The sequence below is a fragment of the Pinus tabuliformis genome, chromosome 1_2, assembly GCF_031772625.1.
Source record: "Pinus tabuliformis cultivar Carrire ecotype Pingquan chromosome 1_2, CPIR1, whole genome shotgun sequence".
Classification (NCBI taxonomy): Eukaryota; Viridiplantae; Streptophyta; class Pinopsida; order Pinales; family Pinaceae; genus Pinus; species Pinus tabuliformis.
The window spans coordinates 633,609,929-633,682,017 of NC_142298.1; the positions used below are offsets into that span (position 1 = coordinate 633,609,929).

General features: G+C 35.6%; 1 protein-coding gene and 1 pseudogene across 2 annotated transcripts; both read left to right on the top strand.

The window, feature by feature from the left end:
• The first annotated feature begins 22,842 nt into the window (after window positions 1-22,842).
• LOC149207227 (uncharacterized) lies at window positions 22,843-27,479 on the top strand. Of its 2 annotated transcripts, XM_089393868.1 has the most exons (4): window positions 22,843-23,171; window positions 24,129-24,215; window positions 24,309-24,401; window positions 27,075-27,479. In XM_089393868.1, exons 1-4 carry the CDS (start codon window positions 23,133-23,135, stop codon window positions 27,270-27,272), a joined length of 417 nt encoding a protein of 138 aa, XP_089249994.1. In that variant the 5' UTR covers window positions 22,843-23,132; the 3' UTR covers window positions 27,273-27,479. The 2 variants fall into 2 exon arrangements, with proteins under 2 accessions (XP_089249994.1, XP_089249995.1); XM_089393869.1 differs by lacking the exon at window positions 24,129-24,215.
• A 197-nt stretch (window positions 27,480-27,676) lies between these two features.
• On the top strand, window positions 27,677-30,316 carry LOC149207228 (serine/threonine-protein kinase-like protein CCR1; annotated as a pseudogene).
• The last annotated feature ends 41,773 nt before the right edge of the window (window positions 30,317-72,089 follow it).

Below are 72,089 nucleotides of genomic sequence, written 5' to 3' on the forward strand. Positions count from 1 at the left end.
CAAGATCCAAAATATGACTAATAGTATCTAGTTCCAATTCAATATTAGGTAGGTTCACACTCATCTGAGCCATTTTTTGCGTTCCCAATTACGGGAAAACTCTTTTAGCCTTTGCAATTTTTTATATAGCAGGTTCATCATCGAAGTAGAGTATTTCTCATTCAATTCCTCCCAAGTGTGTCAAATGATTCTATTGAATTCCTCTTCTTCTAACCAAGTCTGATTGAATTTTAAGGGTAAATCCCTGCGTTTGTCCTTCATTCACCACCGAAGAAAGATGGGAAAGTGATCTAATATCCTTTCCTGAGAGATCCATGACCTCACATTCCCCACCAGCTCCAGAACATGGGTATTTATCATAACTAGTCAAGTCTTTTGCCAATGTGATCCACACCAGATTGACCATTTGACCAAGTAGGGTCGAGAGGGGAAAGTCAAATGTCAAAAGGAATTTGGGTGGCTACGAATACCCCAAACCTCACCCATTATCAAGGTAGCATTGAAATCTCCAACAATAATGAGAGATTATATTTTAAAGATGCCACAAGTTTCCAATCGCTGTGAGAAAATGCGACGGTCTCGATATGGAGCATATAGATTAAGGAAATACAATTGATATTGAAGCCTCCTAATGTAACCATTTAAAATGATTCCTGCAAAGCAATGAAAATCCTTTAATTTTAATTGTCGGGGATCACATAATGTGACTAGACCACTAGACAAACTGATCGCATTAACAGCGACAAGACGCCAGCTCGAGAAAATTGAAAAAAAAGGGAGGAAGCTCTTTCCCAAGAGACCATAGTTTCTTGAATGAAAATTATAGAAGCACGGGTTGAGACAAAAAGATGATGGAGGGACAATTGCTTTGAGGCATCCCCCAAACCCCACAAATTCAATGATAAGATATTCATGGGGGAGTCAAGAGAGAGGGCACAAAAGCTCTAAGGGCCCTAGAAGGAACATACTCAATAATAGGAATCTCTCGCAGGTCATCTCCCAAACCAAAAGCCAAAGATTTGATAGTCGATTTATCCCCAAAATGACAACTTCCACAACCACCCTTATGACAAATGGTGATATTCTTAGCTGACGTTGGACAGGAACAAAGGGGGAGCCATCCTTCTTTTGTATGGTAAGAGCCTTTAAATTTAGGTTTGGATCTCACAACAAACCCTCGATATCACTACCAACAAAGTTGTGAGGTGAAATGTCAAGAGAGAAAGCATTCACAGAAATAGGTTTATGAGGAGCGACAGGGGAAATGTGTGAAGGGTTTGGCTCCACAGAGGAGGTCTACTTGGATGAGGAACAAGGAAGGGTAAGACCCCACAAGCAAGGGGGATAAGATGGGTCCAATGGGGGGCTCAAGTGAGTGACCAAGGAAGAATGATGGGGCACTATCAGAAGGTGAGAGTGAGGACCGAGAGGGGGAGGGGCATGAAAAGAGGGCCCGAAGGAGGGGAGGCGAGATGGGGCGGAAACCAGTGGAATTTGTAGCGGGGGATCCCGATTCACCCTAAGGTCCAGTGAGGAGGATGGGGGAGAAGTTGCAAGCGAGGAAAGAATAATATGTTCAACAGGGGTGGGGGGGAGGGATCAAGGGAGGTACCTGAGAGTGTATGCTTCTCCTGGATGATGCCATGGTCTCACAATTAAATCCCATGAAAATTTGTATCCTGGTTCAAACCAAGGCAACCCAGGATCTTCCATGGACATTGTTCCCACAAATGACCAATATGATGGCACAAGAGACATCAGAATGGGATGCCTCAGTAATCCACCCGCTGATGCACACAAATAGGCCCTCATTTTAATATAATTTTAGCTCGTAATCCTTCAGAAAAATTGGCTTCTACTAGAAGTCAAGAAATCCTCTTGTATTTTGCACCAAAATATCTGGTATCCAGGTATAAAAATCACTTAATCATGTTCCCAATATCTACAAAATCTTGCTTCGTAAAAAATTCCAATTGTAGACCATGGATTTTTACCTGACATACCAGTTTCGCGGTGTCTCATTGAGCAGGTTGAAGCCCACGTACCACCGATGCACTTGAAGGAAAGAGAGACCCATGATCCATGCACTACAACAAAACCAGCGATTAGCGTCCCTTTTTACTTCTTTTTTTGCATCTAGAGCCCATTTTTGGTGCTATTTGAATCCATTTATCAAATATGGTGCAAAACTTGACACAAAATTTGCATCAAGTTTTGCACCAAATCTTACACCAAGTTTAGCACCAAGTATTGCAATAGGTTTTGCACCACGTTTTGCACCAAATTTTATGCCAAGTTTTGTGTCATCCTTTACACTAGGTTTTGTTCCAGGTTTTGCATCAAGTTTGGCACCTAATTTTGTTTGACATACTTTTGCATCCTCATTTGCATCCACTTTTTGCACCTACACTTGCATCAACTTTTGCATCGACTTTTGCATCCTTTTTTGCATCCTTTTTTAAATCATCTTTTGCATCCATTTTTTCATCCATTTGTGCATCCCTTTTGCGCCAAGTTTTACATCGAGTTTTGTGTCTAGTTTTGCATATAATTTTGCATCTACTTTTGTTACATCCACTTTTCCATCTTGTTTGGCATCCATATTTACAACCTCTTTTGCATCTATTATTGTACCCACTATTGCATCTAATATTTTTGTGCCACAATTAGCGCCTAGTTTGGCACCTCCTTTTGCACCCACTTTTCATTATAATTTTGCATCCACGTTTGCATCCTCATTTGCGTCTAGGTTTTCATTAACTACTACATCTATTTTTGCATCCCTTTTTGTATCCAATTTTGGACCAGGATTTGCCTCGGGTTTTGTGTCTCGTTTTGCATCTACTTTTGCATCGACTTCTATTGCATCCACTTTTGCACACAATTTTGCATCCACTGTTGCACCCATTTTAAATTTCACTTTTTGCATCCCTTTTTACATCTTCATTTGCATCATACTTTGATTCTTTTTTTGCATCTATCATTACATCCACTTTTGTTATGCCACAATTTGCACCATGTTTTGCACTCACTGTTGTATCCACGTTTGCTTCCAATTTTGCATCCATGTTCACATCCTCTTTTGCATCAAATATTGCATCTATTTTTGCATCCACTTTTGTGTCAGGTTTATGCATTGGGTTTTGCATCTCGTTTTGTATCTACTTTTGCATCTACTTACATTGTATCCATTTTTTGCATCCAATTTTGTTTTGCCTGTTGCATCAATGTTTGCTTCCACTTTTACATCCATTTTTGCATCTTATTTTGCATATCTTTTGTCTATTGTTACATCCACTTTTGTTGTACCATATCTTGCGCCTACCATTGCAACCACATTTGCTTCCACGTTTGCATCCCCTATTGCTTCCACTTTTGTTTCATCCATTTTTGCATCTGCTTTTGTGTCCGTTGTTGCATCCACATTTGTTTCACCACAATTTGTGCCAAGTTTTACACCTACCATTGGACCCATGTTTGCTTCCACTTTTGCCTTCATGTTTGCATCCAAGTTTGCATTGACAACTGCATCTACTTTTGCATCCACTTTTGTGTCAGGTTTTTCATGTTGTTGTGCATCTACTTATGTTGTATCCACTTTTCATCCAATTTTACTTCTATTGTTGCCCCCATTTCTATGTTCGCTTTTGCATCCCTTTTCCAACACTCATCATATTTTCTGCATTGATGATATTCCTTATGGCATTGACAATTATGAACAATTGATGACAATGTCAATAATATTGACAATGATGAAAATGAAGATGATGGCGATGACATGAATTGTGATTATGATGATAAAGACGATAGTGGTTACAATGACAATGATGATGATGGCAATGATTATGATGATGATGATGATGGCAATGATTATGATGATGATGATGCTAATGACGTTGGCGAAGCTTCCCAATTTTAGATGTTGTCATTGTCATAATCATAAGCATTATCTTTGGTGTCATCATCATCATTTTCATCTAGGTCATCATCAAAAACTATAATGGCATGAATGATGATGATGATTACAACAATGTCGATAGAAATTACATTAATGATGATGATGGGGATGATAAAAATGACAATGACGATGATAATGGTGGTGATGATGATCATCATCGATCATCTCTCAAAAATAGAGTTGTTATTTCTCTTACGTATATCAATGTGTCCTAAACAACCCTTTTCTAGCACTGATCACATTTTTTGGGTTGATGATATTTCTTACAACATCTACAATTATGAACAATTGCAAACAATGTCCATAATGATGATGATGATGGCATGAATGGTGATTATGATGATAATGTAATGATGGCAATAACAATGACAAGGATGTGATGATGATGACAATGATTATGATAATGAGAATGACCTTACAATCTTATGGATTCGTGAACAATTACTAGTTTCAATACCATCTTCTGGATACGTATTACTATCATACTTTTTAGATTTTTTGTCTCTCTTGAGGTATCTTACTATAATGGTGTTGTCAACACTAGAAAGATATCTTGTTGTAATGGTGGTTCTAATGTTAGCACTAGCAAAGTTTTTGTTAAATTTTGGTTAAAAAAAACCGATTTATGCAATTATTTTGACAATCTATGTAAAAAAGTAAATAACATCCAATTATTTTGACTGTAGTCCCATTGATTATCATGAATTCACCAGTCTGAAGACCATCTTCTACATACATATTATTATTAAACTTTTTGCATTATATCCCTCTTATATCTTGTTGTAATGGCAGTATTAGCACTAGAAAAATATCTTGTTGTAATGGTGATGTTAGTATTAGCACCAAAAAAATCACTAAATTTTGGTAAAATTTTTTTTATCATTTATTTATTTTTAATTTGGGAAATTTTTGTTTTTATATTTTTTGTTTTTAATTCTATTTTTATGCAATAATATTTTTTTTGGTTGAATTTTGGTAGTAACTAGTTTTTGGTCTAATCATATGTATTAACCATGTTCTTTATGCTACAAGTCTAATTGTTGGGACAAAATTTCTCTTTCAAATAAGTTGCAAAAAGCATATAAATGGAAGATTAGCGATGACAACTATTTTCATTGTCCAACTGTTCAGTATATCATGTATGAAAATATTCAACATTTTTATAAACAATGGATTAGAGGTGAGTCTGTAATTGTACATAATGTTCGGATGATACATAAAAACAAAGTTTGTTTCATTGATGTGGTTAGGATCTACTTTGGATACGAAACCCTAGGTTTGGAAGTATGCAAATAATGAATTTGGTTTACCTTTGATAACAAATGAAATTTTATTTCTTTTTCCTCGTAAAACCAAGGAAGATATGGCAATAATTCTCGTTAGAAAACTACTTCTTGTTGAAGGTTTATAATTGGTTGCAAAAGTTCAACAACTGGGTATAGAAGTTTTTAGTTGCTATTAGGGAAACAATGTGATTATAGGTTTTAGCAAACATAGATCATTCTTGGTATTTGATTCACTTTGACGATGGCCTCTTCTGACTAATATATGAGATTGTGAATTTGTTGATATTTTTTAGATTACCAAGTAGATATAGTTGTTTATAGGAATTTTGTAAAACCTGAAGTATTGACAAATGGTTTTTCACTTTTAAGCAAATTTAAGTCAAATTGGGTTGCAAAACTTAAGGAGAAATCAAAAACAATTGTTAGTAGTTGTGAATTGATATAGTCATTAAATAATTCCCAACCATTTTCTTTGTGCTACAAGTCTAATTTTCAAGACAAAATTAATAATTTTGTTCAGTTACAAAGAGCATATAAGTAGAATAATATCAACTGTGGAAACTATTTGTAGTGTCCATTAACTATTCAGTATATCATGCGTGAAAATATTTAACATTTTAAAAAACAATGAAAATGACAAGTGAACTTGTAAATATACAGAATGCTTGGATGATACATCCAAGACAAAGTTGCCTTCATCAATGTGTTCAAGATCTACCTTGGAATAGAAACCATATGTTTTGGAAGTGTGCAAAAAAATAATTTGATCTACCTTTAAAGATAGTCTAGTATGGTAACCTTTTATGACCAATGATTTTTTTTTTCTCATCATCATCATATACATATATATATATTAGAAACCAAGGAAGATATGATGATAATCGTCATCAAAAATGACCTATGATAGTGGTGGCGATGGTGAATATGATGACGATGACAATGGCAATGAGGATGATGATTAAATGATGATAACGATGACAACAATACAATGATAGGGACCCTATGCCATTAGGGATTCCCTATATGGGGAAAATATTACCTGCGTGTGGGAAAGTTATTATTGATCACAAAAATGAATAAACTCAGTAGACAATTTGAATCACCTTCATTACCCATCCAAATATCCTTAATAATTCGAATTTTTATTGTAGTGTAGTTTAATATATTTGTGTTAATTAATTCCATAAATTCAACTTAACAAGTTATATTTGTGTGTTAAGCTATATTTGTCTATATTCACAATATGTGACAATTTATACACACATAAATTATTTTCATTTTGTCTCAGTGATAACTTCATATCATTTCTAACCATTTTCAACTAATAGATGAAACTAACCATAGTAACTCTTATATAACTAACTGAGCTTGTTATTTCCAACCAACAAACCATATTAACTAACATACATTTTAATGACATTAATTGCATCAAGTAATGAGTATACCTATAAGAATATTCAAAACACCAATTTAGATTATGAGTTCTAAACATGGTAATTAAATGACTATTACAACCAAATAACAATGAATCATTTCAAAATGGGACATAATAATTGTCCTTATTTAAACATGAATTACATACCTTGTAAATTATCTAGAAGTCTTCATTTATGTTATCATCTACATCTATGTCTTCCAATGCTTCCTTGCCAATGTTCATATGTTCTTGCAAGAAATTAATATTACTCTTCCTAAACCATTCTGCTAAAGTCATATTGTGATCATCCTCATCTTCACCTTCGTCATATTCTGTATCAATAAAAGTTGTTTCTAGATCAAAAATATCAGTGTTACCAGATCTATTAATTTGATCTTCATATTGTATATCATCAATATTGCCTTCTTCTATAAGATCATTTGCCTTTGGAAATTGTTGGTTGTCATGGTGAATTGCCTCATCTAATTTACCATTTTGTGAAAATACACCTCTAGCCCTGCTTCTCCATACTGCTAAAGGAATGTTGTCACCATCATCTAGTTCACAGTCCTCTGGTTGAACATCATCATTGATGCCAATTTGTTCTATGTTCCCCGATTCTTGAACTATATTTGGTTGGTCATCATTACTTTTCTCTGTATTGATTGAGGCATCTTCGAATATATGCCTTAATCTTGGATCATAATGAATGACAAATATCCATTTTGGATCCAAAATATCTTCATAGAAAAAAACCTACATGTGAAGAAGATAAATATATTAGATCTCCAGTGGTATCAAATTTTATTATCAATGAGAATGTATATATCCACAATAAAAAATGAATTACAAAATTACATACAACCATTATTTCTTATATTCCTTATATTTTTTTAGTGAAAAAATACCTGCTCACAATGAATTGGTAGAACATAGGGCTCCTTATCCAGTGGTAGGTATTTTGATGAATCTATAGAAAACAATCCACTATGGATATCATGTCTCCGTGTCCTGTCAAATGCTTCATACCATTTACATTTAAAAATAATACATTTGAAAGAGCGGTAATCTAACTCAATAATTTCTTGTATTTTTCCAACGTATTGAAGATTCCCTTCAATAACATTTTTATCTTTTGAACTTGCTTGACTTGATTGCTTGAAATCAACCATGACCCCACAATCGAAGGATCGTCTTTTTGCATCTACTCTTTCTACACGATAATGATGACCGTATGCCCACATTGCAGGATACTTCCTCACCTGTGACAAGCCATTTACTTGAGTGAAATTAAATATGATTGTGCATAGTTAAATAGTTAACAATGTGATTAATGTATTCAAGCAACATTTTGTAATAATTCAAAATTTACCTTTTTTTCACATCCTCTGCACATGTTGATCTCATCTTCTATTATGTTTGCATCTATTCCTTCCTCATCTATTTGGTTTTGAATTTGTTTAGAAACCCATTCTATTGTGCATTCTTTTCCCCATTGACCGGAAATATTAGTGGGAAGTGGGGTATTCCTTGGGTTTGATATCTTAAATTGTTTCCTTGCTTCTAACACTTCTTTCCTTTTTATATCATACATATCATTCCATTTATTCATGAATTCCATTTGGTAGAGGACAAATTTGTTGAGCACAACACTTTCATCAACACCTATTAAAAATCAACATGTATAATTCAAACTTAAAATATTATTCTTTCAATTCGGGAAGCCCAAAATGATATAGTAAATGATTCTAAAATAACTATAATAATGAATATTTTACATACCAATTACTTCTTGAACACCATTAGTTTGAGGCTTTTCTCCATCTATAATATCAGATGCACGTTCTTGATCCCAAAATTGTGCACCATCTTCAAAATCTTTACCAAGGAATTCACATAGGAAGAAAAATGCTTCATTTAGTACATACCCTTCAGCCATGCAACCCTCTGGATGTGCCTTCTGTCGGACATATCTTTTTAGGGTTTTCATGTATCTCTCAAAGAAAAACATCCATCTTGTTGAAATGATACCTGCCATTTCAATGTCATCAACTAGATGTATAAGTAAATGGACCTGTAGGTCCATGAAACTTGTAGGGAGTTCCTTTTCAAATACACATACAATTTCTGTGATTTCTTTCTTCCATCTTGGCACTTCAGACTCATGGATCTCTTTAGAGGTCACCCACCTAATTAGATATTGTCATTAAGTTAGTATGAATTTTTAGTGACATTTAGAATGAGATATAATATATCATTGTATCATATAGAGGAACATTTCATACCATGTAAAACCTTGTAAATATCAAGCGACCACATACCTCGTAAAGGCTGACAATCGACATATGGCATTCCTTAAGTCAGTTGTAAGGCATGAATCCCCTCTTATTGCTAGTGGCATGATATGCTATCAAACCAAATTATTATAGTTCATTAGTATTGATTTATCATAATATATCAAAATAAGTTTTAGTAAGTAAATGATAAGAATAACAATTAATTGATGTTAATACCTTCATAAAATTGTGATAATCATGTGTTTTGAATCCTGTGATATGTCCCTCTACTGTAAAAGCTTTATTCAATGATTATCCATATCCAGTGGGTGTTCTTATTGAATGAATCACATTTTTTAGTTGATCTAACTCTTTCCTTTTTAGTATCCATGGAGCTTCTGCATATGATTCATTTTCCTTACTTGGCCACAAATGTCTTCTATCAAATTTGGTACGTGAAAGAGCAATATCCCTCCTTGATGATAAAGTGTCTTTATCTTTGCTAGATATATGTCGAAAAATAGAATCAGGGACATTTTTTAAAACATGCATAGGATCTAGTAAATGAGATATTAATAGATCCTTCCAGTAAGGGAGATCATAAAATATGGATTTCCTTTTCATTCCTTTTGGCATTTCAACCATAACTTGTTCTGGTTCCTCAATTGAATGATCATGACGAAAAAAATGGTTCCAAGCTTTTGATTCAGCATCTCCATACATTTTAAGCCAATCAGCTGGACCCATAACCTTGGGAGGAGGTTTATTTTCAATTTTTCCATCAAATTTATTCTTTAGGCGGCTTCTGAACTTATGGTCAGGTGGTAGAAAAACCCTGTTGTTTTCATATATAACTTTGTGTAGATCTTTAGAATATCGCCCCTCAAATTGTTCTGCACATCTTGGACATGCAAAAATCCCTTTTGTTTGTAGCCCTATAATCAATAACTAGCTTACATAAGAAAACAATAATAATGTAATACTTATATACAACTTGAATTGAAAATAAATTATGATGTACTACGAATATGCAAATTATTTGATCTCTTACCAGAACAAACACCAAGTCCTGGGAAATCATGAATTGTCCAACATAGTATGCCATAAAACATGAAGGACCTATTTGATGGAGGACGTGATATGTCATACATTCTTATGCCTTTCCATAACAATTGAATCTCATCAATAAAAGGTGCAATGTAAACATCCATTTTTTTCACTTGATGTTTTCCTGGAACGATGAGAGTTAGCATAAGGTGTTCCTTTCTAACACTCATCCATGGGGGAATATTGTATACTATCAGTCCAACTGGCCAAACACTATAATTTGAGCTTAGGAAAGAGAAAGGGCACACTCCATCCATTGCAAGTCCTAACCTAATACTGCGAGGTTCATCCTTGAATTTTCTTGGCCATTTTTCCTCTATATGTTTCATTGCTTTGGAGTCCATAGGAATTCGCATGAATCCATATTTACTCCTATTCTTTGCATGCCAATCCATCAATTGTGCAAGAGATTTACAACGAAACATCCGTTGTAGTCTAGGAATAATTGGCATGTGTCGTAAAACCTTATTTGGAACTATAGAACCTTGTACATCTGTATGATATCTTTTCTCTTTGCAAACAGGGCATTCTTCATTGTCTTTATATTCATCTCTATATAAGATGCAATCATTTTTACATGCATGAATTTGCTTATATTCAATCCCCAACTTGACTAACAATTGACGCGCTTCTCTACAAGTTGATGGCAACACATTATCTTCAGGGAATATTTTATCCTTTAGAGCCCTGCAAGTTTTTTTTCAAACCTACACGTTAGAAATGTCATTTATAACGTTGTTTATATACCATAATGTAAAATCCACCTCAAATTAAATTAAATGAAGTTAGTACTTATATTCTAATTGAGGACACAAATTGACAGTGCAAAACTAGAAAAATAATTCAAATAATTACTTTAGTAAGGTAGTGAAGCTCTTGTCTGACCAACCAAATAATGACTTGATTTCCAATAATATTAATGTGCATGAAAGCTTGGATGTTCTACTTGCACCCAATTTGAACACCACTGTCTTTGCTGCTTGCTTAATTGATGCATTGATGTTGATATCATCATAATTATGTTGGCGGTAGTTTCCCTCTATATCAGCATCATCATTATTATGCATAGGATCATCACCCTCATCATTGTTTCCATCCCCAAAGAAACTTGTGAGCATTTCGTTCAATCCTTCTTCATGCATTACATTTTCATCGACATCTCTACTCTGAGTAGTGGATGGCATGTCATCAATGTATGCTAATTTCATCAATTCCTCAAATTTTTCACGTGGTAGTGCTCTCTTCAATGCTTCTCTTCTTCTCCTAGTATGGTTTAAAGGATGAATTGGATCATCTCGTTGAATTCTTAATGGTCTAGTTGGATCTTGATCATTAATAGGTGTATCATCAACATCGTTTACCTATAATTAAATGCAACCATTATTTAATGTTAGATAGCAATTACTGTATAGAACATGGATCCATTTCAAAGATATACGCAATAAATTACTCAACAAAACAACATTATACATATATACAATAAATTAAAAATATTATTTTTGAACACATTATTTTAAAAACAAGCCACATTAATTTCATATTCTTAGATTTTCTACCTTAGGAACATCCAAAAACAACAATTGTCTCAAATTATTCATCTATGCATGTAGTATCATCATGACCAACCTCTTGTTCATTATGTTGATTTTCTATTTCATTTACAAACTCCATTGTCATATCCTCTTCCACCCATTTCTTTTTGCGTGATTTAATTGTACGGCGTAGGCCACGTCCATATGCAGGTATTTGTATTGGTCTATCAAAATGATTAAACTCCTCATTTGTTCTGATTCCATTGCCAACCTAAAATAATTGATACATGCATTATTTTTTCCAAGGTTAGAGATTAGACTATATGATGTACTTATATCGTCCATTAATTTATAACTGAACTTATTTATAACACCCACAAAGTATAACAATTGTATCAAAGTATTCATTCCATGTATTATCATCATGACTAACCTCTTGTTCATTGCCACCAATTTCTATTGTATTTGTAGACTCAATTGTCATATCTTCTTCCACCCACTTTCTCATGCGATGTGCTTTAACAGTATGGTGTCCACCCTTGTGTGCATATTTTGGTTGTTTTACAGTAAAAGGGTTCAACTTTGTATTTGTTGAAAACACATTTTCCACCTAAAAGAATCAACGACATGCATTATTTTTTTTCAAGTTTGAATAATAAACTATATAAATTACTAGGTTTAGGAAAACAAGGATCAGGAACTAAATTTCATTTTATTATATTTCATAAATTAATGTAATATTCAAGTACCTGATGCCCTAAATCATATTGTGTGTCTTCATTGGAAATAAATTCATTTGTTTCCATGGCCTCTCCTAGCACCTGCAATACACAACAATGATAACAATTTTTATTAAAGTCATCTATGGAATTGTTATAGTCTTATTTCTTATTCCATTGTTTCAACCATTCTATTTTTCATGTTAGGTATTTGCATTTTCAATTATGAAATTCTCCACCATTGTTGTGACACTCTTATGATAATGATTGAACCCGAGTTGAAGTCTTAACTTTTCATGCAGATCTACACTTCTGATTATTAGGGTCATATCTATTGAATTTTGGATACTAGTTTTTAACATGGATATCAAGTTGCTTATCTAGTTTGAATGTACATTAGGAACATAGCGTTGTTTGATTCCTATGGAGATTTCAATATTTAACGAACATTAGATGTTGAACATATTATACTACCATGTCATACATGTGAAGCATATTTAATATATGTTAGATGATCTAAATTACACCTTTGCATTAATATTAAAACACAAATAATATTTTTTTCTTATTGGAAAAAAAAACACTATGGCATTTCCAACCTAAGTCAATAATGAATAAAAGAATTATTGCATAAATAAATAAATCCTAAAATGATGCCTAAGTGATCTATTCCTCCCAAAGAGACAGGAGTAAAGTATAAATGGTACAACTATGGGCACTACAATGTAAACAACACATGTTCAAACCTTTACAGGGGTAGAGCCTTTATGCACTGTGCATGAGGGAAGGTGTTTGATATCTTATAGTTGGTTTCCCTTCATCACCAAAGTGGATTAGGTAATGAGTGGATTGGCAAAGCAACCCTTATTTGTTCCTTTTAGTTTTTGAGAAATCTCAAGTTCAACTAGTGCTAGTAAATGGTTTCAAAGACGTTTGCTAGGGTTTTTCAACAAGGTCACTAGATCCCAATGTAACATAGATACTTCATATTTGTTGAAAAGTAAAATCCCCACATAGCACTGAATAGATCATTAATGACTACCTAGAGAACTTAGACTAAATTAATCGTGGAAGTAAAAATTACAACCAAATTAATCATGAAAGTAAGAACTACAATTGAAAAAAAACACACTTGGTAATATGCTAGAATTCATCCTCGCCAAATCCAAAGTTGATGAATAATATGTTAAATCTTTAATTGGTTATTGAGTTAATAGATAGCTAAAAGTATTAACTATTTAATAAATACATAGAAAATATAAATATTAGAAAAAAAGTATAATTAACTAGTTATAAAAGTATAACTAACTAATTATATATATATATATACATATTATATGTATATATATAAATATAAAAAGAATTATAAAATTAGTTGTTAAGTTAATAGTTCTTTAAAAAATAAATATAAAAGAATTTTAAAATTGGTTGTTAAGTTAATAGTTCTTTAAAAAAAAATTAGAGATGATGAATATATATATATATATATTTATTTAATTATTTGATTTATTTATTTCATGTGTAATTGTTAATTGGAGATAATGAATATGTATATATATTTATTTATGTATTTATGACATATTATTGTAATTTCAAGAAATAAATATGGATGGCCAATAAATAGATTATTGTTTTTTGGCTTGCCCTAACTACACTGGAACCTGAACCTATGGCCCTCATTTCCATGTTCAATGGGCTGACCATAGACCGTTCACTCCAGAAAACCCCGATTTCGAATAGGAAAGAAGGCGGAAGGAGGGGAATTGGGAGGATAACCCGAAAAAGAGGCGGTGGGAATGAAAAAAAGGCCAGTGCTGGAACCTATGGATCTCACTCCCATGTTTGATGTGCTGATCATAGATCATTCGCACAAGAAAACCCCGATTCGCTCCAGAAAACCTCGATTTCGAATAGGAAAAAAGGCGGAAGGAGGGGAATTGGGAGGATAACCAGAAAAAACGCGATGGGAACGAAAAAGGGCTAGCGCTGGAACCTATGGATCTCCTCCATCTTCAATATGCTGACCATAGAACATTTGCTCTGGGAAAACCCTGATTTGGAATAGGAAAAAAGGTGGAAGGAGGGGACTTGGGAGGATTACCAAAAACAGAAAAGGACGCGATGGGAACGAAAAAGGGCTAGCAATACCAGATCATCGTTAGATTGAAGCTATTGAAGCTATTGGTGGCAGGAGAGAAGGAAAGTGCACGGGTCAGGGAGGCAGTGGGACAAATCTGTGTGGCTTATAAAGACGCAGCACAGAGGTTAGTTGATCCATTTGAACTTACCCTCACCAACTTTGACATTGTCCGCGCTGTTTATACACATTATGTGAACAACTGATGGAATCCCCTAAACTTTCTGTGCTTAGAGTTATTTTTCAGTATTGTTAATGAATGGATTATTATAAGCCCTAACTCTCTATTGCTAGATTAGCATTATTTTATCCTAGGGCAGAGGAATTGTAGACATTCTGTTAGCTAGCCACTTCTAACAGAAGAAATTTGTGATTATCTGAGACAGTTATTGTATCCTTTAACATTGGAAAATACCTTGGAACCTTTTGCCTCCCATTAGACATAGTTACTGGTTGGTTCTTTAGGCTTTGTCTCTAGAAAATCTGTCACAGCTGGCATCATATAGTGAAGGTCAAGCACCTGGGGAATGCAGTGAGGAGAAGCTTAGTTCTAAATGATGTTTAGCAAAGTCACATCTCACTAGTTAATGGTGAAGCTCAAGAAGATGAATTGAGTGATCCCAAAACTAGCGAAGGATTTCATGACTCTGTATATCAAAGAAAGGATCATTATGAACTTGCTTCAATGGCTGAAACTCAGGATGTTGAAGAAACTATATTTCAAAAGCAAAATGATGGCTCTCCTGATGCAGTTTGCATGAAAGTGAGAAATCCTGAATAGGTAGATATGTCCAACGAACTTCAAGGAACATATGAGAACATTCAAGCTTCAGAGGATGAAGTGCATCAAGACAACTTTTCAGACAATGGAAATAAGTTTTATAACCTCAATGAGTTGTATGGTTCAACTCCTCAAAAGGAGGAAGATATAATTGAGCAGATCACCAAGAATGTTCAAATTTCCTTAACAGATGGTGATCAAGTAGAACGTGGATCTTACAATGTAGCTCTGGAAAAGAATGCAGTTGAAGATGAAGCATATCAAGAAAGCATTAGTATTGTTGATGGCATAACTGATGCAAGTCCAATTAAAAAAAATTGTTTGATATGGACAACCATGGAAAACATGAGGGATTCATTGCCCCTGACAAAATTGAGGGAAAAGAGGATGACGAGGAAGAACAATCTATACAGAACGGAGCTGAAGAGACACAACCCAGCTACTAATGATTTGCTGCAATAATTCTAGAACAAATTAAATGAGCGAAGCTTCCAGATAATAATGATATGTTCCCTTGTTCAGGTATAACTAATTCTATTCTTGAAACAGAAGCAGACATTTCAATCGATTTTGTAGATTGCAAGAATGTGTTCTCTCATCAAGATATGTATGATTTTGTTCCAGATAAAAGATGGATTGTCTCAGTAATGATAGTACTCATGTGTTGTTCCCTCTGATGTAATGACTGGTTACAAAGTTTGTAGGTTTTTTTACATGAATCTCGCCACAGGAAGTCTCTCGCTCTAAATCTTTATTGTTCTTAAGGGACCTTGTTATTGCTCTCAGTTACAGTCTCCCATCTCTTGTATACTACATTGTACACTGTTCATCCATTCATCAATGATCACATTGACATAGAGACATTGTTCCTCTGCGACATAGTAGGCTTCACTGCACATATGTGTCTCACTATCCTCTGTATATATATAGATGTGTCTTTGGCTCTACACAGTTCATATGGCTCACGATGTATAAGACTTTGTTCCTCTGCATTATGTATAAAATTAACACACAGGTTGACTAACACGTTCCTCTATAACAAAGTTAGTTTGAATGAATCTACATTGCTTCTCTGCGACATATGTTGGCACTGATGCATAGTTAATATGGAATCGATACTCCATATATATGTAATCTAACCAATAGCATCAAATGGTATCATCTTATATGACCATGGATATAACTCCTAATGAAGACTGTAATCTTACAGAGACCAGCATAAATAAACATGTTGAATTTAAGATCCATAAGGCACTGTTCAGTATTTTTTAAGTGACAAGACACCATTGTTGAGAATTCGATGTTTATATGTAATCTAAACAATAGCATCAAATGGCATCATCTTATATGACCATGGAAAGAACTCCTAATGAAGACTGTAATCTTACAGAGACCAGCATAAATAAACTCGTTGAATTTAAGATCCACAAGGCACTGTTGAGTTTCTTTTTAAGTGACAAGACACCATTGTTGACAATTTGCCGTTTAGATTCAAGTCTAGGGCATATAGTTGGCATAGTAACAAAAGATATGTTGCTCCCTCAGAACTCACTGATACTCCTCACTAGCACTAGCTAGTAAGGTGCCTATGAAGAAGTGAAAGGAACAAATCTCTATGATACCAAAGATCATCTGACTTCACTTCTAAGGAATGTCATACTTTTGCTGTGCCTTCAATCTCCATAATAAGTCCAGGAGTATCCACTGATCTTCATTCTCTGAAGCATTGATCTATCTCATTGGTATAATTTCCTTTGCCTATATTCAATATCATAATCAAGGAAGAGCATATGCATGGGCAGATTGTTCTGGCAGTCAGTGATATTGTTGACATCCACTGTCTATACTATTAGCATTTCAAAATCAAAACTAAGTGACAAGACACCATTGTTGACAATTCGCCGTTTAGATTCAAGTCTAGGGCATATAGTTGGCATAGTAAGAAAAGATATGTTGCTCCCTCAGAACTCACTGATACTTCTCACTGGCACTAGCTAGTAAGGTGCCTATGAAGAAGTGAAAGGAACAAATCTCTATGATACCGAAGATCATCTGACTTCACTTCTAAGGAATGTCATACTTTTGCTGTGTCTTCAATCTCCATAATAAGTCCAGGAGTATCCATTGATCTTCATTCTCTGAAGCATTGATCTATCTCATTGGTATAATTTCCTTTGCCTATCTTCAATATCATAATCAAGGAAGAGCATATGCATGGGCAGATTGTTCTGGCAGTCAGTGATATTGTTGACATCCACTGTCTATACTATTAGCATTTCAAAATCAAAACTATCTTCTACAATTGGGGTATCAGTCGAAGCAGGGTTTCAAATCATAACCAGTCTGAAAAAGCATTGGAGTTGGGGGCTCTTTGACTACAGTTTGATTTGTCGACATCAAAAACATTGCTACCAACAAAGGTAAGGGGAAGAAGCCCATTAAAGCTAAAGAAGAAATTGATCCTAGGTGTTCACTTACACTGGAAAAATGTGGTTAGGTTCTGAAAGTGCATGCTATTTGTAAGATTGGTGTAATGAAAGGAAGGGTAAGGAGAGTATAGCAAAAATAATTGATAGGTTTCTGGTGGACACAAAATTAGGCTATACCTACCTTCAGCGACAATGGAATTCACAACCACCAAACCCAAATTTTATATTTTTTAGGCACTAGCTAGAGTAGTGGATAAAACCACCACTCCTTTAGATCCTAATAGTTTCAACTTCTATATCGATCCATCGCCACTTTATGTTATTTCCTTGTAGACGAAGGGATGGAACTCCTTGTCTGAAACATAAAACAAAATTTAAGGAACAGTAGCATGAGTGGAGCAGTGTTCTCCCCTGTGATGAGTTGTGGCACAGAAACCATGCATTATCTAAAGTCCCTCCTCTTGAAGGTAGAACTGGGTGAGTGATTTGCAAGTGACCTGGAAATCTTCTTCATCCTCTATCGCAAATACTTCTCACTCACTGATACTTATCACTGGCACTAGCTAGTAAGGTGCCTATGAAGAAGTGAAAGGAACAAATCTCTATGATACCAAAGATCATCTGACTTCACTTCTAAGGAATGTCAGACTTTTGCTGTGTCTTCAATCTCCATAATAAGTCTAGGGGTATCCACCGATCTTCATTCTCTGAAGCATTGATCTATCTCATTGGTATAATTTCCTTTGCCTATCTTCAATATCATAAGCAAGGAAGAGCATATGCATGGGCAGATTGTTCTGGCAGTCAGTGATATTGTTGACATCCACTGTCTATACTATTAGCATTTCAAAATCAAAACTATCTTCTACACTTGGGGTTTCAGTTGAAGCAGGGTTTCAAATCATAACCCTGCAAAAAGTTTTGAATAACAGTAAGAAGATCTTCATCAAGTTTGAGCTTTATCTAGCAGCAGGGCTGCTCCATTTCAGTAGTATGAATGACTTGTTTCAAGTATGGTAGTAAGGATGACCAGGAGGAACAATCTGTACAGAATGGAGCTGAAGAGACACAAGAATTCAAAGTTGGAGAAAATATACAACTTGTGAAAGTAGACACAGTGGCCAGCAACCAGGAACCTTCTAACATGGATACTCCATTGAAGGTGCCTATGCTTACAGAAGGCCTTGATATGTCTTCTTGCTTGAATTCTTTTTTTGGTAACTGACTTTAGTGATCCATTAGATAAGCCAAATCTTATGGAGAGTAATGATGCATTATTTTGTTCAGGTATTGATGATTCTCTTCCAGAAAATATCTCAGAGATTGTTACAGAAGCTGCCTGCAAGCAGGAACTTTACCGATTGGATAATCCTTTGATGACTCGTGAGGTTACAGAGGGATATAATATAGCTGCGGAAAAGAATGAAGTTGAAGATGGAGCATGCCAGGAAAGCATTTTTATTGTTGATGGCATAACTGCTGCAGGTCCAATTAGAGAAAAATTGTTTGATATGGACAACAACAGAAAACATGAGGGATTCATTGACCCTGCCAAAATTGAGGGAAACAATGGCCAGGAAGCTGGAGAGACCCAAAATTTCGAAGTTGGAGAAAATATACAGATTGTGGTGAGCAAGTAGGAACCTTCCCAACTGGATACTCCGTTGAGGATCCATGAGGTTACGCCAGGATATAATATATCAACTTGTTTAAGCACCTTATTTGGCCTGGACTCCAGTATTCCATCCAAAAATTCAGAACTTAGAAAAAGTTACAATATATCCCCTTGTTTAAGTATGAATGAATCTCTTCTAGAAGACAAGGTGTGTGCAAACAACAACTTTCCCTGGATAAGCCATTGAAGAGGCTTGAACATGTTGAGGGACTAGAATATGATACCCCAGTGAAAAAGCTTGAGCTTATAGAAAATGATGTGACATCAGAGACTAAATATTCGTCACTGCATGTCCTACTCGGAGACTACGTGTCTGTCATGGAGAAGGATGCTATGGTTTTGGAAGGGACAGAGCATTTTGAAAGTAATCTCCTTACAGAAAATCCTGTAGAATCTGGAGAAGTAGCTGAAGGTTCTACTATTTTGGCTGATATGAATGTTCCTATGGGTTGGTGGGACAACTTAGTTTATGGAAGTTATAGAATCTACACAAAGAAAATGAAACAGCAGCGATGGATTCTGAAAAGGTAAGCTAAATTATGTATGAACTTCATATTTTTTCATCTTCTTTATCAGATTCATCTTAAGGAACATAGTACACAGTTGGTGCACTGTATGTGTGACATTTTTTCATTTTTTCCTTTCAAGAGATAAGTAAACAATTTGTTTCACAGAATATGTCATCACCTACACTGGAACAGAGGATGGAATCATTCGACACACCACTGAAGACTCTTGGACATACTGAGGGCCATGATATATATCCTTGCTTGTACACATTATTTGGACCAAAATGTAGTACGTCATTGACAAATCGTGAGCTTACATAAGATAATGATAAGGTTGTTACTGGCACACCATTTCAAAATGCTCTGCAGTCTCCATTAGTGACTGAATCAGGGGGAGTTGACAATTTTGGCAATGAATTGCCACGGTTAGTTTATGTATTTCTATCCTCTATTGCAAAACAAAGTATTTCTATGTTAGTCAATCAAACTCACATGGAAAATCCAATCTGTGATATGTTTTATTTCTCTAAAATAAAACAAAATTAACCATAAGTTGCATTACAGATTTGTTTTCAACTTGCATCTCAATTAGTGATACTAGGCTATATATCTCAATAAATTACTGTTTTCATTGTCACATTCCAGGTACTCCTTTGAGATCAAGTCCTAAATTGTGGATTTTATTGCTTTAAGTTCGGGCTTGAATGTGCTTTGGAGCTATTCAACACACTCGCTCAATAGTTGTTGCTGAGGTAAGATTTTTCTAGCCTTCATGATGAGAACTATTGTTGAATCTATTTAGAAATGTCTGTCTTCTTTTACATTTTCGATCACTCTGTTCCTCTCATTTGCATTCATATCTGTAAGTGGAATCTTAATATTTTTCAACTTGTGCGAAAAGGGAGGATTGAATTCAAAATTATCACTTGTAGATATGGTTGCAGTGCTAGGTTCCTTTAGAAGAATCTTGTTCTTGCCACATGAAACTAAATACAGAAATTGAATAAGATCTTCATCTTCCAAATTTATTGAAATTTAATTTCTACATAGCTCAGCTTTGTAGCTTCATTGAACAGCAATAGCAGAGTTGCCTGGTAAGTTGTTACTGCCAATTCTATTACCGTGGTGTCAAATTTAGAGATGATGTCATAGATTCCATTGCTTTCCTAGAGTGTTGAGGTTTGATATAAATCAGTGATCATTTTACAAACCATGGATGTAGTACTATTTCTGCAAGACGAGATATCAATTATATTTCATTTGATAAAGAAACAGTAAGTGACTTACAAACCGCAAATAAATAAGTACTTCTTGCAATTTATGGAAATTGTCAGTGAAACATAAACGAGAATTACAGTATGCTTGGTTTTCTATCATTCAGTGCATCACTTTTTTGCAAAACAAAGGGTTGGCCTTCAATATGTTTAGCAAAACAACTCATGATCACCCAGTATTGGACCATGAATATTTGGTGCAAACTACTCAAGACACAGTGGAGAGTAGATAAGAAAGCCTGCCCTAGTGAGGTCATGCTCCCCATCAGCTACAGAGGTTCAAGTTCCCCATGCATGTGAATTAGCAACGACTGAATCCGATTGCAACCCATAACACCATTAGTGGGCTATTGACACCCACAACCAGTGGAACAAATTTCTAATAATCCATATTGATGAGATATGCATAACAACTAGCATTGTGTTGGGTAACTCCAATACCAGCATCATTGGCATAGCTGGATACCAACATCATTGGTAGGGATGGAGAGAGGAAATTTTGTAACCCCAGAAACGATTGTAAAATATTACAAAATATATATGTTTAACTGTAGGCAAAGACACAACTGTGTCATTTCAGCATCAAGATCCAAACATTAATTCAAGTCACAATGGGCAGATATTACAGCATTAAGGTTTTCACAAGGGTAGATTTCCAAGGAATCCTAATGCAGATAATAAACTCATATAAGTTTCATGTAATTTTAAATACCGCAACAATGATTTGACCAAAATAACCTTGCTATCAAAACAAACCAATATACCACTTCAAAATAATCTTAAGTCTGTTATTAAGCACAAATAAAAACTTACAAATTCCTTTGGGAAATCTATTGGAGAGTGCTTGTTCCTCCCAACCAACATGCAGGCATCACCAACTCTCGAGCATAGACTTCTTCCTTCTAGGAACAACACCTTCTTAGTCCCTTAGTAATATTTTATAAATTTTTACTAGTAGATTTTTCTTAGCAGCTGTTTTTAGGGTTTGCCTTTTACCAGGCTTTTTCTTTTACTAGGATGGGTGATGCTAGGGCATTATTAGAAATTATATTTTTATTAAATTAGAAATGATATTTTTATCAAATTATAGATTAGATTTCTTTCTAATTTCTAATTGGTAAAGATCTATTGCTTTTCTTTTAACTAGGATGGGTGATGCCAGGACATCATCTTTATCTAATTTATAATTAGATTGTTATCAAATTAGAAATTAGTTTTTTATCAAATTTCTAATTAAAAATTAATTTTTTTCTAATTTTTAATTGGTAAAAGTCTGTTGCTGTTTGTATTATGTAATTATATAAAAATATGCTGATGTTAAAAAGAGAAATGTTTTTTTTTAGAAAAAAACATGAAGTGGGAAAAACAATGGCATGAAGTCTTTTATTACTGTTTTTGAGTGAGGTCTTTTATAAACAACAGCAGATTTTTACCAATTAGAAATTGGATTTTTAACAAATTTCCAAATGTTTTTTAATCTAATTACAGAACATAAACAACAACAGATTTTTACATAATTACATAATACAAACAACAGCAGATTTTTACCAATTAGAAATTTCTAATTGGTAAAAACTGCTGCTGTTTGTATTATGTAATTATGTAAAAATCTGCTGTTGTTTATGTTCTGTAATTAGATAAAAAACATTTGGAAATTTGGTAAATCTAATTTCTAATTGCTAAAAATCTGCTGTTTGTATTATGTAAGTATGTAAAAATCAGCTGCTTTTTATATTTTGTAATTATGTAAAAAGGGTAATGTTTTTTTAGGAAAAAACATGAAGGGGGGAACAATGGCATGAGGTCTTTTATATACATGACAGCATAAGAGCTGAACCATTTTATCATTTAGCACTGGAGAATCTGATTCCAAGAAAGGAAGAAATTGTCAAAATAGAAATTGTCACTTGGATTTTTAACTAAGTTGTTTGCAAATTCCGCCCTAGAGAGCCATTTTGAGATTATTCACCTTCAATCCTTTGTTTTTTAAGGGAGAACATCCTTTTCTATCGATCTCTTCTACTTTGAGGATATGGCAAGTGGAGAAGGAGGTGCAAGTGGATCGGAAAAGGTAAGCTTACTTTGTTTTTATAGAATAATTGCATAATATAATATGTTTTATTTTTTGTTTAAGGTTTGAAGTTAGAATTATAATTTTATAATTATACTTTGTGGTAAATCATTGAAATTTGGACAGGGAAAGAATCCGATAACGGAGTCCTTGCTTGAAGATGTTTTTGGGATAGAAGGACTCAAAAAACTTCAAGCTTTGGATGCTGAATCCCTAATCCATTTTCTTAAGACAAAATCCCCTGAAGCTAATCAACTAGGTCCAGGTAATCAACAAGCTTTACGAGAATCCATTAGTTCCCCATCCTCTCTTGGATCAAGAAAAAAATCGAAAAAAGTGTTATTGACATCAAACACCAATAATGAAGAACATTGTGTTGAAACATCTTGTGTGATGGCAACTCCTGGGACTGCAAATTCTTGTTCATCCTCAGCTTATGCATCATCTATTGGTAGTTTAGGTACCAAGATAGAGTATGACCCTGTCTCAGGGGAGATAAGAAGGACAGATGCAGGAAAACAATTCTTAAATAGGCTAAAGGACTCCTGCCTTCAACGATTTAGAGATCATCTTCACCTCACATTCTCCAAGATTCCACTTCACCTAAAAAAGATGGTGGTACAAGACATAGAGAATGAATTTGGTACCGATTGGTCGGTTAAGAAGATAAAATTGCAAATGTCGCTCAATTGTAAGAGGTTTCGTTGCAACCAAACAAGAAAAGTTAAAAAAATGCCTCAAGATCAAAGACTGAAACAAAGACCTATTGACATACCTTTTAAAGTATGGAAAGAACTTGTAAAATCATATGAGAAGTTAGATGCACAAAGAAAAGCCAGCAATGAGAGCATTCAGGTATTGAATTTTTCATTAAACATTATTTAGAATGTATTAATACTTATAAGTATCTTAGACATGTATTTGTGTGAAAATAAATTGAATTGGTTTATGTTTAAGGACAAGGCATCCAAGGCGAGGTTAACCAAGACAAAAGTCACTCATCGTAGTGGCCAGAAAGGTTTAAAAGCACTGATAACAACCTTTGTAAGTATATTAAACATGTGATATTTTTTTAATAAATTTTGTACTAGAAGAAAGTCATTGTTATCTAATTTCTCCCTATTTACTGATTGATAGGAACTAAAATATGGAAGACCTCCAAATCATTTGGAAAAGGAGGTGCTGCAGCAAAAGAGATGGGTTGAATTTGTTGTTTGGATGGACTCTATGGTATGTAATCTTAGTTGGATTTCCAATATACTTTTGAACCATATTTTCATTTTATTTTTTAGTGCTATTAGATATTTAGGCCGATAGGCCTTTCCTATGCATCAACAATTGTCAACACTTTCATTAAATTGTTAATTTGTTGTTGTTGTTTTGTTGCATGCTAAAGCCAATAGTTCATTAATATATTGTTGACTTTTCATGAATATAATAAAATTGCTAGGAAGAAGAATCGGTTTGGAATACTTGGTATTCTGGTAAATGAGTTCTTAAAGTAATTTTAATGTTTTTTTTTATCATCTTGTCCTTTAGTTTCCCGTTTCTTGTTTGTGATAATGTAGGTTGCGATTTCTCTTACAGTCATAGACGTGAGCTATGTTCTTTTTCTCCAGCATGAAGAAAGCTATATATGTATTAATCACATAGACCATGTACATCATGGCATTATATATACCAGAATTATCAGAATAAACCCAGATAATCCTGAATGTAAGTTCAGCCAGTTCCTTATGAAAGAACAAATACAGTCATGTACATAACGCTGTAAATAAACCACATAAGAGCTGCATGAGAGTGAGTAGCAGGTGAGTAAAAGATAATTCCAAACAACTAAACTCCATTGCTAAACTAATGTTGAAATCATAATAACCCATATGCATAGAGTACTTGTAATATTTAAGACTCCATCTGATGTCGACATCCTGTAGCATACCAAAAAAAACCAAAACTGTTGTTAAAAAGAGGGGATTATAGACGATATGAATTGACTATGTAGGAAACGTACACTCCACTGTGCCAATATTCTTGTTTTCCATGATTATATCCAGCTGCACTTCTCCCATGATATTTAGCAGATTTCTTTTTAGAGCTTGTCTGCAATCTGGTTGTGTTCTCTGCCAGTATGATTGTTTGGGTATTCTCTGGTTAAGTCCAGAAGCATTGAATTTTTTTTAACCAACTAATTTTGTTTAACCAACCAAGAAATGCAGGTTGATTAATCTGAGCCTTGCTTTTTATATGATCCAGAATAATCTTGTATCCCATAAATATGGATCTTTGAGATATTGAGAAATTATATAAACCACATCATCCAGAAAAACCATAGCCTCTGCTTTGTTATTAGAACCCAGTCCAGCATTCCAATGTGCTTTGAAGTGTATGTCCTTGGACTTTGCTATCAAGAATTCACAGCCGCATATATTGTTTTGTGACGTGAGCTCTGTTCTATTCCGCCTGATGTTTCTACAGCTCAATCTCTACCCCCAAGTTACAACTCTACAACTCTAGGTACGCATAGATTTGTTTTAATCTTGATTTTATTAACCCATTTAAAAAATTTGTAATTGCAAAGATTCGCATAATAGATGAGAGTTCCCTCAAAATATTCAATTTATACGTAACATTATAAATATATCGCAAAATAGATGCAAATTGATTACTGCCATGCAGTAATATCTCCGGAGGAGTATTTTATTATTTATGAAATTTAATTTTTAACAAGTTTCTTGGTTGCTTGTAATTGTGTGGTAATACTTTTTAAAGTACTTATGTGAATTACTAAATCTTTTTATAATTTTTTTTTTCCTGCATTTTAGTATATTCAATTTACACATAATATTAGAAATGTATCGCAAAAATAATATATATTATTGCCTTATGATATATTCAATTTACACATAATACTAGAAATATATATCAAAAATAATATATATTACTGCCTTATAGTATATTCAATTTACACATAATATTAGAAATATATCTCCAAAGAGATACAAATTGATTACTGCCCTGTACTCTTCCTCTCAAATTTTATGTAGTCAATTCTAGAACTATTTTCTAAGCCTAACTGATTTGAGTGTCTTCCTCGGTTGACGTATCTGGGATCATGATATATATTCATATCGGGGCACCAATATGTCAATCCTGCCAATGCTGTATCATACATTTCATGAGCCTCTGCTGATACCGTCTGCATGAAATTACAGTTAGAGTTGTTCGGTTATATTTAGTACTGAGTCATATAGTATAAACAGAGTGCTGAGAATTAAAAATCCCAATTACAAGGTCATGTCATGTGACTCATCCTATAAAACTGAAAAATGATTAGAAATTAATTCACTTAGAATAGGCAGCACCCAGTAAAAGTTAATTCCAATCTCAAATGCATGCAGGCTTTCGCAGATACACAGAGACACAACTCACTACAATTACCAGCAGTGTAGACTCTAGAGTACCAAAGCAATGTGAGATCAAAATATTAATATCAATCTGAAACTCATTCATGAAACCAAATCCAACCGTATTCTCCCAACGTTGTGATTGTCAAATGATAGCGTCATCATCTCTACACATCAGATTTCTTGATTTTGGGTAATTAACTTAACCTCTTGATTTTGGGTAATTAACTTACTCTAAAATGAAATAAGACATTCAATGTGTTCCTGAAAAGTAATTGCACAATGATCTAGTTCAAGAAAACAAGGTTTTCCACAAACCAATTAACTCTTCTAGAAAAATTCAACAATTCCAATTTAATAATTCTATCGGCCTCTCTTTGTACCTTTTGGGACAATTGCTAGTATATCTTACCTCATTTTATGGTTAACATTGTATAACAAAAACATGCGTTGTGTTATGTAATTAATACTAACATGTAATATTGATTTTTTTTGTCAGAATGCTATAGGTAATGATTGCCAAGACGATGATCCAAATTATGTTCAACATATATCAGGAGATGATGAGGATGAGGATGAGGATGATGGTGGTGAAGGAGGAGATGATGATGATAGTTGCGGTGTTGGTGATGATGTGGATCAGAGTAATGAGGATGGTCAAGATGATCATGAGGATGATCTTGGTGGTGGTAGCTAGGCATGCACATGCATTGTTTTTTATGAAGAAATTATTGTGTAGAATGACATTGTTATGTTTAGATGGGTGTTGTGAATTTACCCTATATCAATGAGACATTTTGATTTTGTAATCATACGATGAGTTTGATTTATGTATGTTGTTAATTTATCGTAGAATAATGATATTCATGAAATATTTTGATTTGTTAATCATATTTGAATTTTAGTTGTTTTGATTAAAAATAATACTGATTTTATTAGTATTATGTTGCTATTTTTAGGCCGATAGGCCTTTCTTATGCATCAACAATTGTCAACACTTTTACCCTCCTCCGTTCGATCAAGTGAGACACTTTCAACCGTTGATTTGAAGTGTCACTGCTTTTTCCAAATATCAGTTGAGTTGCTTTTCACCTCTGTGGCATGGCAAGATATTTTTACAGCTTTTTCCTGTTGAAACACTGCCAAAACACATTATCAATATAAAACACTTTTACCCTGCTCCGTTGGATCAGGGGAGACACTTTCCACCGTTGATTTTGAAGTGTGACTGCTTTTTCCAAATATCGATTGAGTTGCCCTCTTAGCATCTCTTAGCATGGCAACATATTTTTACTGTTGTTTCCCATTCTTTTTGAGCGATCGCTCGGCCTATCAGGGCAATTTCAGTCATGTGGGTGGTCATGTAGCAGTATCTATGGACCAGTATTGATCTGTTTTCTGCTCATTTGCATTGACAGCGTGTGTGGAAATGGAGCCATGTCTCCCATAGCAGCATCCTTCGGAGACGAGAACGTGTTCTGTACCATTGATGCAAGTGGGAAGCAGCATATAACATGCTGGGGGAGAAACAACACTTCACCAGCTACCGATGCTACTTCAAGCCCATCTCTGGCTGCACTCTCCGGTGGAGGTGGATTCCTTTGTGGATTGCAGGCTAACACTTTCAGACCATTTTACTGGATGAACAACGAAACAGGTACTAATCTTGTGCCCCCAAGTAACCAAAACAGGCGTTATTCGAATATTGAATCTGGGCAAAACCATGCTTGTGGAATCCGTAGTCATTTGGATCAATATCCCGGTATGATGGACTGTTGGTCTATGAAAAATACAACAAAACAACGATCCTTATACCGATCACTCTGGCCGCATCCCAATATCGCCCTGCAATCCATTGTTGCAGGCGATGATCTCACCTGTGGATTAGACCAGGACGGAATGGCATTCTGTTGGGGATCGCCATCTCCACAGTTCAATATCACTGCCCCTCCCCCCTACAAATTTCAAAACCTTGTATCTGGAGGAAATCATGTCTGCGGAATTGTGAAAACAACTTCAGAAGTCAAATGCTGGGGGGATAATTCCATGAACCAGAGAAGCCCACCAGAGAAAACTCGGTTTATAGCCCTCGCAGGAGGCTCAAAACATTCTTGTGGTATCCGCCAAGATAATCATTGAGTGGAATGCTGGGGAAGTTTCAATCAGTCTTCAATTCCAAAAGATGTCGGGTTTCTGGGCATAGCTTCCACAAATATCGTGACTTGTGGCATTAGGGAAGATAACTTGATCGTGGATTGTTGGGGAAATGGATCAGGTTATAATCCTCCTTTGCAGCTTTTCAGCCCAGGATTGTGCAGCAGGGAGCCTTGTCATAGTGGGGAGTTTTTCTTCAATGCTAGTGGTATGGGATTGCCTGATTTGATGAGTTTGTGCCTTCAGAAAGAAGAGCAGATCTGTTCCCCTTGTGTGGAGAATTGCCCAAATGGATTTTTTCTCTCAGATCTTTGTTCTGAGAATGCTGATCGTGTCTGCACGGCATGCTCTCTATGTCGAAATAGTTCTTGTCAAGAAGCTTGTGGAGATGGGTTTCATGGACCTGTCTCTGTAGTCTCTCCATCTAGTTTAACTGAGCAACAGCAAATAAGTATTGCAAAGCAAAAGGAGCGGCATATGGATCTTGTTACTATTCTAGGGGTGTCAATTTCCTGTGGGTTTGTTTTAGCTTTCATTGGAGGCTTTGTTCTCTGTTTGATAATAAGGAGAAAAAGGGGGCAAAATGAATGTGCCTTTTGCATAGGGCAACCAGATACTGAAAATCAGCCAAATCTTAATGTCCAAACACCCTCGTCTGGAATTACCACTTCTTGGCCTACTGCAAATGACTTAATACAGATGCAAGCCTTCCTTCTTGCAGAGCTTCGAGATGCTACAAATAGGTTCAAAGAGTTCAACGAATTGGGTCGAGGAAGCTATGGATTTGTCTATAAAGTTGTTCTTCCAGATGGAAGACAGGCTGCTGTTAAAAGAGCTAATGCAGCTCGAAGAATCCATAGCAACAGTAGAGATTTTGAAACAGAGCTTGAAATTATATGCAAACTCCGCCACGACAACTTGGTTAATTTGTTGGGCTATTGTGAGGAGATGGGGGAAAGGCTTCTTGTGTATGAATTCATGCCTCATGGAACTCTTCACGATCATTTGCATGGAGATCTCTCTCCTCTCAGTTGGACATTGAGGTTGAGAATCTCCATGCAAGCAGCACGAGGCATTGAGTACATTCACAAAGATGCATCGCCTCCGATCATCCATAAAGATATTAAGGCCTCCAATATTCTTTTGGATGGAGAATGGGGAGCCAGGGTTGCAGATTTTGGGTTAACTATATCTGGAGAAAGAGGTCTTCCTTCCCCTATCCAGAAAGGGGATGCTGTCTATGTTGATCCAGATTACTACAAGTCTCAGAATTTTACAGAGAAGAGTGACGTATACAGCTTTGGTGTGGTTTTGTTAGAGATTCTGAGTGGGAGAAAAGCACATGATACAGATTTTGATCCACCCAATATTGTCGAATGGGCAGCACCCATGATCAGCCAGGGAAAGGCAGCAGTCATCCTAGACCGTAGTGTGGATTTACCACGAAATGTGTAACCTTTGCTCAGAATGGCTGATATTGCATAGCTTTCTGTGAGGCAAGACCCAAACGAAAGACCAACCATGTCAGATGTGGCTACATGGTTGGAGCAACTCGTCAGAACTAGCTCTTAGTATTGCTTTTCTATCTACGATTGCGAGCATTCTTGACAAATTGAAGATTATTTCTTGAACATTATTTTTCCTCGAGGGCAAAGCCAGCTGGGGTGTTTTTGTCTAAAATTCAAGTTCAAATAGCATCTCATCTGCCTGGTATTGACATTTTCCTTTTTACTCTTTAGGACATTGTACCAGAGAATGCGTCCTTGTTTTTTTGCTTGTTCTGTACAATTTGAGTGTTTGTATTCATTCTTCTTCACAATCAAAAGGTATTGCACTGTTCTTGTAATAGTTCTAAAGACCAAGAACAGTAAGCTGTTTATTGTAACAATGAGTTTGAGTAAACATCGGATTTTTTTGTTATGTATGCCAAAAATGATGCAAGTTTTAAGCATAGCATGTTGTTGGGTATACAAATCTCAGTCTTAATTTATTATAATCATTGCATGGGTAATCATAGAGAAACAAAATCGAAAAACATTATGCCTAGCTTGTCAGTATGTATCATCTATTGTATTTATACTCATTAAGCTATAGTACAGATTACATGTTCACATTCACTTGTATGAACGTATTTATAATTATTATTAACAACACGTTAGTAATGCTATAAAACATTGTTTAAGCTATAACAGAGATTCCCTGTTCACATTCATTTGCTTGAAATTGTCTCCAAATTGACCATGTTTAAAGCCACTTTAACCATAATGAGGTTCCTCCCAAAAGGCATTACAGGCCACTTGCCCATTTAATATATAAGCGCTGACTGCATTTCCTATTTGAGGCTTTATACATGGTAAACCATGCTCTCATGGACACAGACCAAGTATTTTATTCAAAATATTCTTTTTCTGATTTCCAACCTTCATCTTGAGATTTATACTTCAAAGTCACTAAAGGCTAGACAACAATTTAAAAAATGTTACTCATGATCTTTTATCATATTACATTTCCCTTTGGAATTACAATTTCATGATTGCAACTATTGCAAGGAAGCAATTCCCTTGGATAACTTTGTCAGAAAGCCTCATTAAAAATACTTATATCCTAAAGTCTCTATTTATAATATGTTTTGTTTCTGATGAATTCCAGTTTGGATACTTTTATGGGATGAGTGTTCCATATTTAGTCTTCTTATCGTATTTGAACTAAACTGATAGAACATTTTTCAAATTTTGGATTTGAATGTCTTATTTTAGGCAAAATCTCGAATTTCAGGTTGTTTGAGAGGAAGCGAAGCCTAGCTAATCTCCACATTTAAATTATAGTATCACGCATCGTTTTGTAAGGCGTCTATGGGGAAGAAGTGCTTCTTTTATTCTTGCTACATGTAATGTTAGCAACGATTTGGTATTTTCTTATTTTTGTTTTTGCCTTCCGGCCTCCTAATTTGGCATTGACCATGGTTTTTTAACGTCTCTATAGACATGGTCTTCGGAATGGCTATGGTCATTTAATTTCCAACTTCTAAGTTCTCCCTTTGACATTTAAGGTTTGTAATGTCATATTTAGCATGGTTTCGAATATTATATTTTGACTTTCTAATCGCAATATACGATTATGGTTTTCAATGTAGTATCATTCTATATATGTATATTATTCTTTATATTTCACTATGAATCTATAAAGGGGGTCATATATGTAAAGAAAAATATACTCTATATAAGAAGTCAAATGCGGATGTAACCATGGATGCAAAATTGAAAGTAAAATTGGATGTTAAACTAGGAATTAATACAAAATGCAAACAATTGACATACAAAGTGTTTTAAATTAGAAGTGAAAAATTGTGCAATAGTTGACACAAAGAAGGGAACAAGACATGGCATACAAAAGGATATCAAATTGGGCAAAAACAAGGACACATAAATGGGCACCAAATTAGATGCAAAAAAAGACAACAACTAGATGTAAAATAAGATGCAAAGTTGAGCGTTAAAAAGAAGAAAAAAACGTTACAAATTAATATGCCAAATGATGATGCAAATAATGGTGTAAATTTGGGATGCAAACTTGGGCGCAAAAAAGGAAAAAAAAAAGATGTAAGAAAAGACATAAAACAAGATGCAAAATGGGGCTGAAAAAAGGTGAAACCAAGGATGCCATATTCGATGTAAAAAATGATTCCTAATCAAATGCAAATTTAGGCTCAAACTCAGACACAAAATTATATGCAAATGTGGACACAAAATGAGGCAAAAAAAGATGCAAATTTGGATGGTGAAAACGATGTAAAACTAGACACCAAAAAAATGCAAAATTGGATGAAAAAGTGGGTGTAAATAATGGTGCAACATTGGACACAAGTAGACACAAAAAATGGTGCAAAAAGGGGCATAAAATAGCTTAAAATTGGATGCAAAACTTGGTGCAAAAACAAATACAAAAGTAGACGTAAAAAATGGCTCTAAATTGAATGTACCATTAGACACAAAATAAGATGCAAAGGTGGACACAACACATGACTCAACATAAGATGCAAATATAAATGCAAATTTGGATGCTCAAAATGATGTAACATTAGATGCAAGAGATGGTGTTAAAAATGATGCAAAATTGGATGAAACAAATGACGCAAAATATGGTGCAAAATGAGATGGGAAAAATGGAGACAAATCAAACGTAAATGTGGATGTAAAAAATGGTCCAAAAAAAGATGCAAAAATGGGCACAAAAATGGATGCAAAATTTGGTGCTAAATCAAATTCAACAGATGGTGCAAAGATAGGCACCAAAGCTGGTGCAAAAATAGAAGCAAAAACTAGTGTAAGCCTAGATACAAAATCTGGCGTAAGACTAGATGCAAAAACTGACACAAAATGGATGCATAAAAAGACATTAAATTGGATTCAAAATACAGTGTAAACTTGATGCGAATGATGGCGCAAAAATGGAAGCAAAGAATGACACAAAATAGGAAGCAAAAGAGAATGAAAAATAGATGCAAAAAATGACACAAAACTAGAAGCAAAACCTGTCATAAAATAAGATGCAAATATTGGTTCAAAATTTGACACAAAAGATGATGCATAGTTTGGTGTAAAAAATGATGCAAAATCTAGCGTGAAAAAGGATGCAAAATCAGGTGCAAAAAAGGATGCTCTTAAAATTGTACAATAGAGCCAGATTTAGCGCCAGGTTGCTCAATTACAAAAAAATTGCACTAAAATCTGGCGCTAAATCTGGCGTAAATCGCTGGTTTTGTTGTAGTGATGGAAAGTTGAGAATTCTCTTTGCATCGTCTTGGTGTAGGAAGTGAATTCCAAACCACTTATTCATAGGCATGCAAACCTTTAGGGAGTAGACGATGAGTGGGGTCCAATGTTTCTCAACCCATTCCTGCATGTTAAGTTCTGCCATATCAGAGAAAATCCACCTGCAAAGAAGCGCTCACTTCTGTAAACTCATGACGCAGTCCAAGAGCACTTCATACATGAAACAAAGGATTTTAGGATCATAGATGGGCTTGATTTCCTTAGCATGTTTCTTGTAACACCCTCCTCCCACATTTACCAAGCTAACCGGTCCACTAGGGTAAACATGTGACGAAGAGTTACTATGATATGATTCAACTCCCCAAGTACAGTGTAGGAAGTGGAACCAACATGGAAAGACCAATCTGATCTCCTGCACATGCTACAGAACCTTCAAGAGCGAACCAACCCTTCCAGGTAACCAACCCCTCCAACATCTTGCCCTTTCATTGCTCTAGAGCCTCAGCCTCTCCCATGACAAGGAATGCATGTGACTAGGCCCCTCCAGTCGCTCCCACAACAAGGCATCCATGTGACTGTAGCCTTTTTTAGGTAGTTTTATGCCAGCGACCCTAGATTTTGTGCCATTTTTTCAAGGTTGGGACTCAAACCATTGCCCAAAACTTCATGAAACTTCTAGAAATGATAAATAACATAGAAACAAGGGTACTAATGCAAACACTTGAATAAGGACTTGATTTGACCCCTACTATCCATGACAGACATTTCATCAAACATATCACAAACATGTAATCTACAGGTCACAATAACAAATCTGAGCATAAGGGTCTCATACTTATCTGAGAATCATCAAAGAGGATTGATATCTCCTCACAATAGCTGCATTTTTATCTATTAGGTCATTCATTCACTAACATTTCATATACTAACCAAAACATGATGAGAGCCATACATCATAACTGTCAAATAAACAAAGATATATCAATGAGGAAACAACCATTAAAACCACATAATATCAAGCACTTTTACTCATGAAAATAACAAGGAGGAGGAGCCCTTATTAACATATGAAAATCTAAAAAAGTCAGGGACTTCCTCGTACCATCCGACCATAGATTGGGCTGAACCAAATCTCTCTTTCAGCTAATCACCCCCACGCCATATTCACAAGCATGAATATGGGATCTCATGAAACCAATCAAACAAAACCAAACCAGGGCTTCCAGAGGAAAAAATACCTCAACCCTCAACTAGTGATTCCATCTCACAATTGGATATCACTAACTATCACTAGATCGGTCTCTACCCACATTGTCTAGGCATCTAGAGCATTTGTTCCATCCAAGTCTTCCAAGACTAGTTACTCAACCCACAATTGTTGTCAGGATCTAGAGCATTTGTCCAACTAGGGTTTCCAGGACTAGTAACTCAACCCACCAAGGGATCCAAATCAATTTTCCAAGCAAGGATTCTGGGATTAGTAACTCAACCCAAGCTGTTACATGGCTTCCAGAGCGTTTGTCCAACCAAGGCTTCAGGGAACTAGTAACTCAACCCACAGCTATAAGGAACATGAGAACCAACTAGAAAACAAGAGGAAAGAAATCCAGAACAACATGTCTATCCAAGAAATGGAAAGGCTAGGAAAAACAACTGTCAATCTAGGAAATCCTCCATGCCAATGATATATCATAACCAAGAAACCACATGCATGTGCCATGCATGCCAAAACTAGCACATAAATCATACATGCAACTCGGTACCTGCAAGAAAAACTCACTGTAGCTATTGATCTTGATGTCCTCTTGCACTTTCCTACTCTTTCTTACCCTTATTGCTCCAAATCCCAAGTATTTCACACTCCTCCAAGAGTGCTCCAAGAAAACACTAAGTGTTCAAGAGTATGAGAGAGAGAGAGAGTAGAAAATGAGAGCTCCAAAACTGAACTAACAAAAAGCTACAAACTAATCCTCAGAAGCCTTTTTATCAATGAGGCCTCTATTTTCTTCAATTTTCCATTATTTTCCTTCATTTTCCTCCTCACATGCAACCTATGACCTTTCACCTCCCTTTTCTCCTATTTTCCATTATTTTCATAAATAAAATGCCAATAAATGCCTCATGCCTTTCCAAAGCCTTTGCCATTTCCTTTGTCAATTTCCATAGCCATTAATTAATCACAAGTGATCCCCATCACTATGTTTTTTTCCCAACATTCATCTTGGAATATGTGTCCCATGACCTTGGTTATTATTTTGTCTTTATTAACTTTATTACATGGATTTTTGACCAGGGTTGTTACAAAACCCTCCCACTTGGGGGAACACTGTCCTCGGTGTTCAGTGACACCTACAACCAACAAGACTATCGAAAAGAAAAACATACTGCATATGGAGCTTTATAACTTAACTCGTTGCAGTATTTACAATGATCAACCTGTTGAGAAGCAAACCAACATAACCAACATGACAATCATAATAACATGACACCCATACCGCCTATTGGAGCTTTATAACACAACTCATGGCGGTATTTACATCCATATACATATATACATATACCAAAACATATTCCAAAAGCGTTCGCTCAACTAGAGAATATAGAATGATACATAGCCTGCATCTGATCAACCATCTCCCATGTAGTTTCATCGAGCCCAAAGTGCTTCCATTGCACTTTAACCTGCTCGATTGCTCCATTTTAGGGCATGAGCATCTTTCTCTGCAAAATGCCCTGAGATTATGGATGGAATTCTCCTTCTGGCTCCAATTGCAATACTAACCAATCAATCACATGATAAACATCTTTAACGTACTCCTTAAGTAATGACACATGGAAAACATCATGGAATTTCATTGTCGGAGGCAGTGCAAGTTGATAGGCTATTGGTCCAATCCTCTCAAGAATATTGAAAGGTCCACAAAACTGAGGTTCCAGCTTGACACATAATCCAATCCTTAAGGAGCTCTTCTTGGGCTTGATGCGCAAGTACACTTGTTCCCCAACCTGAAACTCCTTAAATGACCTATGATGATCTGCATAATTTTTTTGTCTATCTTGAGCTACCTTTATATTCTTCTTGATTACCTACATTTCATGTTCCATCTCTTCCAACATGTCTGGTCCTATCAACACCCTATTAACTGGATCACTCCAAATCTTCCCATACAGTGCCTCGTATGGACTCATTCTCAGATATTGCTGGTACCCATTGTTGTAAGCAAAATCAACAGGGGGAAGGTACTCTTCCCACCTCCGCTGCTAATGCATCACATGCATCCTCAACATGTCGTCCAATATCCTGTTGACCCTCTTTGTCTGTCCATCTATTTGCGGATGATAAGTTGTATTGAAGGCCAAATCTATACCCAAACCTGCAAATAACTCTTTCCAGAATCTAGAATTGAACTTGGCATCCTTGTCTGACACAATATTCTTCGGAACACCATGTACCCTCACTATATCTTTGATGAATACTTGTACTACATCATTAGCTGAATATGTAGACTTTAATAGAATGAAGTGTGCTACCTTGACAACTTGTCCACCATGACCATGATGGAATCATGATGTCTATATGTCCTCGGAAAACCTATAATGAAATCCATGGAAATGACCTCCCATTTCCACTATGGAATCATAATCGGCTATAGTAGACCACATGGATTCTTACACTCTGCTTTTACTATTGGCAATCCAAGCACCTAGCCACAAACTCTGCCACTTCCTTCTTCAAATTTGGCCAATAGTTGAGCTCATTCACTGCTTTCAATGTATTCTGATACCCTGGGTAACCTGAATATGGCTTAGCATGAAATTACCTCAAGATAATTTTCTTGAGCTCATTGTTGTCTGGTACATATATCTTGTCCCTAAATCTTACCAAACCATCTGATGTAAGATGATAGTCCACATCCTGACCACTTGTACCCTACTATAACTAGTGCATAAGGTCCATGTACCTATCATCCTGTTATCCTACTTGTAAAATTTCATCATGTAAATTTGTCCTATAGGAGCTCATAGTTTCTATATGATATACCTGTATCCTCTTGCTAAGAGAATCTGCAACATTGTTCTCTTTACCTTTAATATACCTGATCTCAAAGTTGAACTCATTGATCATGGCCAACCATCTAACTTGCCTGACATTCAGATTCAATTGGTAAAATAGATATCTCAATCCACTATGATCAATCATCATTATAAACCTCCTATCAAGAAGATAGTGTATCCACATCTTCAAAGCATGGATGATCGTTGCCAACTCAAGATCATGTTTCAGATAATTATGTTCATTCTCATTAAGTTTCCTTGATTCATAGAATACTACATGTCCTTCCTGCATAAGGACTCCACCAAGTCCTCTGTTGCAAGCATCTGTACATACCACAAACTCTTTGTTTGGATTTGCAATCTTTAGAACTTGAGCATTTGTCAACAACTACTTCAACTGCTCGAAACTGAATACACATTCCTTCGTCCATTAAAATTTCTTACCTTTCCTTTGCAACAATGTGATAGGATAAGAAATATGTGAGAAGTTCCTGATGAACCTCCTGTAATAACCTGCTAGCCCCATAAATTATCTTACCTCATCCACATTCTTAGGAGCTTCCCACTCCATGATAACCCTTATCTTCTGTGGATCCACTACTATACCTTCCTTGTAAACAACATGTCCCAAGTAGTATACCTCTGTTTCAAGGAAACTGCATATAGTAAGCTTAGCATACAACAAATTCTCTCTCAACAATCTCAATAATGCTGCTAAATGTTCAACATGTTCCTCCCCATTCTTAGAATATACAAATATATCATCGATGAATACAATAACAAACTTGTCCAGATAAAGATGTAACATACTATTCATCAAGCACATAAAAGTAGCTGGAGCATTAGTCAAACCAAATGGAACTACGAAAAAATCATAATGCCCATACCTGATCCAGAAAGAAGTCTTGTAGATGTCATATTTTTTAATGCATACTTGATGGTATCCTGATCTTAGATCAATCTTTGAGAACATTGTTTCTCCCTTCAACTGGTCAAACAAATAATCAATCCTCACAAACAGATACTTGTTCTTGATGGTCACTTCGTTCAATTGCATGTAATCAATGCATAACCTGAGAGTATCATCCTTCTTCTTCACAAACAACATTGGTGCACCCTAAGGCGACACGCTTGGTCTAATGTATCCTTTTTCAAGAATTTCCTTCAACTACAACTTCAACTCTACTAAATCTGGTGTGCTCATCCTGTATGGTTCCTTTGATGTTGGTGTTGCCCCTGGTACCAACTCAATAGAATATTCCACTTCCCTGTGAGTCGACAACTCTGAAATCTCTGTCGGAAACACATCCTGAAACTATTGTAAAACTGGGTACTTTCTCAAGACATCCACATCCTCAACTTCCTTACCTTTGTCACTAGAAATATGCACTATGAATAACACACACCCTTTCCTACGACTGCGCTTCGCCTGCATAACTGTCACCATTCTAACTGATGTTGCCTTCTTCTTACCCTGCAAGACTCTTTGTTCCCCATTGTCATCCAGGCACTCAATATACTTTTCATAACAATCCACCTTGGTCCTATGAAGATACAACCAGTCCATACCCAACAACATATTGTATGATCCCAATGGAAGTACATTCAAATGCGCTGATGTAGGCATACCATTCAACTCAAATGCACAAGCTCTTACCTAATGATGAACTCTCTTCTTAGTACCTATAGCCAACTGCACTAACCAATATTCTGCATGCACTTATTTATTCAAACCACACTTATCCACTAGGTCAGGATTAACATAACTATAATTAGATCCAGGTTCAATCAAAATAGAAACAACTTGATCACAAAGTTTACCATCCATATTGATAATAGATGCATGGTGATATGTCTGCCTATTCTCTAATGCTGCATAGATCTGTGGAATACTTTGTCCAACATCCCCCACCGTCTATGCCTCATGCACACCGTAGATCTACGGTCTACCACCCTGATGTTGTTCTCTCCTACGATGTTCTCCACCACAATTCCAACACTATAAAGGTTTCCTATCATCACCCTTATTCTGCATCTTATACCGAAATCCCTGCCCTATGTTAGATGCATTGAACTTATTAGGTGATGTTGTATTCTCTTTGTTACATGTGCTTTGAGGTCTTGTTCGCTTATTATCTCATTTACCTTTATTATTATCATTACCTTTCCAGTCTTGCTTAGTCTCTTATTTGCGCTTTGATTTTCATAACAATGTTTTAGCTTCTGGATGGCCTCCTCCAATGATCTAGGCTCATCAAACTCAATCATATCCTTGAATTCTATTGGCAACCCACTAATGAATCTTTGAATCTTGGCCTTCTCCTCCTTGAGGTAAGGCACATATCTCAATAACTCCAAAAATATGCTAGTGTACTCCTCATCAGTCATAGATCCCATCTTCAACTCATAGAATTATTTTTCCCTGTCATCATAGTATCTCTCTGATAGATACTTCTTCTTGAATAGTCTCTCGAACTCACTCCAAGTCAACTCCTCTTCATGAATACCTATGACATTATTTACATCTTCCCACCAAATATATGCTTTACCTTTAAGACTGAATGTAGCTATTTTGGCCTTCATGTTTGTTGAGTAATCATGCAACCTGAAGAACTTATTCATCCCAAGAAACCATGCTTCGGCATCCCATGACTTCTTCATTTATCCATCAAATGTAGGTGGACGACACAAGGAAATAAAAAACACGCATAACAAACAAATGGATGAAAAACATGCATAACAATGCATACACAATCGACATACATTCATGAAAACACATCGTAACAACAACAACATCATCTTCTGCATGAAATCACAATGACAACCATGACCACTACCATGCATACAAAACAAGCACATATAACACAAGCACAAGGAAATATATGAAACCAACATGTACATATGACAACATATTCATCCAAGGAGAACGGAAACCAGACATCACCCAAGGAGAACGAAACCATGCTCTGATACCACTATGTAACACCCTCCTCCCACATTTACCCAAGCTCACCAGTCCACTTGGGTAAACATGTGATGAATTGTTTCTATGATATGATTCAACTCCCCAAGTATAGTTAGGGAATTGGAACCGACATGACAATACCAATCTAACCTTCCACACATGCTACAGAACCTTCAGGAGCCAACCAACCCTTCCAGGTGACCAACCCCTAAGACAACTTGCCCTTTCACTACTCTAGAGCCTTATCCACTCCCACAAAAACACATGCATGCGATTGGGACCCTCGAGTCACTCCCATGACAAGGCATCCATGTGACTGTGTCCTTTTTCAGGCAGTTTTGTGATAGTGGCCCCGATTTTTGTGCCATTTTTTCAGGGACAGGACTCAGGCCATTGTCAAGAATTTCATGAAACTTCCAGAAATGATAAATAACATAGAAACAAAGGTACTAATGAAAACATTTGAACAAGGACTTGATATGACCTCTACTAGCCATGACAGGCATTTCGTCAAACATATCACAAACATGTAATATATAGGTCACAACAAAAAATCTGAGCATTGGGGTCTCATACTTATCTAAGAATCGTCAAAGAGGACTGGTATCTCCTCATAATAGTTGCATTTTTATATTTTAGGTCATTCATTCACTAACATTTCAAATACTAACCAAAAAATGATGAGAGCCATACATCATTACTGTCCTAAAACATACTTGTAACCAACATATAACCAGAGATATATCAATGAGGAAACAACCATTAAAGCCACATAATATCAAGCAAATTTTCTAATGAAAATAACAAGGAGAAGGATCTTTTATTAACATATGAAAATCCAACCAAGTCAGGGACTTCCACATACCAACCACCATAGATTGGGCTAAACCAAATCTCTCTTTCAGCCAATCACCCCTGTGCCATATTCCAAGCATGAATATGGGATCTCATGAAACCAATCAAACAAAACCAAACTAGGGCTTCTAGAGGCCAAAACACCTCAGCCCTTAACCAATGATTCCACCTCACGGTCAGACATCTCTAACCATCACCAGATCGGTCTCTACCCAAGTTGTCTAAGGCTCTAGAGCATTTGTTCCAACCAAGCCTTCCAGGACGAGTAACTCAACCCATAACTGTTGTTGAGATCCAGAGCATTTTTCCAACCAAGGCCTCTAGGACTAGTAACTCAACCAACCAAGAGCTCCAAATTGTTTTTCCAACCAAGGCTTCTAGGACTAGAAACTCAACCCAAGATGTTACAAGGCTTCCAGAGTGTTTGTCAAACCAAGGCTTCCAGGAACTAGTAACACAACCCACAACCATAAGTACATGAGAACCGACCAGAAAACAAGAGGAAAGAAACCCACAACACCATGGTTATCCAGGAAATGGAAAGTTTTAGGGTCCAACCCTAACCCCTTTATTTTTGTAATAACCCCAATGGGCTGAGTCATAGTCATAATTAGTTAGAGAGTAAATAAAACCCACATTAATAATTGTATGTAAGGGACCACTAGTAGTTAGGGTTTTGTATGTCATTTAGCTATAAATATTCTTAGTTAGTAAAGGAAATATCATAGGCTTATTGTAATCGAGCTCTTCTTTGTTGGAGGTTTCCCCCTCGAAGAGGCAAGTGAACATTGAATCTATTTCTGAATAATAAAATACTTGCTATTTTTTTCATTTTATTCTGTGTTCTCGGCTATATTTCTTCGTATTTCTGGTATTCTAGAATTTCTCGTAGGTCAAGAGCATAACAAGTGGTATCAGAGCACTTTCCAGGGCCAGTTGTACCTCCAATTTTCGCATAATTTTTTTAGGCTAGAGACATGTTCCGGCGTCTTTAAACCACAAGATGATCTGTCGTTGAGCGCATAAACCTACAGATTTGGGGAGGCATGCACATAGGAACTACAAGAGGTGGTCACGCTTGTTGGACTCCCTTGTAACCCCTGTGGGTACCCCTTTGAGTAGTAGCGCATTAGACAGAACTGTGCATAGACTGCACTTCCACGTACCCTTGGGTATATCGGAAGCCCCCTAGGCTCACCTGAAACCTAGCCTTAGATAAGCCATCAGTCGTCTTGCTGCTACAATACATTGAGAACAACACTCAGGGAGATTACTCGTGCATACAATAGGGTAGTCGGGTAGTATGGCTAAGGGTACGGTCGATCCTCCTTAGTTAGTGCCTTGAAATATTGGGCCGAGTACTATTGTTGGACCCCTGTGTATATTGCAATCTATAGCACCTGACACTCCTTTGTGACCATAGTTCCCTCTGCTATCTAAAGATCGCCCACTACCTTATCTTCCAAATCAGATCCAACAGTTAGGGTTCTACCGCCGCAGTGCAAATCAAATCCAGCAGTTGGGGTTCTGTCACCGCCATACAAATCAGATCCAACAGTTGGGGTTCTGTCGCCACCATGCAACTCACATTCAATAGTTGGGGTTTCACAGTGCCAATCAGACTCTTTGTGCAGTGAGGCTTGCTACTACTACAATCTGGGCCCTATTTTCACAGGACATTGGGCAGGATCAAGTTTTCTGGAATTCGGCCACTGCAGTATTGATCAATGGGGAGTAAAACTCCTTTCAGACACTTGCAAGAGACTTAGCCCATAAGCTTTAGGATGACGAGCTGATCGCAGTGGTACCATTCACTTGTCAGCCTCAATTTTCTGGCGGTCCCAAATTTTTCCGAAGTGACTTCAAGTGACCCTCGCCAATAGATTCCTGAGCTCTCCCTCTCTCTTAAGTAATTGACGGGGTTTGTGTATGATAGGTACCAGATCTCAAATCATGGCCTATGAGAAGATCGAGAGCCTTAAAAAAAGGTTGGATGAGTTATAGGGCAATATGGACCAAATTACCTCACAACTTTCACAACTCACTAATATGATGCAAAGGTATCATCGGGAGGAGCATAGTGTTGATGAACACCTCAAAGGAGAATCTAGCCATCACATTCACTTCCATGGAAATCACCAATATTCCCACCCTCGGCCACCCAGGCTGGACATGTACAAATTTGATGACTCTAATACTGCAGTATGGGTAGCACAAATGGAACAATATTTCTCCCTTAATGATATATGAAAAGATCAAACTAAACTACCATTAGGGGAATTTTGAGGTCTAAAATGGGCTCCTAAGAAAAATGTACAACCAAAATAAACTTTTTAAGAACCAATAGGATTCAAGATGATTATGTCAACCATGGGGGATGATTCACCATTTTTGGAGTAAAAAAGTAAAAATATTAAAAAATAATAAAATAATAAAACTACTTTTTCAACTCGTGTTTTCAACTTATCTCCCTAAGGTTTTACTCAAATTTTGAGTGGGAGTACTTGTTGGATGCAAAATTTAATTCCTCATCCAAGGAGTACCCATGTTGCATACTTCTGATCAACCCTGCTACACGAAAATGAGAAATACATGAAAAAACGTGATTGCAATCACGTTTTTCATGTATTTCTCATTTTTTGTGTAGCAGGGTCCATCGAAACTATGCAACATGGGTACTCCTTGGATGAAGAATCAAATTTTGCATCCAACGAGTGTTTCCTCTCGAAATTTGAATAAAGCCATAGGGAGAGGGCTATCACCAAATACGCATGAAGGAAGTAGACATTCCCAAGATTGCCTTCTGAACTCATGAAGGCCATTATGAATTCTTGGTCATGCCATTTGGTCTTTGTAATGCTCCATCTACTTTTCAAAGCCTCATGAACCACTTGCTGAAACCATATCTCTGAAAATTTGTCCTCGTCTTTTTTAATGACATTCTCATCTACAGCCTAATCTGGGACAAACATCTTCAGCATGTAGACCTGATCTTGCAACTACTCTGGAATCACAAATTATTTTTCAAATTGTCCAAGTTCTCTTTTGGCGTGGAAGAAGTCGAGTATTTGGGACACATTGTGGGTCGTGAAGGAGTGAGGGTTGATCCAAAAAAGATACATGTAATGAAAAATTGGCCTTAACCAGAAACCTTGAAGATTTTGAGGGGATTCTTGGGTCTCACTGCCTACTATCATAAATTTTTCCACAATTATGGTCACATTGCTAAACCCCTTGGTAATATTCTCAAGAAAAATTCATTTCTTTGGACTGATGCAACTCAACAGGCGTCTGTGGATCTCAAACATTCCATGTGCTCCACTCCCTTATTGGCCCTACTAGACTTCACCAAATCTTTTGTGATTGAATGTGATGCTTCCGGTACTGGTATTGGTGTTGTATTAATGTAGGAAGGTTGACCATTGGCCTTCACCAACCAACAACTGAGTGGAAAACATCTGGGTCAATCTACCTATGAGAAAGAAATGATGGCCATCTTACATGCAGTAGACACCTGGCGACCATACTTGTTGGGGCGACGTTTCCAAATCTGCATGGACCATCAAAGCCTAAAATATTTTTTGGAGCAATGTCTATCATCGCCACAACAAAATAAATGGTTGGACAAAATGTTGGGATATGATTATGAGATAATTTACAAGAAAGGGCATGACAATGTAGTAGCTGATGCTTTATCGTGCCAATTTGAGGATGAAAGCACCTTGCTATCAATCTCTTTTCCCATACTAGATTGGATTGAAGAAGACCGCAAGGAATGGTTCTCGCACCCCTCTCTCAACCAAATTATTAATAACTTGGGACAAGATCCTAATTCCTCAACCAACTACTCTTGGAAGGATGATATTCTTCGCTACAAGGATCAATTAGTTATATCATCGCATCCACCCTCAAAACCCACATTTTGGAAGAGTTTCACTCATCTCCAACTGTAGGGCATTCGGGCTTTCAGAAGACTTATGCTCGCACTCGTCGTTCTTTCTTTTAGACTGGCATGAAAAATGACATTCTTACTTTTGTAGCTGAATGTGATGTGTGTCAACGCAACAAAGGAGAAATAGTCAAGTTACCAAGAACCTTACAGCCATTGCCACTCCCTGCCTTTGTCTAGATGAATGTTTCCATGGATTTCATCACTGGTCTCCCAAAGTCGGGCAACAAATCTGTCATCATGGTGGTTGTGGACAAACTTTCTAAATATGCTCATTTTTGCGCTCTACCCCACCCATTTACCCCCACTTTGGTGGCTCAAGCTTTCATGGACTAGATCTTCAAATTGCATGGCATGCCGACTTCCATTGTGTCTGATTGTGACCCCACTTTCACCAACAAATTTTGGCAATAACTTTTCAAGCTACAAGGCACACAACTCCAACTAAGTACCACCTATCATTCCCAAACCGATGGTCAAACAGAAGCAATCAATAAATGTTTGGAGAAATATCTAAGGTGATTCACTTCAGAAAAGCAGCATTAATGGGTACAATGACTACCTTTAGCTGAATGGTGGTTTAATACTAACTATCATGAATCCACCAAGATGACTCCATACGAGGCAGTGTATGACCAACTCCCACCTTTACCTATTTCTTATATCCCTGGATGTTCTAAGGTTCATGTAGTTGATCAACTCCTACAGAACCATGCCGCCATGATAGATCATCTCAAAGATAATATACATCAAGCTTAGAATCGAATGAAGCAACAAGAAGACCAACATCGTTCTAAGCACACATTTCAAGAAGGGGATTAGGTATTCCTGTCACTGCAACCATATATGAAAACATCCCTCAAAGAAAAGGGTTGCCAGAAACTAGCACCAAAATTCTATGGACCTTATCAGATACTTCAGCGCATTGGAGCAGTCGCCTACAAACTGGCCTTGCCACCAACTTCAAAAATCCATCTGGTCTTCCATGTATCATGCCTCAAGAAAGTGGTGGGGAACAATTGCAGAATTCAAACCAATCTACCCAAATTAGATGAGGAAGGCTCACTCTGGCTCCAACTAGAACAGATCCTTGATACCCATGAAAGACATCTCCGCAGTTGCACGATCAAGGAAGTCCTTGTCAAGTGGAAAGACACCTCTCTAGAAGATGCGACATGGGAACCAACCACTATTCTTCAGCAGTTTTTGCAACTTTAGCCTTGAGGACAAGGCTGCTTTTGATGGGGGAGGGCATGTTAGGGTCCAACCCTAACCCCTTTATTTATGTAATAAGCCCAATGGGCCGAGTCATAGTCATAGTTAGTTAGAGAGTAAATAAAGCCCGCATTAATAATTGTAAGTGGTTGACCCGTATTAGAGAAAAGGGACCACAATTAGTTGTAAATGGGCCATAGTTAATAAATAAAGTGGTTAACCCATGTTATGCAAGGGACCACTAGTAGTTAGGGTTTTGGATGTCATTTATCTATAAATAGACTTAGTTAGTAAAGGAAATATCATCAAGTCTTATTGTAATCGAGCTCTGCTCTGCTGGAGGTTGCCCCCTCGAAGAGACAAGTGAACATTGAATCTATTTCTGAATAATAAAATACTTGTTGTTTTTCTTATTTTATTATGTGTTATGGGCTATATTTCGTTGCATTTATGGTATTCTAGAATTTTTTGCAGGTCAAGAATATAACAGAAAGGCTAGGAAAAACCATTGTTAATCTATGCAATCCTCCATGTCAATGATATACCATAACCAAGAAACCACATGCATGTGCCATGCATGACAAAAGTAGCAATGAAATCATACATGCAACTCAATACCTGCAAACAAAACTCGTTGTAGTTGTTGATCTCGATGTCCTCATGCGCTTTCCTGCTCTTCCTTTTCCTTCTTGCTCCAAATCCCAAGTATGCCACACTCCTCCAAGAGTGCTGCAAAAAAACTCTAAGTGTTCAAGAGTATGAGAGAGAGAGAGAGATTAGAAAATGAGAGCTCCAAAACTGAACTGACAAAAAGCTACAAACTGATCTTCAGAAGCCTTTTTATCAATGATGCCTCTATTTTCTTCAATTTTCCATTATTTTCACCTCCCTTTTCTCCTATTTTCCATTATTTTCATAAATAAAATGTCAATAAATGCCTCATGCCTTTCCAAAGCCTTTGCCATTACTTTTGCCAATTTCCATAGCCATTAATTAATCACAAGTGATCCCCATCACTATGTTTTTTTTCCCAACATTCAACTTGGAATATGTGTCCCATGACTTCGGTTATTATTTTTCCTTTATTAATTTTATTACACGGATTTTTGACCGGGGTTGTTACATTTCTTCTGTAGATGTTGATCTTGTGTAAGCATCCCATCATGTCTCCTAGAGGCCTCATGTGACGACGTCGGATCTGAGGGCACATTAATAACCGACATGGAGTCCAGCAAGGCGGGAATGCCATGTGTGTCAGTTGCCAAGTGTGAGAGTATGCCATCTCAGCCTCCATCGTGGCTTGAATGAGGGCCACAGGATCTAGCAAATCCCGACCCAGATCTACTATAAGGTAAAAAAATAAGAGGCCCAACTGCAATAAATGGGATCAACTAAATAGGCCCCAAAAATATGTGCCAACACACAAATGAGCTGGGGAAGGAGCCAAAATTAACAAGACACACCAACTCCAAATAAATTAGAGAATGTAACGTGGAAAGATAAAGGGTGAGTAGGGAATCCCAATTTCACCAAACCAAGGAATAAATGTAAAGGATGTTGCCACCCCAAAGAGGAAATTTTTAAAAGGTACAAAAACAAATCAAATGAGGATAGGGAATAAATGTGGCTCGAAAATACTGAGAGGGTGGCCCAATAACATATAGCAGGGGAACAACAGAGCCAGAAGGGGAAATACCGCAAGGAAGACAAAGCAACCATCATGTTGAAAAATGAAATAAATAAAACCATATAGGAATCAAATCCAGGTCAGGTAATCGAGGATCCCAGAAAAGAGAGGTTCGTTGGAAAATAAGACATCTAACAAACCAAGTGAAAAAACACTTTCCGACACCATCCAGGGACAACCAGTAATGCATGGAGAGTAGCAGACATACATAGACTAGAATAACTGAGACTCAATATGTATGTAATATGCCCATCCACCAGAAAACAAATAAGTCTATCCAAGTGAAAAAAAGTAACCAAATCTCACACAATATACCAAAGACTAAAGAAACACCGTATCATGTGCAATATGCACAAAACCAACAACATTTGATCCAACAAAGACTACAACTGAGCAAACAACATCCACATCACCATTTGAAGTTACCACCGTGACAATAATTCATTGCATGCAAAGCCAGTGCCAAATGTTCCTAGCCTCGAGTGAAGCACCCATACATACTAGAACATGTCCTACATATATGTGACCCAGGGCAAGTGAAACATCTAGGACAAAGCCCAAATTGTGTCTTGCTAGTCTCACGTACTTCTGATGGTGGAATAGCCACACAAGAGTTCCTTGAGAAGTCAACCATGTTATAGTGGGAAATATAGATAATTAACAACTATTGTATACCATATTAAGCATAAGACATCACAACCATGGCACCACTAAAAAATAACGAACAACAAAACCCGACCTTTAGCTAGCCCCAGAAAACTAAAATATTAGGAAGAGTACCATGAGGTGTAAACCATTCTGATGATGAGAAGAATAGAAGTCACAATAAGGCCCAACAATTGAATAAACATGAGCACAATTAACTCCTCCTGAAATACATTATAAAACATTTTCTAAAAACTCCTAAAACATGTACCCTACTATTATACTATGTCTTAGTCACATTACATGGCAGTACTCGATGTCACATTCATGGATGTTTGGTTGACCAAGTTCATGGCTTTGTTCTCCTCTGACTTAACAAGGGAGGAGCAAAGTGTATTTGATGATATTTATTCACTCGTCAAGGGACTCTTATGTGTTGAATAAATATAATATTGTATATTTATATATTTTAGTATATATATATATATAATGTAAATCTAGGTAGAAAAATGAAATTAAGTAATAAACATAAAATCAAATAAAAAAATATTTATTTATTTACAATTATGCGGGAATAAATTAATTGATACAAAAATTTAAATCATGAGAAAAAGGGACACAACAAGTCATTCATATATATATATATATATATAACACCAAGCAATAAAGTGGAAACCAAAATACATATATTTAAATAAAATGAAGGATCATAATATAACAATAGGGAAAAACAAAATAAAAATTATAAGAAAGTATGTGTTTATAAAAATAAAAGAGAATAACAAACATAAATAAGGAAAATCAACAATATAACTAGAAGAACACCCTAACTAAATAGAAAGAATAATACACCAAACATTCATTAGAGAATTAAGCAAACAAAAGCATACAACATCAGCATAAAGGATACAATTTAACTTCAATAATATTAAGCCTATCTTAATTAATTACCTATTTAATTTATATAGTGATTAACTTATGTGACTACATTAATATATAAGATTTTCATAAAATATGATATATGTGTGTGCCTTTTAGGTTTTAAAATAAGCATTAGATTAGAGGATATTCTTTATTTTGGATCACAAACCATGACTCTTGTTAAATCTAAAATCCATGACTTTTTAAAGTATTGTATCCAAAAAGCGTCGTTCTCATGTTAAATTCAGGAAATTAGATTTTTTTAAACAACAAGATAGATTGTATTAGTAAAAAATATGTTAAAAGAAAAATGAGATACATCCATAAGTTCCTAAGATAAAATATTGCAAAAGGTTTTAAAACTACACTAATATGATCATACTTGTTATGCCTCAATCTTAATACTAAGTTCTAAGAGATGCCATATAGATACAATCCATAGAAAATACCCTTAACATAATAACATCTAGTCGGAATCAAAACATAATAAAGACTAACTCCTATTCATCTATAATAATTGAATTCTCTTCAATAATAATGTATATCAAAATTTCCACATTGTCCATTTCTTTTTTATTTTTTAATATATATATATATATATATATATATTGTGTTATATAAATCAGTGAGATGATTACATGCACAACTTCCTTCCATCTTTGCTTTGTTTATATTGTTTCTACGCTGTTGCCTTAAGGCTCATTGCTTTATTTTGACCTATGGCAGAACCTATATGTGTTTAAAGGTTATAGGGTGGCTACACCACCTCACTTCCCCACCACATATAAAGTTTTAGGTTAATATTAAAACAACATGCTTAGTGTTAAGGCTCAATACGTATTTTATATCAGTACTTTGTTGTAATCATTTATAAGTATACGTTGGAGGTGCTTGGACCTCATGCCCTTACCCGAGGTGAAGGTTCCACTTACCTTTGCACTACATTATCACTCTTATGATTTAATTTTTGTTTCACGTGATGGGTTAGGCAAGAACGGTTCAAAAGCCTCTGCCTGATCCAATGAAAATGATTATTTGACATTCAGTTAGTGTTACTACCCCCAACGCCCAAGGCTCTGGTCACTCCATCCACCCAGGCTCTGGTCACTCCATCGTTCGTTCTGCACTTTTGGGCGGTCGAGAGCTCTATAAACTTGATGAGGGTTTTCTCCTTGATAGGGTTTGATGTACCTCTTTGATTTCCTGTTTGGTTTTACACTAATGTTGTTCGCTTCCCCTGACCAATTTATTCCCTTAAAGAGAACGATGGTTTTCAGGTGCCAAACACCTCAACGGTTGTAATTTGGTCGTGACATTACAAGAATTATCCACCTATACATTTTACGTTGTTTTGTTGGTTAAGGTACATGTTTTAGAGTTTCTTTGCTCATAATTTAACGGTTATTTGAGACAACCTTGGTTCCTTGATGCATGTTGAACTTACGTAGTCAAGTTCCTTCCGCAAATTTACCAAGGGTTTTTCTTTGTTTCTAACCTCCGCTAGGAAACCTTTTTGGTCTTTTAATCTAGTTTGTACAAAGAATTTGGAATTCCTTTGTGATAGCCTGACAAATTCCCTCTTATTGTAGATATTATTTCTAATTTTGTTAAAATTAAAATCGCTGAGAAATTGGGACACAAATTCTAGAGTATGGGGAGGGAGATTTACTTGAGTAGAGCAGGTTAATATTAATGGCAGATTTCGTGCTTTAGTGAATTGATTGCACAATAATTTGATTAGAAAAAGGAATAGTCACGAACCATACCATCTCTTGGGAAAAATTTGCAAGAGGGAGGGTGGGAATTAAATGGAAATTTGGTTGAGCTAACATATTGATAGGGGCAACGAAGAGGTCATGCCCACGTAACTAGAAATGGTGGTGATATCCTTAGCGAGAGAAATTAATGAAAAAAGAGAATTACCTTTGCGCACAATGGAAGAGGCACTTCTCTTTAAGGCACAAAGGACTTGAGATGTCCTTCGACATGGAATTATAAGCTTTTGGTCTGATCTCCATTAATTCTCTCCCACACACCATGTCCCACACACCATGGTCCTCACTATTTAAATTCTTTGTTCCTACTCAGCCGCCAACAACTGCAACTCGTTTGAATTCAAATTATGTCAATACATTGATCCTTTGATCCTTTAATTCAAAAGACCAGGTGTTGAGACCGCTAGCTAAACCATTGAGGCACTTACACTTTACCATGCTCTAGGATCCTATGTCTTTAACTCTTTGACACCTCTTCTTCATATGACTAGGGCCCATGACCGAGCGCCGAAACAACTTCCAACTCGTTCATGTCATTTTATCTCCAGCTATGATGAGCAGTGATTCTTGGCATAACTACCAAATATAGCACATTATGCTAAACAATTGTTGACCCATTCATGCTCCAAGTGTTAAGCCCTAAGCGCTTAAGTGTTTTTCATCATATACTACCCAAAGGCCCTTTTGAACTCCCCACAATGTTTTTTATTATAAAAATCCCGAAGGGCCTTGGTCACTTAACATACAAAAACGCTGTATAACCGAGACCTGGGTGCCCCTTTCAACACTAGAAAAAAATGTCAAATACCGTCAAATTTCCAACCCACGGGCCTGTTCCCCTGAAAAATTCCAAAGGTGCTCCTTCGAATATCACCTAGGTGAGACTACAAGGGTTACATGTCCTGGTGGTTCCCCACTTGGATGACTTGCACCAATCAGAAAATTGTTGGGGTGATGTGTCTATCCACCTGTGCTCACCACCATGTTTTGATGCCTCGTCACCCTAAAGATTCAAATTCAAGTCCCTTTCGAAACTCCTCGGAAAATATTTCTGAGGTGTTGTGTCCGGTGGGACCTACTGCTATAACTTATGAACCAATCAAAATTTTGTCAAGGTTACATGTATGTCCATCATGTCCCGCTACTTTCCTGCTCTAATGGAAAAATCGTCGGGTTTTACTATACATGCCATTGTGTCTACCACATGTACCAATTACCATGATTCAAACTCTGAGTGGTGTCCTGTGTCATCTTTTTTTCCTCACTTGGCCACCCAAAAATTCCAGATCAACATGTTATGTGTCATCGTCCTAGAGTGCCATGTGTCCCAGGATTTTCATATGCTAACGTCATCCTATACATTCGAGTTGTTGTTGTCATCTGCCACTATGGCTCCATGTCACTTTGTCAACCACTAACATCTCACCATGTATCTTCTGTCCACATCAATGTGTACAAAAGAAGAGTGTGTCCAAACCTTGGTTTTTTTGCTAATTTCTTTGTAAATATTTTAGGCTTGGGACACAAATTTTATTGGTTGGGATGGGAATTCTCTCACTGCAACTAACAGATATATTTCTATATCCCCGGTACCGTCTCCCTGAAAAAAACACTTGCACCACCTTCGGAAAATGTCGAGGTTGATTTGTTGGGTTGATGTGTCCCTTGGACCCACACCATCCTTCCTGAGCTTTCACCATGGGTCGACTCGTCTGCCAACTGTACTCCTTTTTTTTGGCCCGCTTCATCTATTGAAACCATGTCATAATTCCAAGTCATCATTGAATACCCCATCAGGTGTTGGAAGCATATTAAACACCATGCAAGTTCATCACCCAAAATGATCTTGATCATCAATTTGGTTTACCCTTTGTCGTTGGATCCCTTCAGGTGCAAGAGAGTGCATTAACCCTCACTCTTGTTGGAACCCTATAGTCATTAATCTATACGTCCTCTGATTCATTGAAAGCTCTAGTTGATTGCAATGAACATTGTTTAACCTTGACCTCTACAGGAAGCTCCACTTTTTTTGGCAAGACACCAATCTTGTGACCTACTTGGAGATAAATATCCCCAATACCAAATTTGGCTCTGCACCTTGACTTTTTGGTTTGTAAATTTGACTGGCCATATATTTTTGTCCAAGAAGCCTTTTCTAGACTTCAACATACTGTTTGAAATATTTTTCCAAGAATTATTTAGTTGTGGCATTTCTAGTAGCATTTGAACTAATATTCTAAGGCATAAATCCCTTCAAAACTATATCTCCCCCTTTGGCTTTGGCCAAGGCTCCAACTCTAACTAAATAGGAAACAAACCACATCAATGCCAAACACACTATGCATCTACCATCCTAACCTAGTTGACATCAATGCTAGTCCAATTGATATCAATGCCAACACACTTGATGCCACCTTCCATCCTAATAATGCCAATTGTCCAAAAATTCTTATGCTATTTCATTCAAGTCACTCAATCTTTGAGGCTCACCATCTCATCGTCAATCTTGGTCACAGTGATATCTCAAGAAATCTATATGCTTAGCTTTGTTTTGGTTTTCATAACAAATATCATATATTTCAATGGTCGCACCTCAATTTCGTGGAAAATGTCCTCATTATATTACATATGAATCACCACTTAGGAAATCCTATGAAATTCTATAGCGCTAGAACCAAGGTCTCGCCTCACCCCTCTCGATGTCATACGTTTATGATTTATTCATATTCAACAAAATATATGACCAAAATCCTCAAATACTTATTTTCGTGATCTCACATGCAAACTACCTTTGGCAAAATCCTATGGCGACCTTACAACAACATCTATATCTTTCATTTTTCGTGAATTCATTTCACTGAGAGATTAGCCTCTTGCCTGTCTCTTCTTCACTTGGGCCTTACTCTAGCGTGCACTCTTGATCTATCACTGCTACTCTTGCCTACAATCATTTTTCTCCTCTACTACCATGGATTTCACTTTGTCCTTGCTTCTCTAGCCACTAGTGCGTTGACCAGTGCCAATAATTCCCTCTACAACCACTAAAATATATTTGCATAATAATTTATGGATCTATAATGGATGATACCATTAAATTACCTACTCAACACAATGGTTCTATGCATGACCATAGTGGCCTAGTCTTATTTTAGTTTTCTCTCGAAGGATTCCTCGCCTAGAGATTTGGCTTCCCCAAAATGCATCCAAATCTCAGGCTCGCTGCATATGGAAACTCCTCTATACACTGGTTGCTCAACTATGAATTCATTACTTTCTTACATCACTCAAATTAGAGCATCATCATCAAGGTTTTAATAGTCAGATCAATCACTCTATTATCACATAGATCAATCATTGTACCATTGGAACACAATTTATGCTCGACTTATTCAACGTAAACTAGATAAAAAAGTTGTCTCCTTTTCAATCAGGCACACTTCACGCTTCACTCTAACTCTAGCCCTTAATATTCACCAGGATCTCATTTTTACCACTCTAGCTCTAATACCAATTATTAGGATCACATAGCACCAAAAAAAGTGTTGCATTCTAAAGAAACCGTTGCTTTGTTTCCAATGGTTAGCAGGATGAATTAGCATGGGATTTTTTATCCTTTAAATATGGTACATTTGATATTAATATCATGGGAAAAACCATGGGTTTCATATACTTGGAGCTGGAAAACCATTGATAAATTGACCAAGACAAGTTTACCTAATCCACCCTAACAATTAATTTATCCCCCAATGAATGTCAATACTTAATATGATCGAATAAAATTCAAATTAAATGTTAAGAACTATCATTTATAAGTAAATAGAGTTAATAGGGTAGGTGCACAAAGTTTTTACCTTTTTCATTATAATTGCATCTAGAATACCTGTGTACATGCATTTATTTTTTTCATTGGAATTGCATCTGGCATTGTCTTTTAGGATTGTGTGCATGCATACTGAGGTTTAAAATTGAATTTGACAATGTTATTTGAATTTTTTCTAAGTTATCATATAAGAATATAAATTTTTATTTTTATTTTTTTTTCATTTTTTATTTTTTTATTTATGAAAAATGAATGATCATAGTTAAAAAATAAAAAAAGAAATATTACATTTTTATATAGTAAAATATTATTACCCATGGGACATAGAGTAGGTGATGATAGGGTGTTATGTTAATGCATTCCGTGGTGAAAAGATCACTGGTTGGAAACACCATGAGAAAAAATTCAGTCATGCAAAGGGTTGGTGTGGCCTGGGTTTGGTGCGGTCCCTAGGTGATTTCCATGGCTTAGAACTAAATTTTGAATTAAAAAATAAGAAAACCTTTTTATAATGTCATTATTTTTATAATTATTTTCTTTATTAGTAATTTTTTGTATACTATAATATTTTTTTTGTATCCCAGAGGAAACCAATATCCCACATGACACGTAACTACTCGTAAACCTCTGGGAGTCTACAACCTATCTTCCTCTCTGTAAACCGGGTCACAATAGGGGGATTTGAACCTTGGATCTCTCAGTTTTCTCAGGATTCACATTACTTCGATCACCAATTGAGTAGCCCCCTCTGGGACTATTTAAATAAAAGAATATAAACAAATTTTCTCATATTATAATAGTTAAGAAAGAGAAATATTATCATTTTTATACAATAAAATTATATTGACATAGACCTTATGTATACATGCATGTATTGCCTATTTATTGAAATTACATCTTAGTAGTGGGAATTGAAGATCAAAAAATTTGGTTGTAGTGTATAATTTTTCTACTCACAAAAGAGAAACAATCCCAATTGGAATCAACTTCTTATCCTCTTGTTGCAAAAAATAACGAATGGTACCTACCAATATTCTATGTCTTCACTTTTAATTCTTCTTAGTTCCTACTCCACTTGATTGCATTTACTTCCTACTCTACTTGCTTGCATTTATGACTTAATCTACTTGCTTGGATTTATGAATATTACCAGCATGTCTTCTTTATGACTACTTAATATGAAGATACAAAAATGAACAATACAGATAAAAAGTGATTCAACCTAGATTTCATTCCTTATTATTGTGCCTACATCAAATCTCATCATGTCACTTGTGAGTGTTGAATATGGATGGGAAGGATCCCAATCATTTCTCCTAGCCACCCTAATTAAACCCAATTAAGTATGCATTTGCATTTATATAAAACACAACTACTTTTTTGTTTAAATATTTTTGGTCTTTAAAAATTATTGTTTTAAAACTAAATATCTATATTGTTTTTTCAATTAAGAATGCATGCATGTCTTGAAAATGTATATGTGTTGGGTATTTTGTACACAATTTGTATTTGTTTTAGTGTTAGGAAGATTTTGATTTTATATGAAATGTTATTTTTATATTTAGTAAATTATATAAATTGACATAATTTTTTAAAATATTGTATTATTGTTTAATTATAATGTTATTACGATTTAAACTTTTGGATTTAACTCAAATTTTAATTTTCTATAATAGTTAAAAATTAGTCGAACTTAGAGGTGTGTTTATGAACATGAGAGAGCCATCTCATATTAGTTAAAAATTAGTCGAACTTAGAGGTGTGTTTATGAACATGAGAGAGCCATCTCATATTTGTTGATTATATTGGCCATGTGTGTAGTCAATTATCTGATATATCCAAATATAGGGCTAGGTTGAGAGAGTACCACTCAACTAGAATTTGTAAGGAAGATGTGAAAAATTTACATATAGCCAAAGAGATGATTGCTTAATTATTTACTGAACCTAGAAATATGAGAAAAAAGTTTCTTTGCATGGACTAGTATACATTCTAACCATGGAAAGATTTCTAGATGGATAAGTGGTTTATGGTATTTGATAAACTTTCTTACAATAATACAGAGATTCTCTTGTATTTTTCTTTTGTGACTTATGAGCATACTTTATTATAGGTCACCATATCCATTACTTTGGCATTGATGAAACAAGTCGGTCTTGGCTCTACTTAGTATCAAGCAATGGTTAGGCTTAACTAATTCAGAGGGCTTATTTCACCTAGTAATATACCTACTTCCCCCACAAAGCCACCTTAACTTAGAGATAGGATTTCAACCACTTGTACTACCATATTGTTCCCAACACATAATCTAGTTTAACATTGTCCATTTGTGGAAACTTCTCATTAATAGCCATCATATGATGATGTTAGTTCACTAGGTGTAAGGCCTTAATGCCACATTGATTCTAGACTATTCACAACATCTACACATGCTGGCCATTATGATACTACCTAGTGTTGTTTCACGTTGATTCTCTTATTGCAAGCATAGTTTCCATGGAAAATCCTATTCGGGGTAATTTCTTAAATAAGGTTAGTACCACATATTCTTTTATACTTTAACTAAGTAATTAATTTTGAAATTGATAAATATTTGGTATAATTGTAGTTAAAGTATTTTTAATTGTTTTTTAATTTTATTTTTTACAAATCCTATGAGAAGATACACCTACATCCAAGTGGAAATGCACAAATTCTCCTAGACATGACATAGTGGTTGCAAAAGAAAATTGATTTAGGTTCCTCACATGCACGTATGTAGATGAGTTTATCCTTTTTACGTTGGAAGATTGAATTAATATTATAACTTAGATTTGTGCATAATTATAACCATAGAAAATTTACAAAATTTACATGTGTCCTTTAATTAGACCATGATTAAAAGAATGTTAGGTCCCTATAATATTAGTGTAGCCCCCTTATTGTTATTTCTATTGTAGCCCCACTATTGTTATTGTTGTGACCATGTAGCCCCCATATTGTTATTGTTGTGCCCTTACATTATTATTGTTATGTAGGCTCTCATTATATTGTGACCCCTTAGACTCCTATATATACAAAGGAGGTCTTTTCACTTGTATCATCCAAGAATTGTTAATTATGTAATGTAAAGGAGGTTTCCCCCTCAAAGAAGATAATTTTTAAGTCGTCAATCTATGTATTTGTGAGTTGGTTGCATAACAAAGAAATGCTAATGTTGATTGGGGGATGTGAACTACTAACATTTTCCTATATGAATATGAATAAATATCACATAGTTATTATATTCGATCTCAATTTGAGTGTAAACGACTAACTTATTTTTTAAATATTTGAATGTCAAATCACTTAGGGCCATTAGAAATTCCCTTTAAGGCTATTGGGTAAGTTTATTTCTTTGGACAAGGAAGTTTGTTTGGTGTTTGTTCTTTTTTCCTTATGCCTTGTTTTGAAAATCCAATCTTTTGTTAGCATCTTTAGACACTTATGTGTTAGTTAAGATAAATTTGGTCTAATGAGTCTTTAAGTAACAATGTGCTTCTTAGTGTGTCTCTTTAATATGCATTAATTGAATTGTAACCTAACATCATGATATATTATAGACATAGTGTGATCTAATGGCTCATATTATCCTCTATAACAATGGATATTAATCCATGGCTTAATGATTGAATGGTCAATGATCTCTATTTAAAGAGCATGAAGGCTCATTGTTGATGATCGATTATGAAAAAAAAAAAATTCTTATGTACAAATTTTGTTTTGCAATAATAAATTTCCTCAAATTGCTACATTAGCTGAGGTCATTGAGTATTTCCATCTTAGAGGGTTGACACCATGGAAAAATACTAGTTTTATGATGTTATATCTAGTTGTGTGGATGGTTAGTGAAAGAACTCGTCCCATATGGAATACTCTATTCTTCCAAACATGCTATCTTTTCTTTAAGTTACTTTTCGAAAAATTCCATGCAAACTTGGATTATTTTATAATTTATTGTGATGTGTATTTCATTTGTATTACAAAAGTGAAGCACTATAAAATAACTTTAATTTATTATTTAAAAAAAATTATTTGTTGCATGCAACTCTCATTTATAAAGCAACTTGATTGTAAAAGTGATTCTCACTTATTTTATAAAAGTGGGTCACTTCATAAAGTAATTTATTTGTTAAAATGAGCTTATAAGCAAACCTAGTGAGGGAATATTTTGTCTTTTTTGGTTCCTTGGAAACATCCATCCTCTTTATTATTGTTAGTACCCTTTTTTTAAAGGGCATAACTTTCAGCCCTTATTTTAAGCAACCAATTTTTTGAGATATTTTCATTCAAGCAAATAGTTTCAACTTATGAAACTATATTATTTGCATATTTTAATATGGCCACTCAAAGCAAACTTTTGATTTCCAGTATTAACTGCTTCTCATGGAAATCCCACATGGAGGGTGCACTAATAAGTAAAGGATTATACCTAATTTTCATGGCAAAAGAAAAAACCTCATGTTAATGCGAGAGTAAAATCGGATAATAAGGAAAATTTTAAGGATGGAGGTTTATTTTAAAGCTTAGAAACCTTCGCGGATCTTATTAATCTCTAATATGCAAACTATAAAATATTCGATGATATTTTTGTAGGAATATTCAAAATTCTAATGATTTATAGTAATTTCAAAAATACAGTGTCTTCTATCATGGCTGACTTTATAACAGAAAAAGAAGTCTGAATTGTCTAAGACTACCATCTGAAGCCTAAGACTAAAACAGACACGAGAATTAGACTGTAAAACCATAGACACAGAGTCAAAAAACATAGCGTGCACCCAGAGGAGAATCAGTCTGCCTGACTTGGAGAAGCTTGCCTTTCCTCCTTCGCCGGGCTTGGAGAGGCGACCCAGGTAACAAACCCTTCTTCGTCCAGCAGCGGCTCTCCAGCTGAATCCGTGACCAAATGTAAGTGTCCAGTTGGGCGATGAGCTGGCTTACAAACATTGTCGTCTTCCTTGGCAGGAGCTGGTTGCTGAGGCACATTCTGAGCAGGGGCTCCCTCATTGATGCAGTTCGCATGAAAAACCAGCCCCGTCATATCTCCGAGCAGGACGCTGTCATCCTGGGAATTGGAGGAAGCCGGAGGTGTCGAGCTGGGGTGGTGGCTTTCCTCCTCAGTAACAAACACAGAAAAATTCACTGTAACCGTCGGTCTGTTGAGCCGACTCTGGAAAACAAATCTGGAAGTCTGGTAGGAACTGTTTGGAATGGATCTCTCCTGGTCTGACTGCGGAGAAGAGGGCGGGACCAAGGCAATTGGGGTAATTTGCTGGGGCTCTGAAGGAGAGGGGCTAACTCTGATACCGGACCGACCCCCCCGCCGCGGAATACCTCGACTGCGAGGCATTGCAACAGAGCCAGAAAAACTGAGATAACGGCTGAGACAGAGGAAACCCGACGAGACAGGGATACTACTGGAGCCCAAACTGTTTCGGAGCCAAGCCACTAAGGCAACAGGAGAGACTGGATGAGAGAACTGAGGCATCATAATAATATAAAGAGCAAAGGCAATTACCACAGCGGGGGAATGAAGGCGTTCCATGCTGATGAGCTCGAACCAGGACAGAGGAGCCATGCGCGCATTGAATTGCAGCGTATTTCGAGACTGAGCCAACGTTAAGTCACCTGCTTTGAACCATATATCAGCGTCGATCATGCGTACCGGATGATCTCCCTCCTGCCTTCCGTCAGGCCAGGTGTCTGGACGGAAGGCCATTTCATTAATTGCAAATGTTAACACCCGCATCCGGGTAATTTGTTGGGGTATATTGCTTCCTAGAAACAAAGTCATTTTTAATGGTCGCTTGTTGGAGATCATCGCAACTCAATCACTTGATATTTTAGACATTCTAACAAAGTCTCAAACATACTAAGGAAGAAGGGTTGTTACTCAACCTCGCATTAATAATTCCAGATCGTGGGCATTTTTTGAGGGGGTAGTCGAAGGTGAGCCGAGACTTTTTGGGGATGGTGCAATTTTCTTTATGACATAGTCATCTTTTTTCCATATCAAAATTGGATTGGGTGAAGGTTCAAACAACTTTATAGAATTAATGGTTTTGAAGCCCCTACTACTTTTTGTCCTTGAAAAAGATGTACACTCTTTGCAAGTTTTTGGAGATTCATTGTTGGTTATCAATTTGGTCGTCAGAGTAATCAGATGTCACAATTTGGGGATTTTTCCACTTGTTAATGAGATGTTTCATGTAAAAGACTCATTTAACATGTTCATTATTTCTCATGTCTACAGGGAACTCAACATCCAGATACACTACCTTTCTAAGGAGGGTCTCAAGGTGGTTCATGGGATCTAGATTATTTAGAGTTACTAAACAACAATTTCCATGAGTATTATTATAGGCCTTTCATTGACAGAGTCCAATAGCACCAAATACACCGGGTGCTTAGATTTTTTTTTTTATGGACTTTTAAAGTGTTTGTATAGATGTTAGTCTAAAACTTCACTTATATGTTTTCATTTTTGTATCAGCACATTATGTGTGTTTATACTTATTGGATATACTAGTCCTAGATATCTATCTTTGAAACAATTTTTTCAATAACATTTTGTAAATTTTTAGTCAAATATATAACATCTACATATAAAAATACATATAAAATATAATTTTATTTCTTAAAACAAAATTACACAATTTTTTTTATGGGAAAATAAATTATTTTAATATTATAAGCTCTAAAACATTTCAAATAAATAATGATCATTTCAATAATATACGATGGATTTAAAATCTTTTCTGCAATCCTTAACCCTTATTAGTATTTCAAATCAATCATCTATTTATTATATTTTCAATTTAAATATATTTTAAATATAATACTACACACGAGGATGTACTCATACTTCAATCAATCAAATACCGTGTTAATAAAGGGTATCAATTTCGAAAAATTAATTTAGGTCAAACCGACTATAGCAAAAAACGTTATCTTACAACCAAGATCGAATCCTCTTCAATATTTCCATTGACATAAAATAACTTATATATCATTGTACAACACTATTAAAAAACTTATAATGTTAAAAATATTATCCAAAACTTATTAGGTAAAAAATGATATCCATAACACATTGCCATTAACATTTCACGTAAACATGTAATATATGATATATACTATATAGCACCTACCCGTTAGAAAAAATGTTTTTTTATTAAATGAAAGTCAATCAAACAAAAATGTCCACACCCAATCTACTGAGTGGCAAATAAATAATTATATTATTATATTTTTAATATATTATAAATAACAGATGTGTCATATACTGTTCGGGCCTTGGGCTTTGGCCAAACAGATGTGTCATATACTGGGACAGATGATACACGCTGATACAACACGAAGTTTACTGTCTATGATTATTGGCATTTGTTTTGCCAGACTATTTGTAAATTTTGTAAATTCTCCTTTGATATTAATATAAAATGAGAGCAAGACAGAGTATAATGCTTCACGAACAGTAATATCTCTCTTTCGGCAACTTGCCAATAATTTGCTTCCTTGCGCTTCAAGTTGGCGATGTTGCATATGATGGCCAGTAATATTTTGTTTGGTATTGGATTACAAAATCGGTAGTGACCAAATCTCCCCACTTCATGGGTAGATATCACGAAAAAATGTAAAAGGTACCATATTCAATAATAATGCTTAGTGACGTCCTGCGCCATGATCTGTAAGTGATGATATACCATTGACTATAATACACTTGATATACCATTGACTATAAAATTTTATAATACACTTTACCACCATGAAACTTTGTTTTCATTTTAACATAAAATTTATTAATTTCAAAAAAATATCGAATCAAATTTCAAAAATATACCATTGCCTATAAAATTTTATAATACACTTTACCACCATGAAACTTTGTTTTCATTTTAACATAAAATTTATTAATTTCAAAAAAATATCGAATCAAATTTCAAAAATATTCAATTGTACACTTCATTGCTTTTTTAAACCGGATGACGTTCTGGAAAATATTTACTTCATTTGTTTTCATTTTAACATGGAATCTATTAATTTCAAAAAAGGACGTATCAAGTCAAAGAGGGATCAAATCCTGGTGTAGTTCTCCCTCTTGCATACTTATCATTTCACTTTATTCCACATAGGTGCCCTCGACGCCAATGGAGGTTGAAGATGGTTGCTGTAGCAGTGGTCGGTAATTCTATACTTGTCTCTCGAAGTCACATTGTCTCTAGCGACGCTTCCCGCTTGAAAACATAAAATTGTTTCTGTTCATCAATTTATGCCCTTAACTAATGTTATCATTAAAGAAAATTGAAATTAATCGTTAAGAACAAGAATTTAATGAGTAAAGATAATTAGTGGAGTTGGTGCATAACGTTTTTAATTTTTGCATTGTAATTACGGTTAAAAATGGCAAAAGTATTTATATATGTGTTCAACACACACATTATATTCAGAGATTATTCTAATACGTAGAATTTTTTTTTATCTAACTTAAAAAGAGAAATTGAAAGAATTTCTCAACCATCTCAAACCAACATCTTAAATATAGTAGGATGTAACCATTAACTCCAACAATTGAGTCGATGTAACCATTAACTCCAACAATTGAGTCCACAATGTGTTCATGTTTTTTTTTTTTCATTTTCATTGTCTTTTAAGTATTGCGTGCATTTTCATTGTCTTCCAAGGAAAATGGCGAAGGAGGCTAGGGTTTTGCAAATCTGCGATCGTCTGCTTATTAATTCGGTGAGACAAGACCTCGTCTCAAACACTGCTTTCAGATCCTGGTGCGGCGACAAATCGCAGGAATATCTTGACCGGGAGGACCGTTTTCCCCCTTTAGCTTTGTTTTCAAAAGATTGACAAACGATTTGAAGCCAAGTATGTCTAATCACCGAGGGAAACTGCAGGGAAACAAAGCGCCGTAAAACGACAAGCAATGGGGATACATGGATCTCATGATAGAGGGCTATTCTGAGTGTTCTGTCTCGGCCCAGGGAAAGAAAATGATGCCCTCAAATCTGAAGAAGACACCAAATACTCTTGGCACGTCAAGGAGGACAAGCTGGAACGGATGCGATGTAGTTGGGAATTCCAAGTGAGGGGTTTTACCACAGAACCCCAGAGCGATTTTACCTTGTGCAACATAAATCGATCCAGACCGACGAGGATGAATGGTCTTCACCAGGCAATATTCCTTGGGCTAAAAACGTCGAACTCTCTGTCACTCATTGGATCTTACAATATACTGATGAAAGGGACCTTCGGCAAACATTTTAATGCCAGATCCACATACTTTCCGTCAAACACAGACACAAAATCTCTGAATGTGATAGGCTCAACAAATCCTCTTAGGCGTTATACTAAACATCATTATTGTTTCTCTCTGCATCAAATCTGTGAATGTTGTCCCAGGGGTATTGTATATCTACCGTGGGAGCCGCGAGATGGACGTGGTATTTCCCTTGCTTCACAGCAAGAAGAGAAGGCAAGCAAAGAGTGTCGACCAACTGTGATTAGTAAAAGACTGGATCTTGAAAATCAAATACCAAATCTACCTAACGGAGATTCGATCCAAATCTTTATGACATCATTGGAAGGGAAATCATTTTGTATAAGAGTCTGGAATTGGGAATGGATAAAAAACCTCAAACAAAAGAATCAAGACAAGATGGGTATCCCAGCTAGCATACAAAATCTAATATATGTAAAAAAAGTTATGCAAGAGGAATACAAGTTGCAGAATTACGACATTGGTCCCGACTCAACCATCATCCTTAACATGAGACTTCCAGGAGGATGTCCTGGAACCAGCTCAAAAGGCCCAACTTCGTTCAAAGATGCAGTCAAGGGGAAGGCAGAGCCACAAAAACAACTAGAATAGTATCCTACTATTCCTGGTCCCTACATTGTGAAGCAGTGGACCCAAATGCCAGCGTTGACAATCAATTTGCCTAAGGTAAATGAGATTCATGATGAATTCCATACTCGAGTAGTTGTATGTAGATCAATGGTTTCTAGCCCAAATCAGAGGCACTACACCAATGGATTTATTCTACTTGGACAGAAAATTGTGATATCCATTTATGTTCTAGAGGTTTTTTCATTATCAAGTTTGATACAACTAAAGACAAGGATTATGCATTAAACGAGGGTCCTTGGTTTTGGGGCAATGCAGGTCTATTCATGATACCATGGTTTCCATATTTTGATGCAAATACCATGGTGGTCTCCAAAATTCTTGTGTGGGTAAGGTTACACAATCTACCATTGCATTTTTTGCACCACAAAGTACTAGCAGGAATTGGGAATTCTCTGGGGAAATTTTTAAAGATAGATGCAGACTGAGTCACAAAGGGAATTTTCACCTTTTCCAGAATTTGTGTAGAGGTAGATCTTAGTAAAGGATTACTTGATCATATCTTGCTACTTCACAACAATCAGAAGTGGTCTCAATCCCTTGACTATGAGAATACGACCTTCCATTGTCGTACATGCCTTCATACTGGTCACCTACAAAGTGCCTATCCTCAAATTAAAAAGGACAGAAAAAAGCATCAACCACAAAAGTCAAAAGGATGCCAATTTACAGAAACTCAAGAAGAAGAAATAGAAGGAGCAGAAACCACAGACAATACCACAAACATCAATGTATAGAAAACTCAATAAACTGCACAGAAGGACGAGGCTGAGCATAAATATGCATTAGTTCCACTGCCTACCGAACAACAACAACAAATTGAGATGATTACATCTGAAAAAGAAGTGGTACCAAACGAACTCATGCATCAGAAAGTTCGGATTCTGACAAAGAAACCCCAAATGCAAAACATAATTATATGACTATTGTATCATCCACGCCCAACTCTAATGGTTGGTGGAAAGTGGAAAAAAAGAAAGGTAGGAAAGAGTAGTACAAGGTAACTCTCTGATGAGTTTTTTATTGATCTTGATTACCAAGATTTGTGTCTTTATGCATATTATTTTTAGCATCTACAATATGTAATTTTGTTCATAATGATTAAAATTGTGATTTTTCCTCGGGAAAAAAAGCCCCAAGGGATAGCTCAACTGGTCGAGTTCCGGTTGCTAAGTACCTCACTTATAGGGAGGTCACAGGGTCAAATATCCTCGATGCCCTTATGGTTAGGCCTTGCTAGTTTGGCTAATGGGTCTTTCTCTTCAGGTTGATCTAACTGGATTTTCCCATGGATGTAGCGACCACTCAGTGTTTGCGAACCACCCTTAAAATTTTTTTGAACTAAAACTAGATCATAATTTGGAATTTTTGTAATATTTAGATGAATTTAAAAAATATAATTGATGAACTTATGAACACGAGAGAGTCATCTCATACTTTATTGGTTACTTCACTTGACAAGATTGTTACCTTTGTTGGTCATGCTCATGGCCAATTATCTAATATATTTGAATATAGGGCTAGGTCGAGAGAGTACCACTCAACTAACATTTGTAAGAAAGTTTTGATAAGCTTGCATATAACCAAAGAGACTATTGGTCAATTGTAATTGAACCTAGAACCAAACAATTGTCTGATTTAAGAAAGAGGTGTTTTTAAATGGACCAATGTACATTCTAACCATGAAAGACCACTAAATGGATAAGTGATTTATGGTATCTCATAAACTTTTCTACAATAACGTGGAGGTTCCATTGTATTTTTCTTTATGAATAATGTGCATAATTTATTACAGGTCACCATGTCCATTATTTTGATATTGATGAAATGGGTTGGTCTTGGCTCTACTTAGGGTCAAGTCATGGCTAAGCCAAACCAATTGAAAGGGTAGCGTTCACCTATGCATACACCTACTTCCCCACAAAGCCACCTCAACATAAATATACAGTTTGCGCCACTTGTACTACCATATTCCACCCAACACATTTAGTACCACTCAACTAGAATTTGTAAGAAAGATATAAAAAGCTAGCTTATAACCAAAGAGACTATTGCTCAATTGTTTATTGAAACTAGAACCAACCAATTGTATGATCTAAGAAAGAGGTTTATTTAAATGGACTAGTGTACATTCCAACCATGAATGACCACTGGATGTATAAGCGATTTATAGGTCACCAAGTCCATTATTTTGATATTAATGAAATGGGTTGGTCTTGGCTCTACTCAAATCAGGTCATGTCTGGGCATAACCAATTGAAAGGGTAGTTTTCACCTACGCATACACTTACGTCCCCCACAAATCCACCTCAACATATAAATAAGGTTTAAGCCACTTGTACTATCATATTGCACCCAACACATTTAGTACCACTCAATTGGCATTTGTAAGAAATAAGAGAAAAGCTTGCATATAACTAAAGAGACTATTGTTCAATTGTTTATTGAACCTAGAACTAACCAATTGTCTTATCTAAGAAAAATATTTCTTCAAATGGAAGTGTATGTTCCAACCATGCATGACCACTAGATGGATAAGTGATTTATGGTGTCTGATAAACTTTCCTACAATAATATGGACGTTCCATTTTATTTTTCTTTATGAATTATGAGCATAATTTATTACAGGTCACCATGTCCATGATTTTGATATTGATGAAATGGGTTGGTCTTGGCTCTACTTAGGATCAGGCCATGTCTAGTCATGATGAATTGAAAGGCTAGTTTTCACATTGGAATACACCTACTTCCCCCACAAAGCCACCTCAACATAAGGTTTGAGCCACTTGTACTACCACATTGTTCCCAACATACAATCTAGTTTAACATAGCACATGTGTGGCAACTTCTCACCTGAGTGTCATTTTCTGATGATGTTTATTCACTATGTGTAAGGCCTTCGGGTTACACTATATCTAAACCATTCACTACATCTACACATATTGGCCATTCTGGTTCTATCTATATTATTTCACATTGATGTTCTCTTTGTGGGCATACTTGCCATGGAAGATCATCTTCATAATATTTTCTTGGACAAGGTTAGTACCACATATTTATATTTTTACTGACTGTGTATTTAATTGTGAAATTGACAAATATTTGTATAATACTCCTTAAAGTATTTGTAACTATTTTATTTTTGGCATGTACAACTTTTATGAGAATATGCACCTAGCGCCAATTGGGAAGGCACAAATTATCCTAGACTTAATGTAGTGATTGCAACAACATATATGATTAATGCTCCTCACACTTAAGTATTTAAATTATTTTTTATTTTTCCTTAGAAGTTTGAATTAAATCTATAACTCAGAGATGTGCATAACTATAACCATAAATAATTTACAAAATTTGAATGTGTCCTTTAATTAGACCACGATTAAAAGTAGTGCTAATATAGACTAAGGATGTGAGTTACTAATATTTTCTTAAATGAATATGAATAAAAATTACATAATTAGTATCTTCAATATTAATTTGAGTGCAAATGAACAACTTACCACCTCTTGAATATTTGAATGCCAATTCATTCAGGGCCATTAAAAAATTCACTTTTAGGCTATTGGGTAAGTTTGTTTACTTAAACAATGTAGTTTATTTTGTATTTATTCTTGGTGCCTTATGGCTTGTTTTGGCAACCCAATCTTTTGTTAGGATATTTAGATACTTAGTTTAATGTTTCTTTAAGTAAAAATGTGTTTCTTACTGTATTTCTTTAATACACATTAATCGTATTGTGATCTAACATTGTGATATTGTTCTAGAAATAAAGTGTTCCCATGGCTCATATTCTCCATATTATGAATGGCTATTGATCATTTTCTTAACACATGATTGGTCCATGATATATATTTAAAGACCATAGAGGCTCATTGTTTATGATCAATTATGAAAACCTCTTTAATATACAATTTTTTCTTTGCATAAATTGTTTCAAGTGGCCATGTCCATTGAGATCATGAAGTGTTTCCCTCTTAGAGAGTTTACATTATGTAAATATCTTGGTTTTATGATCTTAGATCTAGTTGTATGAGTGGTTAGTGAAGGAATTCTTCTATGGAACACCTTGTTTTCTTGAATATGTTATCTTTTATTTAAGATACTTCTTAGTAACTTCATGCAACCTTGTATTATTTCATAACTACAGTGAAAAGTTTATTTCACTTGTATTACAAATTTAATTCATTATAAAGTAACTTTAATATTATTTTTGAAAGTTATTTTTGGCATGCAACTCTCATTTATAAAGTAAATTCATTGCAAAAGTTATTGTCACTTGTTTTATAGAAGTGGGTCACTCCACAAAGTAACTTATTTGTAAAAGTGAGCCTATAAGCAAAGCTACTGAAGGATTTTTTCTTCTTTTAGAAACATCCATCACCACATGGACTAACTTTAAATTTTCATATGACTCGTTGTTACCATTATTTCTCTTTTTTTTAAAGGCATAAGTTTCACATTTGAAGTTTTTATGATCCAAAGACATAAATAACTAGAAGCACAAACCATGTACATCAATGCGAGCATGGAGTAGAACTTCAATATAGATAATAATAGGAGAAACTCCTGCAAATACCAAAATACATCCATAAATCAAAATCACATGTCCTCGGTAATGACTATATATGATCTCTATATATACTTATTCACACATTGCCCACGTGGCCCCTTCATCACTAGGATAACCTTATTACACTTAAATTTACATATTAAAATTACATTTAACCCCATAAATTCCCCCCCTTGGGGTCATACCATATACATTTAACACAATATAGGCCCCCCTTGGGGTCATAACAAAATTTCATTTTTAGTATTGTTTCTTTTAAACATCCTATTTTTTTTAGAGTTTTCCATCTAAATAGTTAGTTTCAAGTTTTCAATCAATGTTATCTATATACTTTAATATGTTCATTCAAAGTGTTTTTTTCTCACCAACACCAACTAATTATAACTAAAATCCCACATGGATGATGTACTAGGAAGTAAAGAATTGAACCATATTACCTTGGCAAAAAAAAAAAAAAAAACCCATTGATGTTGATAAGAAATCCAAATGGGATAATAAACATGACAAAGCAAGTGGATTAGTAAAAATGTCTAATTCTGTTCTTTTGCAATTTCATATTCAAGGAATTGATGACTTGGGCAAAGCTTGGGAAAAGTTGAACATGATATTTGATGAACCTAATGTTATTAGATTTCATTAGCTTGAAAATGAAAGTATGACTTAATTCCTAATGCTTTCTCTTGCATTGAACATTATTTATGTAAGTTCAAAACACTTAGACATTTACTTAAATATTGCCAAGTCCATCTAAAGGATGGTTGATGCATATATGTTTTTCTTTCCAATCTTGGTATTACATATTTTATTTTCTATCTACCTTTTATGCTACTACAAAAGCTCTAAGGGATGCACATAAAAATACCACTCATGAATCTTATTGTGAGTCTCTAATTAGAGAAAAACACAACATTTCTCATTTTTTTGGTTATTTTGAAGATGTAAAAGGTTATAGATATCTTCAACCTCATTACACTAAAATAATTATTCAAACATATGTTAAATTCAATAAACCTATGAGCCAAATCTTCCATTTGTTCCCTCTTCACCCTTTGATTATCATCATCATTTGTGCACCTTTATTATATTATGGTTTCTTCTTTAAATGATGATAGTGAGGGTGAAATTCCACTTCCATTTGCGCACCTTCCTCTAGATGAGTCCATTGAAAATGGAAAATCACCGGCACTACAACTTCCCTATATCGGTCCATTCTACACAAAAATAAGCTAGTGATATTGCCAATGATCCTATAGATTAGCATCATACTCGTCCAAGGTTCTAGTGAGTCTTCTTTATTTTGGCTCAAATTTTAGAGAATCGTGATCCATAAAAATTATCACAAGCTTTAGGCCATCCATATTGGGACACAACAATGAATGAATCATATTGTTCCTTAATCAATAATGATACTTAGGAACTTGGACCTCTTTTGAAAGGAGGAAAACTTCTCAGTTGTTAATGGGTGTATATAAAACTAAGTATGCATCAAATGGAATTGTTGAAAGACATAAGGTCTAGTTACTTGCTAAAGGATTCATTCAAGTTCAAAGAATTGACAACAATAAAACCACTTCTCCTATCACCAAAATGAATTCCATACACTTCATTATGTCCCTTTATACCTCACATGGATTGTACATTCATCAAATGGATGTTAAATATATCTTCTTGCATGGGAATCTACAAGAAGAAATTTATATGAAACAACCACCTAGCTTTATTTAGAGTGACTCCAACCTTGTATGTCACCTTAAGTAATCTCTCTATGGTCTTAAATAAGTTCCTTAAAATTGGTATGAAAAAATGGATAGCTTTCTTCATGAAACTAGCTTCTCTAAATTTCATTTTGACCCCAATGTCTACAACAAGAAAGTAGTAAGCCATCTCATAATCCTTGTTCTTTCTATTGATGACCTTATCCTCACTAGCAGTGACCCTAGACTTTTAACCCATGTGAAATAAATCCTTAATAATAAGTTTGAAATAGAAGACTTAGGGTATTTGCATTATTTCCTTGGCCTCCAAGTGATAGAAACCAAGGAAGGAATTTCCTTTTCCCAATCTAAGTATGTATGTGACCTTCTTTGCCACTTTCACATGGAATATTGTAAACTAGCCCCTTCTCCCTTGTAGCATTAATTCAAACTTGTTGCCACCTGCACTATGCTTGAAGTTGATGCCACCTTGTAC

What these genes read in the sequence shown, in the direction of transcription:
- LOC149207227 (XM_089393868.1), top strand. Translation starts at nt 23,133, where the DNA reads ATGGCAAGTGGAGAAGGAGGTGCAAGTGGATCGGAAAAG. An exon ending in AAGCACTGATAACAACCTTT is followed by an intron (nt 24,216 to 24,308) that starts GTAAGTATATTA and finishes ACTGATTGATAG; the next exon opens with GAACTAAAATATGGAAGACC. An exon ending in TTGTTTGGATGGACTCTATG is followed by an intron (nt 24,402 to 27,074) that starts GTATGTAATCTT and finishes TTTTTTTGTCAG; the next exon opens with AATGCTATAGGTAATGATTG.